At 45.2% G+C, this 60,948-nt stretch overlaps 10 protein-coding genes and 3 pseudogenes across 10 annotated transcripts; 4 read left to right on the top strand and 9 right to left on the bottom strand.

Moving 5' to 3' along the window:
• Positions 1–1,546: 1,546 nt before the first annotated feature.
• LOC139363641 (TATA-box-binding protein-associated factor 11-like protein 12) lies at positions 1,547–3,245 on the bottom strand. Its single transcript, XM_071097909.1, has 2 exons — positions 3,065–3,245; positions 1,547–2,747 (listed from the first exon to the last, which is right to left on the bottom strand). The coding sequence occupies exon 2, from the start codon at positions 2,643–2,645 to the stop codon at positions 2,082–2,084; it is 564 nt and encodes a 187-aa protein (XP_070954010.1). The 5' UTR covers positions 2,646–2,747; positions 3,065–3,245; the 3' UTR covers positions 1,547–2,081.
• A 1,909-nt stretch (positions 3,246–5,154) lies between these two features.
• On the bottom strand, positions 5,155–5,739 carry LOC139363979 (TATA-box-binding protein-associated factor 11-like protein 12). The gene has a single exon (XM_071099221.1). The coding sequence runs from the start codon at positions 5,716–5,718 to the stop codon at positions 5,155–5,157; it is 564 nt and encodes a 187-aa protein (XP_070955322.1). The 5' UTR covers positions 5,719–5,739.
• Positions 5,740–7,848: 2,109 nt separating this feature from the next.
• Positions 7,849–8,259, bottom strand: LOC139363640 (histone H3.X-like). Its single transcript, XM_071097908.1, has one exon. It carries the CDS (start codon positions 8,257–8,259, stop codon positions 7,849–7,851), a length of 411 nt encoding a protein of 136 aa, XP_070954009.1.
• Positions 8,260–14,828: 6,569 nt separating this feature from the next.
• LOC139363978 (TATA-box-binding protein-associated factor 11-like protein 12) lies at positions 14,829–15,241 on the bottom strand. Its single transcript, XM_071099220.1, has one exon. It carries the CDS (start codon positions 15,147–15,149, stop codon positions 14,829–14,831), a length of 321 nt encoding a protein of 106 aa, XP_070955321.1. The 5' UTR covers positions 15,150–15,241.
• Positions 15,242–17,868: 2,627 nt separating this feature from the next.
• On the bottom strand, positions 17,869–18,221 carry LOC139363977 (TATA-box-binding protein-associated factor 11-like protein 12; annotated as a pseudogene).
• A 3,259-nt stretch (positions 18,222–21,480) lies between these two features.
• LOC139363639 (histone H3.3-like) lies at positions 21,481–22,039 on the bottom strand (annotated as a pseudogene).
• A 3,863-nt stretch (positions 22,040–25,902) lies between these two features.
• LOC139363976 (TATA-box binding protein associated factor 11 like protein 2-like) lies at positions 25,903–26,502 on the top strand. Its single transcript, XM_071099219.1, has one exon. The coding sequence runs from the start codon at positions 25,903–25,905 to the stop codon at positions 26,500–26,502; it is 600 nt and encodes a 199-aa protein (XP_070955320.1).
• Positions 26,503–28,635: 2,133 nt separating this feature from the next.
• LOC139363975 (TATA-box binding protein associated factor 11 like protein 2-like) lies at positions 28,636–29,601 on the top strand. The gene is made up of 2 exons (XM_071099218.1): positions 28,636–28,699; positions 28,928–29,601. Exon 2 carries the CDS (start codon positions 29,002–29,004, stop codon positions 29,599–29,601), a length of 600 nt encoding a protein of 199 aa, XP_070955319.1. The 5' UTR covers positions 28,636–28,699; positions 28,928–29,001.
• A 5,752-nt stretch (positions 29,602–35,353) lies between these two features.
• On the bottom strand, positions 35,354–35,764 carry LOC139363638 (histone H3.Y-like). Its single transcript, XM_071097907.1, has one exon. The coding sequence runs from the start codon at positions 35,762–35,764 to the stop codon at positions 35,354–35,356; it is 411 nt and encodes a 136-aa protein (XP_070954008.1).
• Positions 35,765–42,332: 6,568 nt separating this feature from the next.
• Positions 42,333–42,789, bottom strand: LOC139363974 (TATA-box binding protein associated factor 11 like protein 2-like). Its single transcript, XM_071099216.1, has one exon. The coding sequence runs from the start codon at positions 42,777–42,779 to the stop codon at positions 42,333–42,335; it is 447 nt and encodes a 148-aa protein (XP_070955317.1). The 5' UTR covers positions 42,780–42,789.
• Positions 42,790–49,301: 6,512 nt separating this feature from the next.
• Positions 49,302–49,860, bottom strand: LOC139363637 (histone H3.3-like; annotated as a pseudogene).
• Positions 49,861–53,723: 3,863 nt separating this feature from the next.
• On the top strand, positions 53,724–54,323 carry LOC139363973 (TATA-box binding protein associated factor 11 like protein 2-like). Its single transcript, XM_071099215.1, has one exon. The coding sequence runs from the start codon at positions 53,724–53,726 to the stop codon at positions 54,321–54,323; it is 600 nt and encodes a 199-aa protein (XP_070955316.1).
• A 2,133-nt stretch (positions 54,324–56,456) lies between these two features.
• On the top strand, positions 56,457–57,422 carry LOC139363972 (TATA-box binding protein associated factor 11 like protein 2-like). Its single transcript, XM_071099214.1, has 2 exons — positions 56,457–56,520; positions 56,749–57,422. Exon 2 carries the CDS (start codon positions 56,823–56,825, stop codon positions 57,420–57,422), a length of 600 nt encoding a protein of 199 aa, XP_070955315.1. The 5' UTR covers positions 56,457–56,520; positions 56,749–56,822.
• Positions 57,423–60,948: the final 3,526 nt, after the last annotated feature.

Here is a 60,948-nt window from a genome sequence, read left to right as displayed (position 1 = left end):
ATTAGGACAAATATCCAAAGCATGTGGGGTTTCAAGCCTAGATAATGGGTTGATAGGTGCAGCAAACCACTACGGCACATGTATACCTTTGTAACAAACCTGCACGTTCTACAGATGACTCCCAAAACTTAAAGTGAAAAAAAAAAAAAAAAAAAAAGCCAGGTGTAATTACACTGAACCTTCTCAGCTAATCCAGTTTTCCTCTCTGCGAAAACAATGCTGTGTTCCTGCTCCTGAGCTGACCTCTGAGACCTTGATGGGAATTTCAGGTCAGCTTTACTCAGACCCCACTCAAAGTATTGAGTTCTATGAGGGGCCAGAAAAATGTTCGAAGCTTGTGTGTGCAATCACTGGTACTGTTCTCTGCAGATGCTTGTCTCCAAATCAGGCTGCTTGGGCCAGGTTCTCTTTTCCTCTAGTGTTCAGAAAGTGCTAGACCTGCCACGTCTGCCAGAATACAGCTTCCAAGATTGCTCAATGCCATGGGAAAGGAATGAGGTGACAGCAATCTAAAGACTGGGAGATATGAAGTCTCTTGGATCTTACTTCTTTTGGTTGCTCAAGCACTTTAATTCCTGAGAGAGCCCTCCCATCTCCATCAGTTCTTCCAAGAACCTGTACCCTCCTTGTGTCTCTCTAAGACACACTGGTCTAACTTGTTATACGCCTTTACACGGAAGTTGGTAAAATAAAAGGAAAGCTAAACAATGTCAGAATATGGAGGTATGAAACAGAATTTCCCATACTTGGTAAAGTTTAGAAATTTGTGTCATACCCAAAGACATATTCTATGTACAATACGTATTAGTTTAAGAGCAAAAGCTGAGTGTCTGAGGAAATAAAACTATATTTTATGGGGGTATCTTTGGCTGCAGGAAGAAAGAGTACATGTTACTCTCCATTCAATATTACAGCTGAACCTGGGGGATTTTACATCCTTTTTGCTTATACTCTGTGATTCAGGGGGCACATGGCAAAGGTAAAAAGACTGAAATAGCACCGTGGATATCTGGGAGCTGTGCTGGGAAGGTTCACAGTGATTCCATAATAAATCTCAGGTCTTTATTGTATAATGAAAAATTACTCTTTTCCATAATAAATGGAAAGCAGAGTATGTACAAGTAGAGGATGGAATAGCTTTGTAACTCGTGATGAACCTATTTGTCTGATATTTTAATAACTTCTCCAATGTCTCTGTACTCAGGTTTGATTTTCTGAGTGGATCATCAGTAGAAGGAATAATAGAATCAAGAATACTCTAAAGCAATGTTTTGAACTAAATTTCAGTGTCTCTGGAAGTACTGGTAATATCACCATGTGTAGCAAACGTGAAGTATCCATAGGCTTTCCCTGTGTCTTTTGAACCGCACATACGACCATTACAAATGACTGGTTGAGGAAAGGTGTTTTGGAATTGGTTTCTGTCTCTCTAGACTTCCATGAAGCATTGATACTATATTACATATTAAAAAAGTAAAGCATCACTTGCTGACAGAAAGCACAGTAGGCAGGAATAGGAGAAGAGTCAACTTAGAGAAAAAAATGCTTTGTGATTTTATTTTTATTTCTGCAGTTTGGAAAACAGTTTACCAGTTTAACTGTTCTTGTGATGAGTCACGAAAATACATATGAGCATTGAAAATACACAGAAGGACAACAATTGGGAAATATTTCTGGAAGCTTCACTTACGGAAACCCAGACATAAGCATACAAGCTAAGACACAGCAACACCAGGCTTCCGAATGAAACCATACAAATCTCTTGGAAAGGCCTTGCCTCTCTGAAGGCAGCTACCTGTCCACAGGATGCTCAAGGCCCAGGCACCTTGTTTCCTCCAACTAGAAAGACGTAGAAAAATGCTTCAATATGCCCTTGGAGGCCCAAACATTTAGCCAAGGCTACTATGAAAATCTGTTCTCTTCATCTAGGTAAGGCCAACTTCACATTGTAAGACATCAAGATTGAGGGTAAATCCAGGGTAGACTGACATGCAGAAGCTCCAGCAAACACGGTCCCGTCATGGGAAGATGGATACGGTACTTCTTCCTTCACGAACAGACCTGTCCCTCTGGCCGTGGGCCTAAAAGAACATGGTTTTTCCGTCGTTGCTGTTGGGGAAGAGGCCCTTGTGCTTTAACCTGCGAACAGCCTCCCTTAAATGCTTGGGCTGAAGCGGGGGCGTTTCTCCCCACATCTCACACACGTCCAGGGCCTCTTCCACCACCTCTCCAACCAAGACCTTGGCTATTCCAGCCATGGCAATGGCCGTGTTCTCAGACACCGAGCTGCCACTGATAGACCGCATCAGATGTGCAACGCGTGCTTTTGGGAAAGCTGACCCGCGACACACTTCATAGCGGGCCAGCTGCTCCTCAGACATGGCGGACAGCAGGGTGCTCATCCTCTGAGCCTCCTCTGCATCCACGGTGGGCTTCCTCTCCTTCTTTCCTTTGGTGTCTGTTTTCAGTCTTTTGGCTGCAGGAGGAGCTGAGGCTGAGGCTTCATTGTCACCTTCCGTGAGGTCCATGACATCCTGACTCCTGAGCTCCCTTTCCTGAAACCTGGGTTCTTCCAAGTTCCCATCTAGGTCCTCAGGGATTCCATCCATGTTGCTGTCCTTCAGACCTTGGGGCATGGCGAACATCTCAGCAGACACACCTGCTTGCCTGCCCGGGTGGGATTCAGGTCTGCTCTCTGACAGCGCTGTAGAGGCGGAAGTTCCGGCTGGGGTGGTTTGATTATGGATCTGCAACGAGAACCTTCCAAAGATTTTGGCTGCTGTGTTTCTCTGAGGCTCAGTTTAGCCACAACTGGACACAGCTCCCTGCCTCCCGCTCCCACACACAAACACACACACTGGTTTTCTCACTTCCGCAATGTGAAGAAATTTGTGTATGGAGAGTATATGAGTTTTAGATCAATGTATAATAAATTCTCACAAATTTGGGGTCTTTAAAACAAACCCCAACTCACAGGTCAGAAGTTCTACTGAGCCAAGTGACTGCCTCCTGCTCAGAGTCACACGAGGGACCTCCAGGATGGGTCTGACTGTGTGGTCGTTGCCTTCACCTGAGAAGAGTCTGGCTTCGATCTGATTCGAGTTGGTGGCAGAATTCAGGCCCACTTGTTTGTTCTGCCTGCTGCTGGGAGGATGCTCTCGGCTCCTACAGGTGTTGACCGGGTCTGCGCTGTGGGGCTCCCTGGGTCTGCACAGCCAGTGCTGAGGAATCTCCCTCAGGGAATGGAATCTCAGGGAGGTTCAGTCCCTTATAAAGAGTTCAGATGATTGAATTAGACCCAGCCCTTAACAGCTATTGGTTCAGGGTATCCTTAATCTAATCAGGGATTTGGGCGGCTCCTCAATTCATGGCTCCGCCCACACTCAAGGTAGGGGCAGATGGAGGGCGAGTCTCTGAGGGGCAGGAAATGCAGGGGGCATTTCAGAATTCTGTCTTCCTCACAGAATCGTAAAGTTCACGTCTCACAACAACAACCACAACAAAACATTTACAGTAAAAATGAGACATTTTATGAAGTGGCACATTAGAACATTTAAATGTCTGAGAAAAAAATGTCTAACTCATAGGGAAACGAGTGGTTTATGAGATACTCTGAAAGGAAACTGGGCTGGGTGAGGGGAATTTGAAAATATCATTTCAATTTTATTTTATTTGTTTATGTATTTAGTTACTTATTTATCTTTCAGACAGAGTCTCGCTCTGCGCCCCAGGATGGATTGCAGTGGTCTGATCTCAACGCACTGCAACCTCCACCTTCTGGTCTCAAGCGATTCTCCTGCCTCAGCCTCCAGAGTAGCTAGGAATCAATGTGCACACCACCACGCCGGGTTAATCTTTGTGTTTTTTAAAGTAGAGGCAAGGTTTCACCATGTTGGCAGGATGGTCTTGAACTGCTGACTTCAAGTGATCTGTCCCCCTTGGATTCCCAAAGTGAATGGGAATGTTCACAATGATTTGATAATAAATCTCAGATCTTTATTTTAAGATGGAAAAGTCTTCTTTGCCATAGTAAATGTAAAGGAGAGTATGTATAAACAGACGTTGGGATAACTTTATAACTCCTGATGAACCTACTTTGTTCCATATAATAAAGGTAATCTGGAATACAATAAAGGTAAAGTAGAGTATATACAAGGAGACTGTGGGATGACTTTATACCTTCTGATGAGCCTACTTTGTTCCATATGTCAATAATTTCTTTTCTACATTGCTGTACTCAGTTTCGATTTTCTGCGCAGATGGCCTATAGAAAGCGTAAAATCAAGATGCTCTGTGACAGTGTTTTAAACTAAATTTGGGTGCCTATAGAAGCACTGGTAATATGACCACATGAAGCAAACCTGAAGGATCAATAAGCTCTCTCTATTTGTGTCTTTTAAAGTGCAGATAAGATCATTACAAATGGGTGTTCACAGACAGGTGGTTTTCGTACTCTGTTCCTCGCTCTCTAGTCTTATAAAATTCTCCTACGCTATGTTAATTGCCAATAATGTAGATGACCACTTGCCGTCATAAAGCAAAGGAGGGAGGAATGTATATGAGAAGAGTCAAATAAGAGAAAATAACGCTTTGTAATTTTGTTTTTATTTCTTCAGTTTGGAAACAGTTCAATGATGAATCAAAACAATCCATACAAGAATGTAAACGACATACAAGGACAACAATTGCAGGGCTCCTGCTCAGGCACAGCCTCCAGGGCAGAATAACACAAGAGAAAAGTCTCCGCAGGCTGCATTGATTGAAACCAGACCTAATCGTCAAAGTTAAGACACAGCAACTCCAGGCTTCAGCATAAAACCATACAAGTCCCCTGGAAGACGTGTCCCCCTCTGAAAGCATCTCCCTGCCCACAAACAACTGAAGGCCCGCGCACTCATCTTCTTCCAACTACGCAGACAGGGAAAGATGCCTCTGTATGCCCTAGGAAGCAGAAATATTTAGTCAAAGTGATTATGAAACAAGTCACTGTCCTCATCTGGGGAAGACAAATGTCAGTTTGTGAAAGATGTTAAAGTTCTACGTAAACGCAGGGTGGACTGAGATGCAGAAGCTCCAGCAAACACGGTCCCGTCATGGGAAGATGGATGCAGTACTTCTCCCTTCAGGACCACACCTGTCCCTCTGGCCGTGGGCCTAAAAGAACATGGTTTTTCTGTCGTTGCTGTTGGGGAAGAGGCCCTTGCGCTTTAACCTGCGAACAGCCTCCCTTAAATGCTTGGGCTGAAGCGGGGGCGTTTCTCCCCACATCTCACACACGTCCAGGGCCTCTTCCACCACCTCTCCAACCAAGACCTTGGCTATTCCAGCCATGGCAATGGCCGTGTTCTCAGACACCGAGCTGCCACTGATAGACCGCATCAGATGTGCAACGCGTGCTTTTGGGAAAGCTGACCGGCGACACACTTCATAGCGGGCCAGCTGCTCCTCAGACATGGCGGACAGCAGGGTGCTCATCCTCCGAGCCTCCTCTGCATCCACGGTGGGCTTCCTCTCCTTCTTTCCTTTGGTGTCTGTTTTCAGTCTTTTGGCTGCAGGAGGAGCTGAGGCTGAGGCTTCATTGTCACCTTCCGTGAGGTCCATGACATCCTGACTCCTGAGCTCACCTTTCTGAAACCTGGGTTCTTCCAAGTTCCCATCTAGGTCCTCAGGGATTCCATCCATGTTGCTGTCCTTCAGACCTCGGGGCATGGCGAACATCTCAGCAGACACACCTGCTTGCCTGCCCGGGTGGGATTCAGGTCTGCTCTCTGACAGCGCTGTAGAGGCGGAAGTTCCGGCTGGGGTGGTTTGATTATGGATCTGCAACGAGAACCTTCCAAAGATTTTGGCTGCTGTGTTTCTCTGAGGCACAGTTTAGCCACAACTGGACACAGCTCCCTGCCTCCCGCTCCCACACACAAACACACACACTGGTTTTCTCACTTCCGCAATGTGAAGAAATTTGTGTATGGAGAGTATATGAGTTTTAGATCAATGTATAATAAATTCTCACAAATTTGGGGTCTTTAAAACAAACCCCAACTCACAGGTCAGAAGTTCTACTGAGCCAAGTGACTGCCTCCTGCTCAGAGTCACACGAGGGACCTCCAGGATGGGTCTGACTGTGTGGTCGTTGCCTTCACCTGAGAAGAGTCTGGCTTCGATCTGATTCGAGTTGGTGGCAGAATTCAGGCCCACTTGTTTGTTCTGCCTGCTGCTGGGAGGATGCTCTCAGATCCTACAGGTGTTGACCGGGTCTGCGCTGTGGGGCTCCCTGGGTCTGCACAGCCAGTGCTGAGGAATCTCCCTCAGGGAATGGAATCTCAGGGAGGTTCAGTCCCTTATAAAGAGTTCAGATGATTGAATTAGACCCAGCCCTTAACAGCTATTGGTTCAGGGTATCCTTAATCTAATCAGGGATTTGGGCGGCTCCTCAATTCATGGCTCCGCCCACACTCAAGGTAGGGGCAGATGGAGGGCGAGTCTCTGAGGGGCAGGAAATGCAGGGGGCATTTCAGAATTCTGTCTTCCTCACAGAATCGTAAAGTTCACGTCTCACAACAACAACCACAACAAAACATTTACAGTAAAAATGAGACATTTTATGAAGTGGCACATTAGAACATTTAAATGTCTGAGAAAAAAATGTCTAACTCATAGGGAAACGAGTGGTTTATGAGATACTCTGAAAGGAAACTGGGCTGGGTGAGGAGAATTTGAAAATATTATTTCAATTTTATTTTATTTGTTTATGTATTTAGTTACTTATTTATCTTTCAGACAGAGTCTCGCTCTGCGCCCCAGGACGGATTGCAGTGGTCTGATCTCAACGCACTGCAACCTCCACCTTCTGGTCTCAAGCGATTCTCCTGCCTCAGCCTCCAGAGTAGCTAGGAACCAATGTGCACACCACCACGCCGGGTTAATCTTTGGGAAGACGGAGCCAGTACTTCTTCCCTCAGGAACAGGATTACTTTTCTCGTCTTGGGCTGAAAATCACATAATTTTTTGTACTTGATAAAAATGTGGCCCTTAAACTTAAATGTGCAGGCAAGCTTTCTCAGGGGCATCTCTTTTTCAAATCTCACACATGTCCAGAGCCTCTTCTACAACCTGCTTGACCAAGGCCTTGACCATTCCAACCAAGACAATGACCACACTCCGGGATATAGGCCACCAGAGATGGACTGCATCAGACTCCCAATGGGTGCCTCTGACTCCCTTCAAATCACAGATATACTCCACTGGATTCTACTCACACTGCTTCCACAATGTGCAGTAATTTGTAAATACAGAGTTTATTCAAATTGTAGACAATGAAGTTTAACGTATTTTCATAGCAAACTAGTGGAAACATCACAGGAGACAGGGAACATTGAAAACACAGTTGCATACATAAAACCTCCAAGTATACCTGGAATCTACTGTTTCATAAAATGCAATAAACATCTTTTAGCTCTCATTAATAAGAAATTTACTTTGTTTACGGAACCCATATGCAGACATAGTAAAGAAAGAAACAGATTTCTTTATAATTTTACAGAGTTGAACTGAAACTCGCTCACAGACACATTTCCACTTGACACTAGTGCCTTGGGAGCCTCAAGGTAGATGAGACGTTTCCTAACAGAAGCACACACAGACACAACCGCCACCTGATTTCTGCCTACGTTTCCACTGGCAATCCTATGCTTAGCTACCTTTGGACCCCAGGAGGGAAAAGAAACCAAAACAGAACAAAACTTCTCACATCAGAACTACCAGTTACAGGGGGAAGAGAAAAAAGAAAACACAACCAAATAGAAAAGAAGTCCTCTAGAGTGCAACGTTTCCCAGGAGCGTGGGCTCTTAAGCACCCTCTCCGCGGATGCGGCGGGCCAGCTGCATGTCTCTGGGCATAATTGTGACACGTCTGGCATGGATGGCACACAGGTTGGTGTCTTCAAAGAGGTTCACCAGGTAGGCCTCGCTGGCCTCCTGCAGGGCGCCAATGGCCGCGCTCTGGAAGCGCAGGTCCAGGCTGATGACCTGAGCGATCTCGCGCACCAGGCACTGGAAAGGCAGCTTGCGCAGGAGCAGCTGCGTGGACTTCTGGTACTTTCTGATTTCCCGCAGCGCCTGGGTGCCAGGCTTGTAGCGGTGAGGCTTCTTGATCCCTCCTCTAGGCGGCGCCCTTTTGGCGGCTGCTTTGGTGGCCAGGGGCTTCCTGGGGGCCTGCCAGTTGGTGGCTTTCCGGGCGGTCTGCTTGGTGCGAGCCATGTTTCGGGGTCTTAGCCTCTCCGCTCTCCTTGGGCTGAGCCTGGCCTGCTGCAGGCGGTGCTGGCGTCTGAAAACGAGGGCAGTGGTGCTGTGGACAGGATTCAGAGAGCCTGTGAGTTGAGGTCCATGCGCATGACTCTCCCACACACTTAGTCCCTGCAAACCCAGCCCCAGACTTACCAGCTCTCAGGTCTGTGGGTCGGAGGCCGGGCTTCTAGTCTTCCTGGAGTGTCGTGGGTTTCCTTGGTCTACACAGCAGCAGCCAGGAATCTCCCTCGCAGGCAGTCTCTTTCTGACTGGAGATCTCTGTGGTCTCGGTAAAGCCCTGCCTCTTATAAGGAGCTCAGATGATTGCATTAGGCCCTCCCTGCTACCTTCCATTGTACTCCCTGCTTCACTAGATCCTCAATCTCACCAGGGCTGTGAAAACCCAATCAAGTCCCCGGATTCTGCACACACCCCCAGGGAGGGCGGAACCTCTGCTGTGTGCATCATGGGAGGGATGGTAGGTGCGAGTTAGATAAAATTCTGGGTTCCAAGGAGATTCTGAAAGTTTACATGGAAGTCATTACAATGAAAAAGACATAGGAGTAAAGTTGCATGTTACACGACATTGGTGACTGCTGCAAAACACCAAGGGTGCGATCATGAGGTGTCTCTCAGGTTCCCGGAGGATGAGGTGAAACGGGGAGGGAAAGATAGAAAACCTCTAACAGGGATGCTCTTGGGGGCATTTTTCTCTCCCAAAGTGACATTCATGGGAATCGGCGGGTAGCCTTCAGGCGAAGCTGTGGCTTTTTGATCAACTGGTCCTATGGGCCTGTCACTGAGGCCGCCTGTTTTTTTTCTTACCTTGGTACTGGGGCTGAGCTTTGTTTCCATTTTCCAACTTTGGAAATGCCATGAGGCCCAGTGAAGACCCTGAGTTTACTGAGCTGCTGCTGAACCGAGGCCACAGCTGCTACCTTCATACCTTTGGCTCCATGAGAAAAGGCAAAGCAGAAGAGACAACACACAAACAAAAGGCCCCTATTTCAATACACGGTTAACAGGCTTCTCTGATATGTGTAGTAGAAATTTAATGCCCATGTATGCAATGCATATATCACGCACCAAACAGGAAATTCCAGGATAATCAACACTCACAAAATAAGTTTACATTACTGTTTTAAAAATAGAGCTCATTTCATAGAAAACCTTTAGGTTCATGCCAAAATGGGGCAAAAGGAACAGAGGTTACAGATATCCTCTCCCCCAACATATTCATAGGCCCCCTTATTATCAACTTTCTCTCCTAGATTGGGACTTTGGCTACAATCATTTAGCCTACACTGACACGTCACTCTGACTCCAAGACCATAGCTCTTCTTAGGATTCACTTGGCTGTTGTATATTCCATGGATCTGAGCAAAGGCATAATTACACGTGCCCACCGTTATTGTATTCTATGGACTAGTTTCACTTCCGTACAAATGCACTGTGTCCACTCTCTGCACTTTTCCTTCCCCGTTGGTCCCTTGCAACCACTCAACTACTGATTTATTTATTCATATTTAAAATAGATACATCTCATTGTCTATATTTCCTCTTTTTTTTTTTTTTTTTTTTCAGACGGAGTCTAGTTCTGTTGTCCAGTCTGGAGTGCAATGGCGCGGTCTCGGCTCACTGCAAGCTCCGCCTACCAGGTTCACGCCATTCTCCTGCCTCAGCCTCCTGAGTAGCTGGGACTATAGGCGACAGAGAGCATTTTGGGAGAGCGGGGTTGGCGGATCACTTAAACTCAGGCGTTCCAGACCATCCTGGGCAACATGACGGAACTTCCTCTCTACAATTAAAGTGGGAAAAAAAAAAGCTAAATGTGGTGGTTGGTGCCTGCTCTTTCAGCTACTCCAGAGGCTGAGGTAGGAGGATCTCTTGAGCTCTGGAGGTGGAGATCCCAGTGAGCTGAGATGGAGCCACTGCTCTCCTACCTGGCTGGCAGAGGGAGACCCTGGCTCAAGAAAATAACAATCACCGTCAGCGTCATCATCATCATATTTGGGTCCCTGAGGTCCATGTATGAGCAGGCATTGTTCTAGGGCTTCCTAGTTGGAAGAACAAAGGTACATGGACCTTGAGCCTCCTGTGGACAGGGAACTGTTTTTCGAGAGAAGAAAGAAACCCTTTTAGGAGACTATGGTGGATTCACACGGAATCTTGAAGTGGATATAACTTAGGATTTTTGCTCATATGTGATTTTAAGGAGATACAACAAAGTCCTCCCTTACAATACTCTATCCTTAAGGTCCTGGGCTTTCTAAGAGTACTGGAGTAGTTGCCCTTGTAAACATTTAGCACGTTTCCGTAGCTTTTCCTGGGGAATCAAGCACCTCTTTTCCAGCTTGTAAAAATAAAAGTGAAATTGAAAAACAGTTTTCTTCTTGAAAATGACTCTTTTTACTTTCCTACCAAGACTGTTTCATGTCAGGGAGTGATATGTGATGATGTTAGAATGGTAACACACTCTAGGAGCCGCATGGAAAACTGAGAGAAGCACAGACCCCAGATACCCCGTCTAATCTGGGCACTCCTTTCCACGCCTTCACCTCCAAGGAATTGGCCCCATTGTAAACTAGGTTTATGGCCGAAATAACATGTTTGTTTCTGTTTTGTGCTTCTCTAAAACAGATATACATATGATGACAATACATTTTCATACAAGATAAAATTCAATTGTTACTTTATTTTCCAAATTATTCTATAAGAACACAAAAATTAAAAATAAAATTCCCTCTCAGTGTAGGATTTGACCATTAAGTATTTTGTGTATTTGAACATTATTTGTAATTATAGCGATGTGTAATTGATCCAATACCATGAATATAAGATAAACGGTAACAAATGTATAACCACAATAAAATGGAGTTCCAGTATCAGGGTGGCTCCTAAGGAGATTCAATATCATCACCTTGTCTTGAAATCAGTAAACACTAGAAAAGTGAAGTATCAACATCTCTCTGAGTGGTAATGTCACAAGGCAAACTACAGAGAAAATAAAAAGATTCATGCTTTCCTATCTTTAAACTAAGTAATATATGTATATTAGCACTGTGCTTTGTTCCCTCTTCCATAGGAAACACAAATCCATCAATTTATCCTTTAAACCTTTCTAGTTTGGATATATCTTTTTATGTAGTTGTACATTTTTTTTTTTTTTTTTTGGCCAAGTCTGACTCTGTCGCCCAGTCTGGAGTGCAGTGGCACAATCTCGGCTCACTGCAAACTCCACCTCCCAGGTTCACGCCATTCTCCTGCCTCAGCCTCCCGAGCAGCTGGGACTACAGGCCCCCGCCACCATGCCCAGCTATTTTTTTTGTATTTTTTTAGTAGAAACGGGGTTTCACCGTGTTAGGTAGAATGGTCTCCATCTCCTGACCTCGTGATCTGCCTGCCTTGGCCTCCTAAAGTGCCGGGATTACAGACGTGAGCCACCACACCTGGCCGGTTGTACTTTGAAGCTTTGAACTTTATACTTCTAAAGACTAGACCCTAGATAATATGTGCTTGGGAATAGTGGAGCTAGCTTGCTTAAACTTTATTTAGGCATACGCTAATTACTTGTGAGGGGCAAAGGCAGGCACTGAGGATGTTAAGCTTATTCCAAAATAGAAAATGATGGAAAACAGTCAAGTATACTCACTTTGTTAGGTATCTTGTCACCACTTTACCAGCATCCAATCAGAGACCACATTTTTCTAGGCAGTCTCCAAATGTACATTATGAGATAGTCTTTAAGAATAGTAATGAAGCTCCAGGAAAAACTTTATTGTCATTAACATGTAATATAATCAGCCATGAAAGCTGTCAAAGATTTCTCCTGGAAAGAAACCACTTTCTACAGATTTCTTTCTTGAGAGCTGTGGCCATATGATATTATATATTGAGAAGATTTAGTATGTAATTATTACAAAGTCAGGAAACAACAGATGTTGGCAAGGCTGTGGAGACATAGAAACACTTTTACAATGTCTGTGAGAGTATAAATTAGTTCAACCATTATGGAAGACAGTGTGGCAATTCCTCAAGGCTCTAGAACCGGAAATACCATTGAACCCCGCAATCTCATTACGGGGTATATATCCAAAGATTACAAATCATTCTACTATAAAGACACATACACATGTATGTTTATTGCAGCACAGTTTACAATAGCAAAGACTTGGAACCAACTCAAATGCCCATCAATGATAGACTGGATAAAGGAAATGTGGCATATATACACCATGGAATACTATGCAGCCATAAAAAAGAATGAGTTCGTGTTCTTTATGGTGACATGGATGACACTGGAAACCATCATTCTCAGCAAACTAGCACAGGTACAGAAAACCAAACACCACATGTTCTCACTCATAAGTGGGAGTTGATCAATGAGAACACATGGACACAGAGAGGGGAGTATCATACACCGTGGCCTGTCAGGGGGAGGGAGGCAAGGGAAGGGAGAGCATTAGGACAAATATCCAAAGCATGTGGGGTTTCAAGCCTAGATAATGGGTTGATAGGTGCAGCAAACCACTACGGCACATGTATACCTTTGTAACAAACCTGCACGTTCTACAGATGACTCCCAAAACTTAAAGTGAAAAAAAAAAAAAAAAAAAAAGCCAGGTGTAATTACACTGAACCTTCTCAGCTAATCCAGTTTTCCTCTCTGCGAAAACAATGCTGTGTTCCTGCTCCTGAGCTGACCTCTGAGACCTTGATGGGAATTTCAGGTCAGCTTTACTCAGACCCCACTCAAAGTATTGAGTTCTATGAGGGGCCAGAAAAATGTTCGAAGCTTGTGTGTGCAATCACTGGTACTGTTCTCTGCAGATGCTTGTCTCCAAATCAGGCTGCTTGGGCCAGGTTCTCTTTTCCTCTAGTGTTCAGAAAGTGCTAGACCTGCCACGTCTGCCAGAATACAGCTTCCAAGATTGCTCAATGCCATGGGAAAGGAATGAGGTGACAGCAATCTAAAGACTGGGAGATATGAAGTCTCTTGGATCTTACTTCTTTTGGTTGCTCAAGCACTTTAATTCCTGAGAGAGCCCTCCCATCTCCATCAGTTCTTCCAAGAACCTGTACCCTCCTTGTGTCTCTCTAAGACACACTGGTCTAACTTGTTATACGCCTTTACACGGAAGTTGGTAAAATAAAAGGAAAGCTAAACAATGTCAGAATATGGAGGTATGAAACAGAATTTCCCATACTTGGTAAAGTTTAGAAATTTGTGTCATACCCAAAGACATATTCTATGTACAATACGTATTAGTTTAAGAGCAAAAGCTGAGTGTCTGAGGAAATAAAACTATATTTTATGGGGGTATCTTTGGCTGCAGGAAGAAAGAGTACATGTTACTCTCCATTCAATATTACAGCTGAACCTGGGGGATTTTACATCCTTTTTGCTTATACTCTGTGATTCAGGGGGCACATGGCAAAGGTAAAAAGACTGAAATAGCACCGTGGATATCTGGGAGCTGTGCTGGGAAGGTTCACAGTGATTCCATAATAAATCTCAGGTCTTTATTGTATAATGAAAAATTACTCTTTTCCATAATAAATGGAAAGCAGAGTATGTACAAGTAGAGGATGGAATAGCTTTGTAACTCGTGATGAACCTATTTGTCTGATATTTTAATAACTTCTCCAATGTCTCTGTACTCAGGTTTGATTTTCTGAGTGGATCATCAGTAGAAGGAATAATAGAATCAAGAATACTCTAAAGCAATGTTTTGAACTAAATTTCAGTGTCTCTGGAAGTACTGGTAATATCACCATGTGTAGCAAACGTGAAGTATCCATAGGCTTTCCCTGTGTCTTTTGAACCGCACATACGACCATTACAAATGACTGGTTGAGGAAAGGTGTTTTGGAATTGGTTTCTGTCTCTCTAGACTTCCATGAAGCATTGATACTATATTACATATTAAAAAAGTAAAGCATCACTTGCTGACAGAAAGCACAGTAGGCAGGAATAGGAGAAGAGTCAACTTAGAGAAAAAAATGCTTTGTGATTTTATTTTTATTTCTGCAGTTTGGAAAACAGTTTACCAGTTTAACTGTTCTTGTGATGAGTCACGAAAATACATATGAGCATTGAAAATACACAGAAGGACAACAATTGGGAAATATTTCTGGAAGCTTCACTTACGGAAACCCAGACATAAGCATACAAGCTAAGACACAGCAACACCAGGCTTCCGAATGAAACCATACAAATCTCTTGGAAAGGCCTTGCCTCTCTGAAGGCAGCTACCTGTCCACAGGATGCTCAAGGCCCAGGCACCTTTTTTCTTCCAACTAGAAAGACGTAGAAAAATGCTTCAATATGCCCTTGGAGGCCCAAACATTTAGCCAAGGCTACTATGAAAATCTGTTCTCTTCATCTAGGTAAGGCCGACTTCACATTGTAAGACATCAAGATTGAGGGTAAATCCAGGGTAGACTGACATGCAGAAGCTCCAGCAAACACAGTCCCATCATGGGAAGATGGATACGGTACTTCTTCCTTCACGAACAGACCTGTCCCTCTGGCCGTGGGCCTAAAAGAACATGGTTTTTCCGTCGTTGCTGTTGGGGAAGAGGCCCTTGCGCTTTAACCTGCGAACAGCCTCCCTTAAATGCTTGGGCTGAAGCGGGGGCGTTTCTCCCCACATCTCACACACGTCCAGGGCCTCTTCCACCACCTCTCCAACCAAGACCTTGGCTATTCCAGCCATGGCAATGGCCGTGTTCTCAGACACCGAGCTGCCACTGATAGACCGCATCAGATGTGCAACGCGTGCTTTTGGGAAAGCTGACCCGCGACACACTTCATAGCGGGCCAGCTGCTCCTCAGACATGGCGGACAGCAGGGTGCTCATCCTCCGAGCCTCCTCTGCATCCACGGTGGGCTTCCTCTCCTTCTTTCCTTTGGTGTCTGTTTTCAGTCTTTTGGCTGCAGGAGGAGCTGAGGCTGAGGCTTCATTGTCACCTTCCGTGAGGTCCATGACATCCTGACTCCTGAGCTCACCTTTCTGAAACCTGGGTTCTTCCAAGTTCCCATCTAGGTCCTCAGGGATTCCATCCATGTTGCTGTCCTTCAGACCTCGGGGCATGGCGAACATCTCAGCAGACACACCTGCTTGCCTGCCCGGGTGGGATTCAGGTCTGCTCTCTGACAGCGCTGTAGAGGCGGAAGTTCCGGCTGGGGTGGTTTGATTATGGATCTGCAACGAGAACCTTCCAAAGATTTTGGCTGCTGTGTTTCTCTGAGGCACAGTTTAGCCACAACTGGACACAGCTCCCTGCCTCCCGCTCCCACACACAAACACACACACTGGTTTTCTCACTTCCGCAATGTGAAGAAATTTGTGTATGGAGAGTATATGAGTTTTAGATCAATGTATAATAAATTCTCACAAATTTGGGGTCTTTAAAACAAACCCCAACTCACAGGTCAGAAGTTCTACTGAGCCAAGTGACTGCCTCCTGCTCAGAGTCACACGAGGGACCTCCAGGATGGGTCTGACTGTGTGGTCGTTGCCTTCACCTGAGAAGAGTCTGGCTTCGATCTGATTCGAGTCGGTGGCAGAATTCAGGCCCACTTGTTTGTTCTGCCTGCTGCTGGGAGGATGCTCTCAGATCCTACAGGTGTTGACCGGGTCTGCGCTGTGGGGCTCCCTGGGTCTGCACAGCCAGTGCTGAGGAATCTCCCTCAGGGAATGGAATCTCAGGGAGGTTCAGTCCCTTATAAAGAGTTCAGATGATTGAATTAGACCCAGCCCTTAACAGCTATTGGTTCAGGGTATCCTTAATCTAATCAGGGATTTGGGCGGCTCCTCAATTCATGGCTCCGCCCACACTCAAGGTAGGGGCAGATGGAGGGCGAGTCTCTGAGGGGCAGGAAATGCAGGGGGCATTTCAGAATTCTGTCTTCCTCACAGAATCGTAAAGTTCACGTCTCACAACAACAACCACAACAAAACATTTACAGTAAAAATGAGACATTTTATGAAGTGGCACATTAGAACATTTAAATGTCTGAGAAAAAAATGTCTAACTCATAGGGAAACGAGTGGTTTATGAGATGCTCTGAAAGGAAACTGGGCTGGGTGAGGGGAATTTGAAAATATCATTTCAATTTTATTTTATTTGTTTATGTATTTAGTTACTTATTTATCTTTCAGACAGAGTCTCGCTCTGCGCCCCAGGATGGACTGCAGTGGTCTGATCTCAACGCACTGCAACCTCCACCTTCTGGTCTCAAGCGATTCTCCTGCCTCAGCCTCCAGAGTAGCTAGGAATCAATGTGCACACCACCACGCCGGGTTAATCTTTGTGTTTTTTAAAGTAGAGACAAGGTTTCACCATGTTGGCCAGGATGGTCTTGAACTGCTGACTTCAAGTGATCTGTCCCCCTTGGATTCCCAAAGTGAATGGGAATGTTCACAATGATTTGATAATAAATCTCAGATCTTTATTTTAAGATGGAAAAGTCTTCTTTGCCATAGTAAAGGTAAAGGAGAGAATGTATAAACAGACGTTGGGATAACTTTATAACTCCTGATGAACCTACTTTGTTCCATATAATAAAGGTAATCTGGAACACAATAAAGGTAAAGTAGAGTATATACAAGGAGACTGTGGGATGACTTTATACCTTCTGATGAACCTACTTTGTTCCATATGTCAATAATTTCTTTTCTACGTTGCTGTACTCAGTTTCGATTTTCTGCGCAGATGGCCTATAGAAAGAGTAAAATCAAGATGCTCTGTGACAGTGTTTTAAACTAAATTTGGGTGCCTATAGAAGCACTGGTAATATGACCACATGAAGCAAACCTGAAGGATCAATAAGCTCTCTCTATTTGTGTCTTTTAAAGTGCAGATGATCATTACAAATGGGTGTTCACAGACAGGTGGTTTTCGTACTCTGTTCCTCGCTCTCTAGTCTTATAAAATTCTCCTACGCTATGTTAATTGCCAATAATGTAGATGACCACTTGCCGACATAAAGCAAAGGAGGGAGGAATGTATATGAGAAGAGTCAAATAAGAGAAAATAACGCTTTGTAATTTTGTTTTTATTTCTTCAGTTTGGAAACAGTTCAATGATGAATCAAAACAATCCATACAAGAATGTAAACGACATACAAGGACAACAATTGCAGGGCTCCTGCTCAGGCACAGCCTCCAGGGCAGAATAACACAAGAGAAAAGTCTCCGCAGGCTGCATTGATTGAAACCAGACCTAATCGTCAAAGTTAAGACACAGCAACTCCAGGCTTCAGCATAAAACCATACAAGTCCCCTGGAAGACGTGTCCCCCTCTGAAAGCATCTCCCTGCCCACAAACAACTGAAGGCCCGCGCACTCATCTTCTTCCAACTACGCAGACAGGGAAAGATGCCTCTGTATGCCCTAGGAAGCAGAAATATTTAGTCAAAGTGATTATGAAACAAGTCACTGTCCTCATCTGGGGAAGACAAATGTCAGTTTGTGAAAGATGTTAAAGTTCTACGTAAACGCAGGGTGGACTGAGATGCAGAAGCTCCAGCAAACACGGTCCCGTCATGGGAAGATGGATGCAGTACTTCTCCCTTCAGGACCACACCTGTCCCTCTGGCCGTGGGCCTAAAAGAACATGGTTTTTCCGTCGTTGCTGTTGGGGAAGAGGCCCTTGCGCTTTAACCTGCGAGCAGCCTCCCTTAAATGCTTGGGCTGAAGCGGGGGCGTTTCTCCCCACATCTCACACACGTCCAGGGCCTCTTCCACCACCTCTCCAACCAAGACCTTGGCTATTCCAGCCATGGCAACGGCCGTGTTCTCAGACACCGAGCTGCCACTGATAGACCGCATCAGATGTGCAACGCGTGCTTTTGGGAAAGCTGACCGGCGACACACTTCATAGCGGGCCAGCTGCTCCTCAGACATGGCGGACAGCAGGGTGCTCATCCTCCGAGCCTCCTCTGCATCCACGGTGGGCTTCCTCTCCTTCTTTCCTTTGGTGTCCGTCTTCAGTCTTTTGGCTGCAGGAGGAGCTGAGGCTGAGGCTTCATTGTCACCTTCCGTGAGGTCCATGACATCCTGACTCCTGAGCTCCCTTTCCTGAAACCTGGGTTCTTCCAAGTTCCCATCTAGGTCCTCAGGGATTCCATCCATGTTGCTGTCCTTCAGACCTCGGGGCATGGCGAACATCTCAGCAGACACACCTGCTTGCCTGCCCGGGTGGGATTCAGGTCTGCTCTCTGACAGCGCTGTAGAGGCGGAAGTTCCGGCTGGGGTGGTTTGATTATGGATCTGCAACGAGAACCATTCACAGATTTCAGCTTCTGGGTTTCTGCTGAGCCACAGTTTAACCACAACTGGACACAACTCCCTGCCTCCCGCTCCCACACACAAACACACACTGGTTTTCCCACTTCCGCAATGTGAAGAAACTTGTGGATGGAGAGTATACCAGTTTCAGATCAATGCATAATAAATTCTCATAAATTTTGGGTCTTTAAAACAAACCCCAACTCACAGGTCAGAAGTTCTACTGAGCCAAGTGACTGCCTGCTGCTCAGAGTCACACGAGGGACTTCCAGGAAGGGTCTGACTGTGCAGTCGTTGCCTTCACCTGAGAAGGGTCTGGCTTCGATCTGATTCGAGTTGGTGGCAGAATTCAATGCCTCAGGGTTGTGAGACCCAGGCCCAGTTGTTTGTTCTGCCTGCTGCTGGGAGGATGCTCTCAGCTCCTACATGTGTTGACTGGGTCTGCGCTGTGGGGCTCCCTGGGTCTGCACAGCCAATGCTGAGGAATCTCCCTCAGGGAATGGAATCTCAAGGAGGTTCAGTCCCTTATAAAGAGTTCAGATGATTGAATTAGACCCAGCCCTTAATAGCTATTGGTTCAGGGTATCCTTAATCTAATCAGGGATTTGGGCGGCTCCTCAATTCATGGCTCCGCCCACACTCAAGGGAGGGGCAGATGTAGGGCAAGTCTCTGAGGGGCGGGAAATGCAGGGGGCATTTCAGAATTCTGTCTTCCTCACAGAATCGCAAAGTTCACATCTCACAACAACAACAACAACAACAAAAAATTTACAGTAAAAATGAGACATTTTATGAAGTTGCACCTTAGAAAACTTAAATGTCTGGGAAAAAATGTCTAATTCATAGGGAAACGAGTGATTTATGAGATACTCTGAAAAGAAACTGCCCTGTGTGAGAGGAATAGGAAAATATTATTTCAATTTTATTTTATTTTATTTTATCTTATTTATTTATTTATTTTTGGGATAGCGTCTCGCTCTGTCCCCCAGACTGGATTACAGTGGCCTGATCTCAACTCACTGCAACCTCCGCCTCCTGGGCTCAAGCGATTCTCCTGCCTCAGCCTCCAGAGTAGCTGGGACTAAATGTGTGCACCACCACGCAGGGCTAATTTTTGTATTTTTTAAGTAGAGATGGGGTTTTGCCATTTTGGCCAGGCTGATCTTGAACTGCTGACTTCAAGTCATCTGCCTCCCCTTGGCTTCCCAAGTGAAGGGATTACAGGCATGAGTCTGCGCCCAGACTTCAATTTATATATTGCAGATATATATGCATACAAAGGTCACAGAGAAGCACCAAAGACACAGAAAATTATGTCATGCACAAAGATATAAATCATATTTAGGGAAAATTATGTTGTGAAATGGCATAAAAAGTACTTCAGAAGATAAAGCAGACACTCAAATATCTGACTTTTATATAGCTTTTGTTTATTCCAAAATAGTTGGCAGAAGATATGAAATTACTGGCCAGGCACTGTGGCTCGTACCTGTAATCTCAGCATTTTGGGAGGTCGAGGTGGGTGGATCTCCTGAGGTCAGGAATTCGAGACCAGCCTGGACAACATGGTGAAATCCCTCTTTTCTAGCAACATATGTTTACATCAGAACCTTTGTAAGTCACACAGGGCCTTTGCTTTTCAATATTTACTAGTACTGAAGGCATGATGGGTAGGTTATAAGCAGAATCAAATGGCAACTCAAACAGGAAGAACCATCCAAAACTTGAAAATTAACCCCTGAAATAAAACAAACACAGATACGTAAACTTCTCATAAAAATTAATTACCACAAACAGTTATCTCTCACTATACTCTCAAAAGACACGGAATTTGTCTAAGCTTTATATACTCCTCATTTTTCTCTTAAACCCTAGTGGGTCTTTATCTAGAGAGGTAGACACTCTAGAGAGAGGACTGAATTAATGACTTCTTAAATGAAAAGAGAAGAAGGCCATATACCCCCAAAATATGCAAGCTCATCGAGGCATAAGGAACAAAATTTGGCCGGGTGCGGTGGCTCACGCCTGCAATTCCAACACTTTGGGAGGCCGAGGTGGGCGGATCGCAAGGTCAGGAGATCGAGACCATCCTGGCCAACAGGGTGAAACCCCGTCCCTACTAAAAATACAAAAAATTAGCCAGGTGTGGTGGAAGGTGCCTGTAGATCAGGCCTTTCTTTCTGGACTGGGGCCCAGAGGAAGATGACTTTGTTTCGTAGTAGGTGTTTGGGAAATGGCCACAGGGCTGTCCCGTGAGAAAGGTTTCCCTCCAATGCTTGGGCTGCAGTGGGGCACGTCTCCCCGCATCTCAAACACGCCCAGGACCTCGTCTACCACTCCCCCAACCAAGACCTGTATCATTCCAGCCCTGGCCACGGCTGGGACCACGTTCTAGGACACTGAGCTGCTGGTGATGGACTGCATCGGACTTCTGATGGGTGCCTCTCTCCCTTTCCCACCCACAAACAGACCCACACTGGTTTTTGCCTCCCGTAATGTGAAATGACTTGTGTATAGAGATTCTATTCACATTTTAGAAAGTAGGATGTAATGCATGTTCACAGCAAAGATACATTCAGGAACAGCCCAGGAGACAGGGAACATTGAGAACACGGAGCTGCGTATAGGAAAAGTCAAAGTGTGGATCTCATGCGCTGTTTGATCCAATGCAGGAGACATTTTCTATTTGCCACCAATAAGAACTTTATTTGGTTTTCAAGAATATTAGTGAACACATTTTTTCACAATTGTTCCTGATTTGAACTGTTGAAAGGCGTTCAGTGAGAAATTCCCCGTTGACATGAATGCATTAGACCCTCAGTGTAGATGGAAAGTTTACAGAGAAAAGAAAACAGAAACACAGTCGTACCGGTTATATCTGCCTCTGTTGTTACTCCTAATCATATGCAGGGCTACTTTTGGACCCAGTGAGGGACATAAAACCAAAAGTGAAGAGAACCACTAATATCAGAACTATGATTAACACAGAGAGGAAGAAAAACACAACCAAGGGAAGCGAAGCCGTCCACAGTGCAGCGTTTCCCAGGAGCGTGGGCTCTTCGGCACACTCTCCGAGAAGGCGGCGAGCCAGCTGTATGTCTCTGGGCGTAACTGTGTCGCGCCTGGCATGATTAACACATGGGTTGGTGTGTTTAAACCAGGTAGGCCTCGCTGTTCCCCTGAAATCGCCAATGGCCGTACTCTGGAAGCTCAGATCTGGCTGGATGGCGATCTCGCGCACCAGGCGGTGGAAGGGCAGCTTGCGCAGAAGCAGCTGCGTGGACTTCTGATACTTTCTGATTTTGCACAGGGCCAGGGTGCCAAGCCTGTGGCGGTGAGGCTTCTTGATCCCTCGGGTAGCCAGGACCCTCTTGCCGGCAGCTTTGGTGGCCAGGGGCTTCCTGGGGGCCTGCCAGGCGGAGGCTTTGCAGTCGGTCTGCTTGCTGTGAGCCATGGTGTAGGACTGTGGCCTCTCCCTTGTCCTTGGGCTGAGCCTGATGAACTGGAGGCAGCGCTGGTAGCCGACAGCAATGGTATTGGGGATATGGGGCAGGATTCAGAGAGGCTCTGTGTTAGGATCTATGCAGAAGATGCTCCCATACACTTAGCCCCTTCCCACCCAGTCCCAGACTTACCAGCTCACTGGTCAGTGGGTCCGAGGTCCCTGTATTCAGTCTCTTTGACTGACCTTGGGATTCCTAGGTCTGCACACAACAGTGGAGAATGTTTCTCCCGGGCAGTCTTGCTCTGGCCGGAGATCTCTGTGATCTCAGCCAAATTCAGTCATTTATAGGAGGCTTGGATGATTGGATTAGACCCACCCAGCTACCTTCCACCGCATTCTGTGCTTCAGCAGATGCTTAACCTAATCAGGGCTGTGAAAGCTCATTAAGCCCCTGGGTTCTTCCTCCCCCACTAGAGGGAAACACCTCTGGATTGTGCATTGTGGGAGGGATGGTAAATTAAGGTTTTGGGTGCCAAATGGATTCTGAAAGTTTACATTTTATTTACATCAAGGAAATAGTTCCTTAAAGTTGCATGTTAGGCCAGGCGTGGGGGCTCACACCTCTAATCCCAGCACTTTGGGAGGCCGAGGCGGGCAGTTCATGAGGTGAAGAGATTGAAACCATCCTGGCTAACACGGTGAAACCCTGTCTCTATTAAAAATATAAAACATTAGCCAGGCGTGGTGGCGTGCGCCTGTAAGCACAGCTACTTGGGAGGCTGAGGCAGGAGAATCACTTGAACCTGGGGTGCGGAAGTTGCAGTGAGCCGAGATAACACCACTGTACTCCAGCCTGGTGACAAAGTGAGACTCTGTCTCAAAAACAAAAACGAAAACAAAAGATAAAGTTGCACGTTACACAACTTACATGTCTGCAGAAAAACACCAAGGCTTGAGATCATGAGGTCTTCATCGGGTCCCACAAGGATGAACTGAACAGGGAAGGGGAATGTAGAAACCTGAAATGGCCACTCCACTGTGAGGGATTCTCCTGGGGCATTTTTCTCTTCAAAAGTGATGCTCCCGCAAATCTGCTGGTAGCCTCCTGGGGAAGGCAAAGCTTTTCTAAGAAAACAGTGACATGTGAGTGTCACTGATGCCCCCCCCCCCTTGTCTTCTTTTCCACTTTGAACGTGGATTTGATGCCTGAACTGAGCTATCCTGTTGTTGCCCAGGATGAAAACACCATGAGGTCCTGAGAAGTCAGCCCCGACCTCACTGAACTGCTGAACTGAGGTCACAGCTTAGCGAAGTAAATATTGAAAACATTTCATTATTTGAATAGCTTTAGCAGTACCAAATTGTTTTAGGTACCATAAAATGAGATAGGTTGTTGCTGTATGACCTAGGCTGGAGTGTAGTAGTAAGATCTCTGCTCACTGCAACCTCTGCCTCCTGGGCTCAAGGGATCCTCCCACCTCAGCCTCCCAAGTAGCTGACACCACTGTCACGTACACCACCCCTGGCTAATTTATGTATTTTTTGTAGAGAAGAGGTGTCGCTCTGTTGTCCGGGCTCATCTTGAACTCCTGGGCTCAAGTCATCTGCCTGCCTCAACCTCCCAAAGTGCTGGGATTACAGGCATGAGCCACCATGCCCGGCCAGTAAAACATTTTTGAATAGCCCGACACATATATCTTGTTATTTACAAGCTTTATTTATGGAATATAGTCATTTTGTATATAAAATTAGTTAATTTAATTCTTTGTCCTTAGATAAAACTAAACATAAATCAACATCTAATTTTGTTCTTTAGGCCTTGATTATCTTGCATATTTTGGAGGTATATGGCCTTCTTCTTCTCTATTCATTTAAGAAGTCATTAATTCAGACCTCTCTCTAGAGTGTCTACCTCTGTAGATAAAGACCCACTAGAACTTAAGAGAAAAATGAGGAGTATATAAAGTTTAGATAAATTCAGTGCCTTTTTAGAATATAGTGAGAGATATCTATATATGGTAATCAATTTTTATGAGAAGTTTATGTATCTGTGTTTGTTTTATTTCAGGGATTAATTTTCAAGTTTTGGATGGTTCTCCCTATTTGAGTTGCCATTTGTTTCTGCTTATAACCTACCAATCATGCCTTCGGTACTAGTAAATATTGAAAAGCAAAGGCCGTGTGTGACTTACAAAGGTTCCAGTGTAAATATGTGTTACTGGAAAGGAGGGGTTTCACCATGTTGTCCAGGCTGGTCTCGAACTCCTGACCTCAGGAGATCCACCCACCTCGGCCTCCCAAAATCCTGAGATTATAGGCATGAGCCACTGTGCCTGGCCAGTAATTTCATATCTTCTACCAACTATTATTGCATAAACAAAAGCTCTTCAAAAGTCAGATATTTGAGTGTTTGCTTTACCTTCTGAAGTACTTTTTATGCCATTTCACAACATAATTTTCCCTAAATGTGATTCATATCTTTGTGCATGACATAATTTTCTGTGTCTTTGTTGCTTCTCTGTGACCTATGTATACATATACATGTAATATATAAATTGCAGTCGGGGCGCAGTGGCTCATGCTTGTAATCCCTTCACTTTGGGAATCCAAGGGGGGCAGATCACACGAAGTCAGCAGTTCAAGACCAGCCTGGCCAAAATGGTGAAACCTTGTCTCTACTTTTAAAAATACAAAAATTAACCTGGCACGGTGGTGTGCACATTGATTCCTAGCTACTCCGGAGGCTGAGGCAGGAGAATCGCTTGAGGCCAGGAGGTGGAGGTTGCAGTGAGCTGAGATCAGGCCACTGCAATTCATCCTGGGGCACAGAGCGAGACTCTGCCTCAAAGATAATAAGTAAATAAATAAATGAATAAATAAATAAATAAAATTGAAATAACATTTTCATATTCCCCTCACCCAGCCCAGTTTCTTTTCAGAGTATCTGATAAACCACTTGTTTCCCTATGAGTTAGACATTTTTTTCTCAGACACTTCAGTTCTTTAATGTGCAACTTCATAAAATGTCTCATTTTTACTGTAAATGTTTTTCTGTTGTTGTGAGATGTGAACTTTGCGATTCTGTGAGGAAGACAGAATTGTGAAAAGCCCCCTGCATTACCCGCCCCTCAGAGACTCGCCCTCCATCTGCCCCTCCCTTGAGTGTGGGCGGAGCCATGAATTGAGGAGCCGCCCAAATCCCTGATTAGATTAAGGATACCCTGAACCAATAGCTATTAAGGGCTGGGTCTAATTCAATCATCTGAACTCTTTATAAGGGACTGAACCTCCCTGAGATTCCATTCTCTGAGGGAGATTCCTCAGCACTGGCTGTGCAGACCCAGGGAGCCCCACAGCGCAGACCCGGTCAACACCTGTAGGAGCCGAGAGCATCCTCCCAGCAGCAGGCAGAACAAACAAGTGGGCCTGAATTCTGCCACCAACTCGAATCAGATCGAAGCCAGACCCTTCTCAGGTGAAGGCAACGACCGCACAGTCAGACCCTTCCTGGAAATCCCTCGTGTGCCTCTGAGCAGCAGGCACTCACTTGGCTCAGTAGAACTTCTGACCTGTGAGTTGGGGTTTGTTTTAAAGACTCAAACTTTATGAGAATTTATTATCCATTGATCTGAAACTGGTATACTCTCCATCCACAAGTTTCTTCACATTGCGGAAGTGAGAAAACCAGTGTGTGTGTTTGTGTGTGGGAGCGGGAGGCAAGGAGTTGTGTCCAGTTGTGGCTACACTGGGGCTCAGCAGGAACCCAGCAGCTGAAATCTTTGAATGGTTCTCATTGCAGATCCATAATCAAATCACCCCAGCCAGAACTTCCGCCTCTACAGCACTGTCAGAGAGCAGACCTGAATCCCACCCATGGAGACGGGCAGGCAAGCAGGTGTGTCTGCTGAGATGTTCGCCCTGCTCCGAGGTCTGAAGGGCAGTAACAAGGTTGGGATCCCTGAGGACCTAGATGGGAACTTGGAAGAACCCAGGGATCAGGAAGGTAAGCTCAGGAGTCAGGATGTCATGGACCTCACGGAAGGTGACAATGAAGCCTCAGCCTCAGCTCCTCCTGCAGCCAAAAGACTGAAAACAGACACCAAAGGAAAGAAGGAGAGGAAGCCCACCGTGGATGCAGAGGAGGCTCAGAGGATGAGCACCCTGCTGTCCGCCATGTCTGAGGAGCAGCTGGCCCGCTATGAAGTGTGTCGCGGGTCAGCTTTCCCAAAAGCACGCGTTGCACATCTGATGCGGTCTATCAGTGGCAGCTCGGTGTCTGAGAACACGGCCATTGCCATGGCTGGAATAGCCAAGGTCTTGGTTGGAGAGGTGGTGGAAGAGGCCCTGGACGTGTGTGAGATGTGGGGAGAAACGCCCCCGCTTCAGCCCAAGCATTTAAGGGAGGCTGTTCGCAGGTTAAAGCGCAAGGGCCTCTTCCCCAACAGCAACGACGGAAAAACCATGTTCTTTTAGGCCCACGGCCAGAGGGACAGGTCTGTTCGTGAAGGGAGAAGTACTGCATCCATCTTCCCGTGACGGGACCGTGTTTGCTGGAGCTTCTGCATCTCAGTCTACCCTGGGTTTACGTAGAACATTAACATCTTTCTCAAACTGACATTTGTCTTCCCCAGATGAGGACAGTGACTTGTTTCATAATCACTTTGACTAAATATTTCTGCTTCCTAGGGCATACAGAGGCATCTTTCCCTGTCTGCGTAGTTGGAAGAAGATGGGTGTGCGGGCCTTCAGTTGTTTGTGGGCAGGGAGATGCTTTCAGAGGGGGACACGTTTTCCAGGGGACTTGCATGGTTTTATGCTGAAGCCTGGAGTTGCTGTGTCTTAACTTTGACGATTAGGTCTGGTTTCAATCAATGCAGCCTGTGGAGACTTTTCTCTTGTGTTATTCTGCCTGGAGGCTGTTCCTGAGCAGGAGCCCTGCAATTGTTGTCCTTGTATGTTGTTTAAATTCTTGTATGGATTGTTTTGACTCATCATTGAACTGTTTCCAAACTGAGGAAATAAAAACAAAATCACAAAGCGTTATTTTCTCTTATTTGACTCTTCTCATACATATTCCTCCCTCCTTTGCTTTATGTCGGCAAGTGGTCATCTACATTACTGGCAATTAACATAGCATAGGAGAATTTTATAAGACTAGAGAGCGAGGAACAGAGTACGAAAACCACCTGTCTGTGAACACCCATTTGTAATGATCATCTGCACTTTAAAAGACACGTATAGAGAGCTTATTGAGCCTTCAGGTTTGCTTCATGTGGTCACATTATCAGTGCTTCTATAGGCACCCAAATTTAGCTGAAAATACTGTCACAGAGCATTCTCGATTTTATGCTTTCTAGAGGCCATCTGCCCAGAAAATCGAACCTGAGTACCGCAACGTAGAAAAGAAATTATTGACACATGGAACAAAGTAGGTTCATCAGAAGGTATAAAGTCATCCCACAGTCTCCTCGTGTATACTCTACTTTACCTTTATTCTGTTCCATAATACCTTTATTATATGGAACAAAGTAGATTCATCAGGAGTTACAAAGTTATCCCAATGTCTGTTTATACATACTCTTCTTTACCTTTATTATGGCAAAGAAGACTTTTCCATCTTAAAATAAATATCTGAGATTTATTATCAAATCATTGTGTTCATTCGCAGCACACTTTGTGAACATTCCCCTTCACTTTGGGAATCCAAGGGGGACAGGTCACTTGAAGTCAGCAGTTCAAGACCATCCTGGCGAACGTGGTGAAACCTTCTCACTACTTTAAAAAATACAAAAATTAACCCGGCGCGGTGGTGCGCACATTGATTCCTAGCTACTCTGGAGGCTGAGGCAGGAGAATCGCTTGAGGCCAGGAGGTGGAGGTTGCAGTGAGTTGGGATCAGGCCACTGCAATCCATCCTGGGGTGCAGAGCGAGACCCTGTCTCAAAGATAAATAAGTAACTAAATACATAAATAAATAAAATAAAATTGAAATAATATTTTCCTATTCCCCTCACCCAGCGCAGTTTCTTTTCAGAGTATCTCATAAATCACTCGTTTCCCCATGAGTTAGACATTTTTTCTCAGACATTTAAGTGTTCTAATGTGCCACTTCATAAAATGTCTCATTTTTACTCTAAATTTTTTTTGCTGTTATCGTTGTGAGATGTGAACTTTGCGATTCTGTGAGGAAGACAGAATTCTGAAATGCCCCCTGCATTTCCCACCCCTCAGAGACTCGCCCTACATCTGCCCCTCCCTTGAGTGTGGGCAGAGCCACGAATTGAGGAGCCGCCCAAGTCCCTGATTAGATTAAGGATACCCTGAACCAATAGCTGTTAAGGGCTGGGTCTAATTCAATCATCTGAACTCTTTATAAGGGACTGAACCTCCCTGAGATTCCATTCCCTGAGGGAGATTTCTCAGCACTGGTTGTGCAGACCCAGGGAGCCCCACAGCGCAGACCCGGTCAACACCTGTAGTTGCTGAGAGCATCCTCCCAGCAGCAGGCAGAACAAACAAGTGGGCCTGAATTCTGCCACCAACTCGAATCAGATCGAAGCCAGACCCTTCTCAGGTGAAGTCCACGACCGCACAGTCAGACCCTTACTGGAAATCCCTCGTGTGACTCTGAGCAGGAGGCAGTCACTTGGCTCAGTAGAACTTCTGACCTGTGAATTGGGGTTTCTCTTAAAGACTCAAAATTGACGCGAATTTATTATGCATTGATCTAAAACTGATATACTCTCCATCCACAAGTTTCTTCACATTGCGGAAGTGAGAAAACCAGTGTGTGTGTTTGTGTGTGGGAGCGGGAGGCAGGGAGCTGTGTCCAGTTGTGGCTACACTGGGGCTCAGCAGAAACCCAGCAGCTGAAATCTGTGAATGGTTCTCATTGCAGATCCATAATCAAACCACCCCAGCCGGAACTTCCGCCTCTACAGCGCTGTCAGAGAGCAGACCTGAATCCCACCCATGGAGACGGGCAGGCAAGCAGGTGTGTCTGCTGAGATGTTCGCCCTGCTCCGAGGTCTGAAGGGCAGTAACAAGGTTGGGATCCCTGAGGACCTAGATGGGAACTTGGAAGAACCCAGGGATCAGGAAGGTGAGCTCAGGAGTCAGGATGTCATGGACCTCACGGAAGGTGACAATGAAGCCTCAGCCTCAGCTCCTCCTGCAGCCAAAAGACTGAAAACAGACACCAAAGGAAAGAAGGAGAGGAAGCCCACCGTGGATGCAGAGGAGGCTCAGAGGATGAGCACCCTGCTGTCCGCCATGTCTGAGGAGCAGCTGGCCCGCTATGAAGTGTGTCGCGGGTCAGCTTTCCCAAAAGCACGCGTTGCACATCTGATGCGGTCTATCAGTGGCAGCTCGGTGTCTGAGAACACGGCCATTGCCATGGCTGGAATAGCCAAGGTCTTGGTTGGAGAGGTGGTGGAAGAGGCCCTGGACGTGTGTGAGATGTGGGGAGAAACGCCCCCGCTTCAGCCCAAGCATTTAAGGGAGGCTGTTCGCAGGTTAAAGCGCAAGGGCCTCTTCCCTAACAGCAACGACGGAAAAACCATGTTCTTTTAGGCCCACGGCCAGAGGCACAGGTCTGTTCGTGAAGGGAGAAGTACTGCATCCATCTTCCCGTGACGGGACCGTGTTTGCTGGAGCTTCTGCATCTCAGTCTACCCTGGGTTTACCTAGGACTTGAACATCTTTCTCAAACTGATATTTGTCTTCCCCAGATGAGGACAGTGACTTGTTTCATAATCACTTTGACTAAATATTTCTGCTTCCTAGGGCATACAGAGGCATCTTTCTGTGTCTGCCTAGTTGGAAGAAGATGGGTGCACGGGCCTTCAGTTGTTTGTGGGCAGGGAGATGCTTTCAGAGGGGGACACGTCTTCAAGGGGACTTGTATGGTTTTATGCTGAAGCCTGGAGTTGCTGTGTCTTAACTTTGACGATTAGGTCTGGTTTCAATCAATGCAGCCTGCGGAGACTTTTCTCTTGTGTTATTCTGCCCTGAAGGCTGTGCCTGAGCAGGAGCCCTGCAATTGTTGTCCTTGTATGTCGTTTAAATTCTTGTATGGATTGTTTTGACTCATCATTGGACTGTTTCCAAACTGAGGAAATAAAAACAAAATCACAAAGCGTTATTTTCTCTTATTTGACTCTTCTCATACATATTCCTCCCTACTTTGCTTTATGTCGGCAAGTGGTCATCTACATTACTGGCAATTAACATAGCATAGGAGAATTTTATAAGACTAGAGAGAGAGGAACAGAGTACGAAAACCACCTGTCTGTGAACACCCATTTGTAATGATCATCTGCACTTTAAAAGACACAAATAGAGAGAGCTTATTGAGCCTTCAGGTTTGCTTCTTATGGTCATATTACCGGTGCTTCCATAAGCACCCAAATTTTATTTAAAACACTGTCACAGAGCATTCTTGATTTTATGCCATCTGTGTAGAAAATCGAACCTGAGTACAGCAACATAGGAAAGAAATTATTGACATATGGACCAAAGTAGGTTCATCAGGGGTTATAAAGTCATCCCATAGTCTCCTTGTATATACTCTACTTTACCTTTATTGTGTTCCATATTACCTTTATTATATGGAACAAAGTAGTTTCATCAGGAATTATAAAGTTATCCCAACGTCTCCTTATACATACTCTCCTTTACCTTTATTACGGCAAAGAAGACTTTTCCATCATAAAATAAAGATCTGGGATTTATTATGAAGTCATGGTGAACATTCCCAGCACAGCTCGCCAATACTGATCCTGCTAGTTCAGCATGTTTATCTCTGCCCTGTGCCCCCTCAATCACAGAGTAGCAGCAAATAGGGTCTAAAAGCCCCTTCCAGTTCAGTTCTAATATTGAACAGAGTACCACCAATTATTTTTTCCTGAAGCCAAATATACCCCCTCAAAACTGTTGCTTTATTTATTTTGAAACTTAAGCTTTTGCTCTTCAAATGGTACTTACGGTACATCGAAGCTGTCTTTGACTGGGTCAGTGTTACAGAAACTTTTAAACTTTACCAAAAATGGGGACATTCTGTTTCACACCACCATATTTTGACATTACATAGCTTTCATTTTTTTTTTTTTTAATCAATTTCCTTGCAAAGGCATATAACAAGTTAGACTCCTGGGTCTAAGGGAGGCAAGTGGAGGGTACAGATTCTTGGAAGAATTCATGGAGTTGGGAGGGCTGTCTCAGAAATTGAAGTACTTGAGCAACCAAAATAAGTAAGATCCAAGGGTCTCAATATCACCCAGTCTTTATACTGCTCTTAGGTTGTTCTTTTTTCCATCACACTTGGGAGTCTCAGAAGCTGTGTTCTGGCCGATGTGGCAGGCGTAGTGCTCTCTGAACACTAGAAGTAAAGAGAACCTTGCCCAAGCAACCTGAGGTGGGGCAAAAATCTACAGGTAGCAGTGAGGGTAGTGATTGGACACACAAGGTTAGAACATTTTTCTGGCCCCGGCATAGAACTCAATGGTTTTCGTGGAGTCTGAGTAAAGCTGAACTGCTGAAGACAGAAGCAAGATCCCATCGAGGTCTCAGAGGTCAGTTCAGGAGCAGAAACACAGTGTTGCTTTTTCAAAGAGGAAAACCGCATTAGCTGAGAAGGTTCAGTGTCCCCACAAATTCTAAATCTTCTCAATGTGTAATATCACATAGCCACAGTTGTCAAGAAGAAAATCTATAGATAGTTATATCTTTCCAGGAAAAATCTTTGACAGCTTTCATGGCTGGTTGTATTACATGTTAATAACAATGTAAGTTTTCCTGGAGCTTCATTGCCATTATTAAAGTCTATCTCATAATGGACATTTGGAGACCGCCTAGAAAAATGTGGCCTCTGGTTGGAACTCGTGAGGTAGTGAGGAAATGACTAACAAATGAAGGGACTGCACTTCACAGCTTCTCTCTCTCTCTCTCTCTCTTTCTCTCTCCTTCCTTCCTTCCTTCCTTCCTTCCTTCCTTCCTTCCTTCCTTCCTTCCTTCCTTCCCTCCTTCCCTCCCTCCTTTCTTTTTCTTTTTTTTTTGTGGAGTCTTGCTGGGTTGCCCAGGCTGGCATACAGTGGCATTATCTTAGTTCACTGTATCCTCTGCCTTCCAGGTTCAAACAATTCTCCTGCCTCAGCCTCCAGAATAGCTGGGATTACAGACATGTGCCATCACACTGGCTAATTTTTGTATTTTTAGTAGAGATGGAGTTTCACCATGTTGGCTAAGCTGCTCTTGACCCGCTGACCTCAAGAGAGCCACCAAAGTGCTGGGATTACAGGTATGACCCACTGTCTATGGCCTACAATTTCACAGTTATTTTCAATAATTTAGGATCACTCTGGAATAACCTTAACATCTGCTCTGCCTGCCTTTGCCCCCTAAAAGTACTTAGCCTGTGTCCAAATAAAGTTTAAATAATCTAGCTGCACTGTTTCCAAGTGCAAACTATCTAGGGTTTGGTCTTCAAAAGTACAAGCAATCAAAAGGTTGTACCCCAATTAAACAAGTTTAAATAATAATTTGATGGAATTATGTTTTCTATGAAGAAGGATACAAAGTAGAGGGGTAACTTTCATATATAGCGGAGAAGGGTGCCATGCTCTCACAAAATGAATGGAGTCAGATTATTTTAATAGTTTAATAAGTATCACGAATATTGGAGAGACATGTCATATAATTTCAAGTTAGTGCCGAGTCTAGGCATATCTAGCAGTCTATTTGATAAGGAAATATTTTCTTTTATATGAACCCATTAATGAGATAGATGAAGTTGTTTTTAATTTTTAATTAGTTTTTCTTAGTCACATATTCAAGGGCGCATACTACTGTTTGGTAAAACAAGATGATTCGACATTAGGTTTCTGTTTTTAAAGATGAAAGAGCTGAAAAACCTTGTTTTGTCACAGCAATGCCATCTAATTATTCAAATTTTTTGAGATCATAATTCAAAAATTACATTGTGACTTAGCTTCAAAAATTCTTTTGTAATGACCTTTGAATTGACAACTCATTAAAACTTTCTGTAGTTTGGGTAAAAACAAAAAATTTGAAATGATCTAAACTGAAAAAAATCATGTTTCTCAAAATCTACCTCCTACTCCTTCAGCTACCATGCCACGTTCAACTCTTGGACGTGAAAAGCATTGAAAAATTTAAGTTCTGTTAATTTCAATCCACTTTCACCAAATAAGTATTGTTTGTGAGAAAGCCATAATCTCATTAATAACGGCTTTAAAAAAATTCAACAGAAAATATGAACTAGTAACTGATCATGATAAGAAAATAAAACCCAGAAAGAGCAGTCCTAAGGCAGAGCAACTTCTGTCTTCAGTGTGAAATCACCATCGTCTCTTGGAAGGGGTTTCTGTTTCAAAGCAGTTTGCTGTCCGGAGGGTGCTAAAGGCCCATACAAGTTTATTCTTCCAAATAGGAAGATGTAGAAAAAAAACTCAGATGTCAGAAACGATGCAAATATTTAGCCAAAATGATTATGACATAGGTTGCTTCCTTCATCCAGATGTGGCCAATTTAAGGGTTTGAAGAAGATATTAAAATTGTGGGTAAATTCAGGGTAGATTGAGACACTGAAGCTCTGGCCCACAAAGTCTTCTGTCATAGGGAACATGGAGCCAGTACTTTTCCTCCCAGGATTTCTTTTCTGGCCTTGAGTCTAAGATCACATAATTTTTCGGTACTTGTTAAAAATGTGGCCCTCTGTAATCCCAGTACTTTGGGAGGCCAAGGTGGGCAGATCATGAGGTCAGGAGATCAAGACCATCTTGGCCAACATGGTGAAACCCCGTCTCTACTAAAACTACAACAAATTAGCTGTATATGGTAGTACTTGCCTGTCATCCTAGCTACTTGGGTGGCTGAGGCAGGAGAATGACTTGAACCAGGGAGTCGGAGGTTGCAGTGGGCCGAGATCATGCCACTGCACTCCAACCTGGCTACAGAGCGAGACTACATCTCAAAAAAAAAAAAAAAAAAAAAAAAAGGAAAAATCGGGCCGGGTGTGGTGACTCTCGCCTGTAATCCCAGCACTTTGGGAGGCCGAGGTGGGCAGATCACGAGGTCAGGAGATTGAGACCATTGTGGCCAACATAGTGAAACTGTGCCTTTACTAAAAATACAAAAATTAGCTGTGCCTGGTGGCGCTTGCCTGTAATCCCAGCTACTCAGGAGGCTGAGACAAGAGAATTGCTTGAACCAGGGAGTTGGAGGTTGCAGTGAACCGAGACAGAGGGAGACTCCATCTCAAAACAAAAAGGAAAAAAAAAATAGACCGGGCGCAGTGCCTCCCGCCTGTAATCCCAGCACTTTGGGAGCCCAGGCGGGTGCATCACGAGGTCAGGAGATCTAGACCATCCTGGCTAACACGGTGAAACCCGTCCCTACTAAAAACACAAAAAAATTAGCCGGGAGTGGTGGCACTTGCCTGTAGTCCCAGCTACTCAGGAGGTTGAGGCAGGAGAATGGCATGAACCCGGGAGGCGGAGCTTGCAGTGAGCCAAGATCTTGCCACTGCACTCCAGCCTGGACGACAGAGCCAGACTGTGTCTCCAAAAAAAAAAAAAAAAAAAAAAAAAAATAATAAATAAATAAAAGTGTTCCTTAAACTTGATCGTACAGTCTGCCTGCCTCAAACGGTTTGGCTGCAGTGGGGGTGTGTCTCCTAGACATCTCATAGACTTCTAGGGCCTCTGCTACTACCTCCCCTACCGAGACCTGGGTCATTCCAGTCATGGCCATGGATGTGACCACGTTCTAGGACGCTGAACTGCCAGAGATGGACAGCATCAGACTTCTAAAGGCTTCCTCTTTCCCTTTCCTACCCACAAACACAGTCACACTGCCTCCCATAATGTGAAGTGCCTTGTGGATAGAGAGTCTGTTCGTATTTTAGGAAGTGGAGTTGAATGTGTGTTCATAGCAAACTAGTAGGAACAGCCCAGGACACAGGGAACATTGCAAACACAGAGCTGCATACGGGAAAAGTCAAAGTGCGGATCTCATCTACTGATCAAGTTAAACAAACGTCACCGAGTTGCCATCAGGAAGAGATTTATTTGGTTTGAAGTAGTCTAAACACAGGCGTAGTCCAGTGAAAATGAACAGGTTTCTTGCAAATTGATGTAGAGTTGAAGTGCTGAAACTCGCTCACTGAAACTTCCCACTTGACACTACTAGTGCCTTATGACCCTCAAGGTAGATTAGACATTGACAAAAGCACACAGAAACACCACCAAGACCTGATTTCTGCCTGTTTCCACTCCCAATCCTATGCTTAGCTACCTTTGGGCTCTTAAGCACCCTCTCTGCGGATGCGGCGGGCCAGCTGCATGTCTCTGGGCATAATTGTGACACGTCTGGCATGGATGGCACACAGGTTGGTATCTTCAAAGAGGCTCACCAGGTAGGCCTCGCTGGCCTCCTGCAGGGCGCCAATGGCCGCGCTCTGGAAGCGCAGGTCCGGGCTGATGGCCTGGGCGATCTCGCGCACCAGGCGCTGGAAAGGCAGCTTGCGCAGGAGCAGCTGCGTGGACTTCTGGTACTTTCTGATTTCGCGCAGCGCCTGGGTGCCAGGCCTATAGCGGTGAGGCTTCTTGATCCCTCCTGTAGGCGGCAACCTCTTGCCTGGGGCTTTGGTGGCCAGGGGCTTCCTGGGGGCCAGCCAGTTGGTGGCTTTGCGGGCGGTCTGCTTGGTGCGCGCCATGGCCTGGGCTGTAGCCTCTCCCCTCTCTTTGGGCCGAGCCTGGCCTGCTGCAGGCGGTGCTGGCGTCAGAGAGCGAGGGCAGTGGTGCTGTGGATTCAGGATTCAGAGAGCCTGTGAGTTGAGATCCATGGGCATGACCCTCCTACACACTTAGTCCCTGCAAACCCAGCCCCAGACTTACCAGCTCTCAGGTCTGTGGGGCAGAGGCTGGGCTGTTTAGTCTCCCCACAGGGTCCTGGGTTTTTTTGGTCTTCACAGCAGCGGCCAGGAATCTCCCTCGCAGGCAGTCTCTTTCTGACTGGAGATCTCTGGTCTCAGTAAAGCCCTGCCTCTTATAAGGGGCTCAGATGATTGCATTAAACCCACCCAGCTACCCTCCATTGTACTCCCTGCTTCACTAGATCCTCAATCTCACCAGGGCTGTGAAAACCCAATCAAGTCCCCGGATTCTGCACACACCCCCAGGGAGGGAGGAACCTCTGCTGTGTGCATCATGGGAGGGATGGTAGGTGCGAGTTAGATAAAATTCTGGGTTCCAAGGAGATTCTGAAAGTTTACATGGAAGTCATTACAATGAAAAAGACATATGAGTAAAGTTACATGTTACACGACATTGGTGACTGCTGCAAAACACCAAGGGTGCGATCATGAGGTGTCTCTCAGGTTCCCGGAGGATGAGGTGAAACGGGGAGGGAAAGATAGAAAACCTCTAACAGGGATGCTCTTGGGGGCATTTTTCTCTCCCAAAGTGACATTCATGGGAATCTGCGGGTAGCCTTCAGGCGAAGCTGTGGCTTTTTGATCAACTGGTCCTATGGGCCTGTCACTGAGGCCGCCTGTTTTTTTTCTTACCTTGGTACTGGGGCTGAGCTTTGTTTCCATTTGCCAACTTTGGAAATGCCATGAGGCCCAGTGAAGACCCTGAGTTTACTGAGCTGCTGCTGAACCGAGGCCACAGCTGCTACCTTCATACCTTTGGCTCCATGAGAAAAGGCAAAGCAGAAGAAACAACACACAAACAAAAGGCCCCTATTTCAATACACGGTTAACAGGCTTCTCTGATATGTGTAGTAGAAATTTAATGCCCATGTATGCAATGCATATATCACGCATCAAACAGGAAATTCCAGGATAATCAACACTCACAAAATAAGTTTACATTACTGTTTTAAAAATAGAGCTCATTTCATAGAAAACCTTTAGGTTCATGCCAAAATGGGGCAAAAGGATCAGAGGTTACAGATATCCTCTCCCCCAACATATTCATAGGCCCCCTTATTATCAACTTTCTCTCCTAGATTGGGACTTTGGCTACAATCATTTAGCCTACACTGACACGTCACTCTGACTCCAAGACCATAGCTCTTCTTGGGATTCACTTGGCTGTTGTATATTCCATGGATCCGAGCAAAGGCATAATTACACGTGTCCACCGTTATTGTATTGTATGGACTAGTTTCACTTCCGTACAAATGCACTGTGTCCACTCTCTGCACTTTTCCTTCACCGTTGGTCCCTTGCAACCACTCAACTACTGATTTATTTATTCATATTTAAAATAGATACATCTCATTGTCTATATTTCCTCTTTTTTTTTTTTTTTTTTCAGACGGAGTCTAGTTCTGTTGTCCAGTCTGGAGTGCAATGGCGCGGTCTCGGCTCACTGCAAGCTCCGCCTACCGGGTTCACGCCATTCTCCTGCCTCAGCCTCCTGAGTAGCTGGGACTATAGGCGACAGAGAGCATTTTGGGAGAGCGGGGTTGGCGGATCACTTAAACTCAGGCGTTCCAGACCATCCTGGGCAACATGATGGAACTTCCTCTCTACAATTAAAGTGGGAAAAAAAAAAAAGCTAAATGTGGTGGTTGGTGCCTGCTCTTTCAGCTACTCCAGAGGCTGAGGTAGGAGGATCTCTTGAGCTCTGGAGGTGGAGATCCCAGTGAGTTGAGATGGAGCCACTGCTCTCCTACCTGGCTGGCAGAGGGAGACCCTGGCTCAAGAAAATAACAATCACCGTCAGCGTCATCATCATCATATTTGGGTCCCTGAGGTCCATGTATGAGCAGGCATTGTTCTAGGGCTTCCTAGTTGGAAGAACAAAGGTACATGGACCTTGAGCCTCCTGTGGACAGGGAACTGTTTTTAGAGAGAAGAAAGAAACCCTTTTAGGAGACTATGGTGGATTCACACGGAATCTTGAAGTGGATATAACTTAGGATTTTTGCTCATATGTGATTTTAAGGAGATACAACAAAGTCCTCCCTTACAATACTCTATCCTTAAGGTCCTGGGCTTTCTAAGAGTACTGGAGTAGTTGCCCTTGTAAACATTTAGCACGTTTCCGTAGCTTTTCCTGGGGAATCAAGCACCTCTTTTCCAGCTTGTAAAAATAAAAGTGAAATTGAAAAACAGTTTTCTTCTTGAAAATGACTCTTTTTACTTTCCTACCAAGACTGTTTCATGTCAGGGAGTGATATGTGATGATGTTAGAATGGTAACACACTCTAGGAGCCGCATGGAAAACTGAGAGAAGCACAGACCCCAGATACCCCGTCTAATCTGGGCACTCCTTTCCACGCCTTCACCTCCAAGGAATTGGCCCCATTGTAAACTAGGTTTATGGCCGAAATAACATGTTTGTTTCTGTTTTGTGCTTCTCTAAAACAGATACACATATGATGACAATACATTTTCATACAAGATAAAATTCAATTGTTACTTTATTTTCCAAATTATTCTATAAGAACACAAAAATTAAAAATAAAATTCCCTCTCAGTGTAGGATTTGACCATTAAGTATTTTGTGTATTTGAACATTATTTGTAATTATACCGATGTGTAATTGATCCAATACCATGAATATAAGATAAACAGTAACAAATGTATAACCACAATAAAATGGAGTTCCAGTATCAGGGTGGCTCCTAAGGAGATTCAATATCATCACCTTGTCTTGAAATCAGTAAACACTAGAAAAGTGAAGTATCAACATCTCTCTGAGTGGTAATGTCACAAGGCAAGCTACAGAGAAAATAAAAAGATTCATGCTTTCCTATCTTTAAACTAAGTAATATATGTATATTAGCACTGTGCTTTGTTCCCTCTTCCATAGGAAACACAAATCCATCAATTTATCATTTAAACCTTTCTAGTTTGGATATATCTTTTTATGTAGTTGTACATTTTTTTTTTTTTTAGACAGAGTCTGACTCTGTCGCCCAGTCTGGAGTGCAGTGGCACAATCTCGGCTCACTGCAAACTCCACCTCCCAGGTTCACGCCATTCTCCTGCCTCAGCCTCCCGAGCAGCTGGGACTACAGGCCCCCGCCACCATGCCCAGCTATTTTTTTTGTATTTTTTTAGTAGAAACGGGGTTTCACCGTGTTAGGTAGAATGGTCTCCATCTCCTGACCTTGTGATCTGCCTGCCTTGGCCTCCCAAAGTGCCGGGATTACAGACGTGAGCCACCACACCTGGCCGGTTGTACTTTGAAGCTTTGAACTTTATACTTCTAAAGACTAGACCCTAGATAATATGTGCTTGGGAATAGTGGAGCTAGCTTGCTTAAACTTTATTTAGGCATAAGCTAATTACTTGTGAGGGGCAAAGGCAGGCACTGAGGATGTTAAGCTTATTCCAAAATAGAAAATGATGGAAAATAGTCAAGTATACTCACTTTGTTAGGTATCTTGTCACCACTTTACCAGCATCCAATCAGAGACTACATTTTTCTAGGCAGTCTCCAAATGTACATTATGAGATAGTCTTTAAGAATAGTAATGAAGCTCCAGGAAAAACTTTATTGTCATTAACATGTAATATAATCAGCCATGAAAGCTGTCAAAGATTTCTCCTGGAAAGAAACCACTTTCTACAGATTTCTTTCTTGAGAGCTGTGGCCATATGATATTATATATTGAGAAGATTTAGTATGTAATTATTACAAAGTCAGGAAACAACAGATGTTGGCAAGGCTGTGGAGACATAGAAACACTTTTACAATGTCTGTGAGAGTATAAATTAGTTCAACCATTATGGAAGACAGTGTGGCAATTCCTCAAGGATCTAGAACCGGAAATACCATTGAACCCCGCAATCTCATTACTGGGTGTATATCCAAGGATTACAAATCATTCTACTATAAAGACACATACACACGTATGTTTATTGCAGCACAGTTTACAATAGCAAAGACTTGGAACCAACTCAAATGCCCATCAATGATAGACTGGATAAAGGAAATGTGGCATATATACACCATGGAATACTATGCAGCCATAAAAAAGAATGAGTTCGTGTTCTTTATGGTGACATGGATGACACTGGAAACCATCATTCTCAGCAAACTAGCACAGGTACAGAAAACCAAACACCACATGTTCTCACTCACAAGTGGGAGTTGATCAATGAGAACACATGGACACAGAGAGGGGAGTATCATACACCGTGGCCTGTCAGGGGGAGGGAGGCAAGGGAAGGGAGAGCATTAGGACAAATATCCAAAGCATGTGGGGCTTCAAGCCTAGATAATGGGTTGATAGGTGCAGCAAACCACTACGGCACATGTATACCTTTGTAACAAACCTGCACGTTCTACAGATGACTCCCAAAACTTAAAGTGAAAAAAAAAAAAAAAAAAAAAAAGCCAGGTGTAATTACACTGAACCTTCTCAGCTAATCCAGTTTTCCTCTCTGCGAAAACAATGCTGTGTTCCTGCTCCTGAGCTGACCTCTGAGACATTGATGGGAATTTCAGGTCAGCTTTACTCAGACCCCACTCAAAGTATTGAGTTCTATGAGGGGCCAGAAAAATGTTCGAAGCTTGTGTGTGCAATCACTGGTACTGTTCTCTGCAGATGCTTGTCTCCAAATCAGGCTGCTTGGGCCAGGTTCTCTTTTCCTCTAGTGTTCAGAAAGTGTTAGACCTGCCACGTCTGCCAGAATACAGCTTCCAAGATTGCTCAATGCCATGGGAAAGGAATGAGCTGACAGCAATCTAAAGACTGGGAGATATGAAGTCTCTTGGATCTTACTTCTTTTGGTTGCTCAAGCACTTTAATTCCTGAGAGAGCCCTCCCATCTCCATCAGTTCTTCCAAGAACCTGTACCCTCCTTGTGTCTCTCTAAGACACACTGGTCTAACTTGTTATACGCCTTTACACGGAAGTTGGTAAAATAAAAGGAAAGCTAAACAATGTCAGAATATGGAGGTATGAAACAGAATTTCCCATACTTGGTAAAGTTTAGAAATTTGTGTAATACCCAAAGACATATTCTATGTACAATAAGTATTAGTTTAAGAGCAAAAGCTGAGTGTCTGAGGAAATAAAACTATATTTTATGGGGGTATCTTTGGCTGCAGGAAGAAAGAGTACATGTTACTCTCCATTCAATATTACAGCTGAACCTGGGGGATTTTACATCCTTTTTGCTTATACTCTGTGATTCAGGGGGCACATGGCAAAGGTAAAAAGACTGAAATAGCACCGTGGATATCTGGGAGCTGTGCTGGGAAGGTTCACAGTGATTCCATAATAAATCTCAGGTCTTTATTGTATAATGAAAAATTACTCTTTTCCATAATAAATGGAAAGCAGAGTATGTACAAGTAGAGGATGGAAGAGCTTTGTAACTCGTGATGAACCTATTTGTCTGATATTTTAATAACTTCTCCAATGTCTCTTTACTCAGGTTTGATTTTCTGAGTGGATCATCAGTAGAAGGAATAATAGAATCAAGAATACTCTAAAGCAATGTTTTGAACTAAATTTCAGTGTCTCTGGAAGTACTGGTAATATCACCATGTGTAGCAAACGTGAAGTATCCATAGGCTTTCCCTGTGTCTTTTGAACCGCACATACGACCATTACAAATGACTGGTTGAGGAAAGGTGTTTTGGAATTGGTTTCTGTCTCTCTAGACTTCCATGAAGCATTGATACTATATTACATATTAAAAAAGTAAAGCATCACTTGCTGACAGAAAGCACAGTAGGCAGGAATAGGAGAAGAGTCAACTTAGAGAAAAAAATGCTTTGTGATTTTATTTTTATTTCTGCAGTTTGGAAAACAGTTTACCAGTTTAACTGTTCTTGTGATGAGTCACGAAAATACATATGAGCATTGAAAATACACAGAAGGACAACAATTGGGAAATATTTCTGGAAGCTTCACTTACGGAAACCCAGACATAAGCATACAAGCTAAGACACAGCAACACCAGGCTTCCGAATGAAACCATACAAATCTCTTGGAAAGGCCTTGCCTCTCTGAAGGCAGCTACCTGTCCACAGGATGCTCAAGGCCCAGGCACCTTTTTTCTTCCAACTAGAAAGACGTAGAAAAATGCTTCAATATGCCCTTGGAGGCCCAAACATTTAGCCAAGGCTACTATGAAAATCTGTTCTCTTCATCTAGGTAAGGCCAACTTCACATTGTAAGACATCAAGACTGAGGGTAAATCCAGGGTAGACTGACATGCAGAAGCTCCAGCAAACACAGTCCCGTCATGGGAAGATGGATACGGTACTTCTTTCTTCACGAACAGACCTGTCCCTCTGGCCGTGGGCCTAAAAGAACATGGTTTTTCCGTCGTTGCTGTTGGGGAAGAGGCCCTTGCGCTTTAACCTGCGAACAGCCTCCCTTAAATGCTTGGGCTGAAGCGGGGGCGTTTCTCCCCACATCTCACACACGTCCAGGGCCTCTTCCACCACCTCTCCAACCAAGACCTTGGCTATTCCAGCCATGGCAATGGCCGTGTTCTCAGACACCGAGCTGCCACTGATAGACCGCATCAGATGTGCAACGCGTGCTTTTGGGAAAGCTGACCCGCGACACACTTCATAGCGGGCCAGCTGCTCCTCAGACATGGCGGACAGCAGGGTGCTCATCCTCCGAGCCTCCTCTGCATCCACGGTGGGCTTCCTCTCCTTCTTTCCTTTGGTGTCTGTTTTCAGTCTTTTGGCTGCAGGAGGAGCTGAGGCTGAGGCTTCATTGTCACCTTCCGTGAGGTCCATGACATCCTGACTCCTGAGCTCACCTTTCTGAAACCTGGGTTCTTCCAAGTTCCCATCTAGGACCTCAGGGATTCCATCCATGTTGCTGTCCTTCAGACCTCGTGGCACGGCGAACATCTCAGCAGACACACCTGCTTGCCTGCCCGGGTGGGATTCAGGTCTGCTCTCTGACAGCGCTGTAGAGGCGGAAGTTCCGGCTGGGGTGGTTTGATTATGGATCTGCAACGAGAACCTTCCAGAGATTTTGGCTGCTGTGTTTCTCTGAGGCACAGTTTAGCCACAACTGGACACAGCTCCCTGCCTCCCGCTCCCACACACAAACACACACTGGTTTTTCTCACTTCCGCAATGTGAAGAAATTTGTGTATGGAGAGTATATTAGTTTTAGATCAATGTATAATAAATTCTCACAAATTTGGGGTCTTTAAAACAAACCCCAACTCACAGGTCAGAAGTTCTACTGAGCCAAGTGACTGCCTCCTGCTCAGAGTCACACGAGGGACCTCCAGGATGGGTCTGACTGTGTGGTCGTTGCCTTCACCTGAGAAGAGTCTGGCTTCGATCTGATTCGAGTTGGTGGCAGAATTCAGGCCCACTTGTTTGTTCTGCCTGCTGCTGGGAGGATGCTCTCAGATCCTACAGGTGTTGACCGGGTCTGCGCTGTGGGGCTCCCTGGGTCTGCACAGCCAGTGCTGAGGAATCTCCCTCAGGGAATGGAATCTCAGGGAGGTTCAGTCCCTTATAAAGAGTTCAGATGATTGAATTAGACCCAGCCCTTAACAGCTATTGGTTCAGGGTATCCTTAATCTAATCAGGGATTTGGGCGGCTCCTCAATTCATGGCTCCGCCCACACTCAAGGTAGGGGCAGATGGAGGGCGAGTCTCTGAGGGGCAGGAAATGCAGGGGGCATTTCAGAATTCTGTCTTCCTCACAGAATCGTAAAGTTCACGTCTCACAACAACAACCACAACAAAACATTTACAGTAAAAATGAGACATTTTATGAAGTGGCACATTAGAACATTTAAATGTCTGAGAAAAAAATGTCTAACTCATAGGGAAACGAGTGGTTTATGAGATACTCTGAAAGGAAACTGGGCTGGGTGAGGGGAATTTGAAAATATCATTTCAATTTTATTTTATTTGTTTATGTATTTAGTTACTTATTTATCTTTCAGACAGAGTCTCGCTCTGCGCCCCAGGACGGATTGCAGTGGTCTGATCTCAACGCACTGCAACCTCCACCTTCTGGTCTCAAGTGATTCTCCTGCCTCAGCCTCCAGAGTAGCTAGGAATCAATGTGCACACCACCACGCCGGGTTAATCTTTGTATTTTTTAAAGTAGAGACAAGGTTTCACCATGTTGGCCAGGATGGTCTTGAACTGCTGACTTCAAGTGATCTGTCCCCCTTGGATTCCCAAAGTGAATGGGAATGTTCACAATGATTTGATAATAAATCTCAGATCTTTATTTTAAGATGGAAAAGTCTTCTTTGCCATAGTAAAGGTAAAGGAGAGTATGTATAAACAGACGTTGGGATAACTTTATAACTCCTGATGAACCTACTTTGTTCCATATAATAAAGGTAATCTGGAACACAATAAAGGTAAAGTAGAGTATATACAAGGAGACTGTGGGATGACTTTATACCTTCTGATGAACCTACTTTGTTCCATATCTCAATAATTTCTTTTCTACGTTGCTGTACTCAGTTTCGATTTTCTGCGCAGATGGCCTATAGAAAGCGTAAAATCAAGATGCTCTGTGACAGTGTTTTAAACTAAATTTGGGTGCCTATAGAAGCACTGGTAATATGACCACATGAAGCAAACCTGAAGGATCAATAAGCTCTCTCTATTTGTGTCTTTTAAAGTGCAGATGATCATTACAAATGGGTGTTCACAGACAGGTGGTTTTCGTACTCTGTTCCTCGCTCTCTAGTCTTATAAAATTCTCCTACGCTATGTTAATTGCCAATAATGTAGATGACCACTTGCCGACATAAAGCAAAGGAGGGAGGAATGTATATGAGAAGAGTCAAATAAGAGAAAATAACGCTTTGTAATTTTGTTTTTATTTCTTCAGTTTGGAAACAGTTCAATGATGAATCAAAAAAATCCATACAAGAATGTAAACGACATACAAGGACAACAATTGCAGGGCTCCTGCTCAGGCACAGCCTCCAGGGCAGAATAACACAAGAGAAAAGTCTCCGCAGGCTGCATTGATTGAAACCAGACCTAATCGTCAAAGTTAAGACACAGCAACTCCAGGCTTCAGCATAAAACCATACAAGTCCCCTGGAAGACGTGTCCCCCTCTGAAAGCATCTCCCTGCCCACAAACAACTGAAGGCCCGCGCACTCATCTTCTTCCAACTACGCAGACAGGGAAAGATGCCTCTGTATGCCCTAGGAAGCAGAAATATTTAGTCAAAGTGATTATGAAACAAGTCACTGTCCTCATCTGGGGAAGACAAATGTCAGTTTGTGAAAGATGTTAAAGTTCTACGGAAACGCAGGGTGGACTGAGATGCAGAAGCTCCAGCAAACACGGTCCCGTCATGGGAAGATGGATGCAGTACTTCTCCCTTCAGGACCACACCTGTCCCTCTGGCCGTGGGCCTAAAAGAACATGGTTTTTCCGTCGTTGCTGTTGGGGAAGAGGCCCTTGCGCTTTAACCTGCGAACAGCCTCCCTTAAATGCTTGGGCTGAAGCGGGGGCGTTTCTCCCCACATCTCACACACGTCCAGGGCCTCTTCCACCACCTCTCCAACCAAGACCTTGGCTATTCCAGCCATGGCAATGGCCGTGTTCTCAGACACCAAGCTGCCACTGATAGACCGCATCAGATGTGCAACGCGTGCTTTTGGGAAAGCTGACCGGCGACACACTTCATAGCGGGCCAGCTGCTCCTCAGACATGGCGGACAGCAGGGTGCTCATCCTCCGAGCCTCCTCTGCATCCACGGTGGGCTTCCTCTCCTTCTTTCCTTTGGTGTCTGTTTTCAGTCTTTTGGCTGCAGGAGGAGCTGAGGCTGAGGCTTCATTGTCACCTTCCGTGAGGTCCATGACATCCTGACTCCTGAGCTCACCTTTCTGAAACCTGGGTTCTTCCAAGTTCCCATCTAGGACCTCAGGGATTCCATCCATGTTGCTGTCCTTGAGACCTCGGGGCATGGCGAACATCTCAGCAGACACACCTGCTTGCCTGCCCGTCTCCATGGGTGGGATTCAGGTCTGCTCTCTGACAGCGCTGTAGAGGCGGAAGTTCCGGCTGGGGTGGTTTGATTATGGATCTGCAATGAGAACCATTCACAGATTTCAGCTGCTGGGTTTCTGCTGAGCCACAGTTTAACCACAACTGGACACAACTCCCTGCCTCCCGCTCCCACACACAAACACACACACTGGTTTTCCCACTTCCGCAATGTGAAGAAACTTGTGGATGGAGAGTATACCAGTTTCAGATCAATGCATAATAAATTCTCATAAATTTTGGGTCTTTAAAACAAACCCCAACTCACAGGTCAGAAGTTCTACTGAGCCAAGTGACTGCCTCCTGCTCAGAGTCACACGAGGGACTTCCAGGAAGGGTCTGACTGTGCAGTCGTTGCCTTCACCTGAGAAGGGTCTGGCTTCGATCTGATTCGAGTTGGTGGCAGAATTCAATGCCTCAGGGTTGTGAGACCCAGGCCCACTTGTTTGTTCTGCCTGCTGCTGGGAGGATGCTCTCAGCTCCTACATGTGTTGACTGGGTCTGGGCTGTGGGGCTCCCTGGGTCTGCACAGCCAGTGCTGAGGAATCTCCCTCAGGGAATGGAATCTCAGGGAGGTTCAGTCCCTTATAAAGAGTTCAGATGATTGAATTAGACCCAGCCCTTAACAGCTATTGGTTCAGGGTATCCTTAATCTAATCAGGGATTTGGGCGGCTCCTCAATTCATGGCTCTGCCCACACTCAAGGGAGGGGCAGATGTAGGGCGAGTCTCTGAGGGGCGGGAAATGCAGGGGGCATTTCAGAATTCTGTCTTCCTCACAGAATCGCAAAGTTCACATCTCACAACAACAACAACAACAAAAAATTTACAGTAAAAATGAGACATTTTATGAAGTTGAACCTTAGAAAACTTAAATGTCTGGGAAAAAATGTCTAATTCATAGGGAAACGAGTGATTTATGAGATACTCTGAAAAGAAACTGCGCTGTGTGAGGGGAATAGGAAAATATTATTTCAATTTTATTTTATTTTATTTTATCTTATTTATTTATTTATTTTTGAGATAGCGTCTCGCTCTGTCCCCCAGACTGGATTACAGTGGCCTGATCTCAACTCACTGCAACCTCCGCCTCCTGGGCTCAAGCGATTCTCCTGCCTCAGCCTCCAGAGTAGCTGGGACTAAATGTGTGCACCACCACGCAGGGCTAATTTTTGTATTTTTTAAGTAGAGATGGGGTTTTGCCATTTTGGCCAGGCTGATCTTGAACTGCTGACTTCAAGTCATCTGCCTCCCCTTGGCTTCCCAAGTGAAGGGATTACAGGCATGAGTCTGCGCCCAGACTTCAATTTATATATTGCAGATATATATGCATACAAAGGTCACAGAGAAGCACCAAAGACACAGAAAATTATGTCATGCACAAAGATATAAATCATATTTAGGGAAAATTATGTTGTGAAATGGCATAAAAAGTACTTCAGAAGATAAAGCAGACACTCAAATATCTGACTTTTTTTTTTTTTTTTTTTTTTTTTTTGAGACGGAGTCTCACGCTGTTGCCCAGGCTGGAGTGCAGTGGCGCGATCTCGGCTCACTGCAAGCTCCGCCTCCCGGGTTCCTGCCATTCTCCTGCCTCAGCCTCCTGAGTAGCTGGGACTACAGGCGCCCGCCACCGCGCCCGGCTAATTTTTTTTTTGTATTTTTAGTAGAGACGGGGTTTCACTGTGGTCTCGATCTCCTGACCTTGTGATCCGCCCGCCTCGGCCTCCCAAAGTGCTGGGATTACAGGCTTGAGCCACCGCGCCCGGCCAAATATCTGACTTTTATATAGCTTTTGTTTATTCCAAAATAGTTGGCAGAAGATATGAAATTACTGGCCAGGCACTGTGGCTCGTACCTGTAATCTCAGCATTTTCGGAGGTCGAGGTGGGTGGATCTCCTGAGGTCAGGAATTCGAGAACAGCCTGGACAACATGGTGAAATCCCTCTTTTCTAGCAACATATGTTTACATCAGAACCTTTGTAAGTCACACAGGGCCTTTGCTTTTCAATATTTACTAGTACTGAAGGCATGATGGGTAGGTTATAAGCAGAATCAAATGGCAACTCAAACAGGAAGAACCATCCAAAACTTGAAAATTAACCCCTGAAATAAAACAAACACAGATACGTAAACTTCTCAAAAAAATTAATTGCCACAAACAGTTATCTCTCACTATACTCTTAAAAGACACGGAATTTGTCTAAGCTTTATATACTCCTCATTTTTCTCTGAAACCCTAGTGGGTCTTTATCTAGAGAGGTAGACACTCTAGAGAGAGGACTGAATTAATGACTTCTTAAATGAAAAGAGAAGGCGGCCATATACCCCCAAAATATGCAAGCTCATTGAGGCATAAGGAACAAAATTTGGCCGGGTGCGGTGGCTCACGCCTGCAATTCCAACACTTTGGGAGGCCGAGGTGGGCGGATCGCAAGGTCAGGAGATCGAGACCATCCTGGCCAACAGGGTGAAACCCCGTCCCTACTAAAAATACAAAAAATTAGCCAGGTGTGGTGGAAGGTGCCTGTAGATCAGGCCTTTCTTTCTGGACTGGGGCCCAGAGGAAGATGACTTTGTTTTGTAGTAGGTGTTTGGGAAATGGCCACAGGGCTGTCCCGTGAGAAAGGTTTCCCTCCAATGCTTGGGCTGCAGTGGGGCACGTCTCCCCGCATCTCAAACACGCCCAGGACCTCGTCTACCACTCCCCCAACCAAGACCTGTATCATTCCAGCCCTGGCCACGGCTGGGACCACGTTCTAGGACACTGAGCTGCTGGTGATGGACTGCATCGGACTTCTGATGGGTGCCTCTCTCCCTTTCCCACCCACAAACAGACCCACACTGGTTTTTGCCTCCCGTAATGTGAAATGACTTGTGTATAGAGATTCTATTCACATTTTAGAAAGTAGGATGTAATGTATGCTCACAGCAAAGATACATTCAGGAACAGCCCAGGAGACAGGGAACATTGAGAACACGGAGCTGCGTATAGGAAAAGTCAAAGTGTGGATCTCATGTGCTGTTTGATCAAATGCAGGAGACATTTTCTATTTGCCACCAATAAGAACTTTATTTGGTTTTCAAGAATATTAGTGAACACATTTTTTCACAATTGTTCCTGATTTGAACTGTTGAAAGGCGTTCAGTGAGAAATTCCCCGTTGACATGAATGCATTAGACCCTCAGTGTAGATGGAAAGTTTACAGAGAAAAGAAAACAGAAACACAGTCGTACCGGTTATATCTGCCTCTGTTGTTACTCCTAATCATATGCAGGGCTACTTTTGGACCCAGTGAGGGACATAAAACCAAAAGTGAAGAGAACCACTAATATCAGAACTATGATTAACACAGAGAGGAAGAAAAACACAACCAAGGGAAGCGAAGCCGTCCACAGTGCAGCGTTTCCCAGGAGCGTGGGCTCTTCGGCACACTCTCCGAGAAGGCGGCGAGCCAGCTGTATGTCTCTGGGCGTAACTGTGTCGCGCCTGGCATGATTAACACATGGGTTGGTGTGTTTAAACCAGGTAGGCCTCGCTGTTCCCCTGAAATCGCCAATGGCCGTACTCTGGAAGCTCAGATCTGGCTGGATGGCGATCTCGCGCACCAGGCGGTGGAAGGGCAGCTTGCGCAGAAGCAGCTGCGTGGACTTCTGATACTTTCTGATTTTGCACAGGGCCAGGGTGCCAAGCCTGTGGCGGTGAGGCTTCTTGATCCCTCGGGTAGCCAGGACCCTCTTGCCGGCAGCTTTGGTGGCCAGGGGCTTCCTGGGGGCCTGCCAGGCGGAGGCTTTGCAGTCGGTCTGCTTGCTGTGAGCCATGGTGTAGGACTGTGGCCTCTCCCTTGTCCTTGGGCTGAGCCTGATGAACTGGAGGCAGCGCTGGTAGCCGACAGCAATGGTATTGGGGATATGGGGCAGGATTCAGAGAGGCTCTGTGTTAGGATCTATGCAGAAGATGCTCCCATACACTTAGCCCCTTCCCACCCAGTCCCAGACTTACCAGCTCACTGGTCAGTGGGTCCGAGGTCCCTGTATTCAGTCTCTTTGACTGACCTTGGGATTCCTAGGTCTGCACACAACAGTGGAGAATGTTTCTCCCGGGCAGTCTTGCTCTGGCCGGAGATCTCTGTGATCTCAGCCAAATTCAGTCATTTATAGGAGGCTTGGATGATTGGATTAGACCCACCCAGCTACCTTCCACCGCATTCTGTGCTTCAGCAGATGCTTAACCTAATCAGGGCTGTGAAAGCTCATTAAGCCCCTGGGTTCTTCCTCCCCCACTAGAGGGAAACACCTCTGGATTGTGCATTGTGGGAGGGATGGTAAATTAAGGTTTTGGGTGCCAAATGGATTCTGAAAGTTTACATTTTATTTACATCAAGGAAATAGTTCCTTAAAGTTGCATGTTAGGCCAGGCGTGGGGGCTCACACCTCTAATCCCAGCACTTTGGGAGGCCGAGGCGGGCAGTTCATGAGGTGAAGAGATTGAAACCATCCTGGCTAACACGGTGAAACCCTGTCTCTATTAAAAATATAAAACATTAGCCAGGCGTGGTGGCGTGCGCCTGTAAGCACAGCTACTTGGGAGGCTGAGGCAGGAGAATCACTTGAACCTGGGGTGCGGAAGTTGCAGTGAGCCGAGATAACACCACTGTACTCCAGCCTGGTGACAAAGTGAGACTCTGTCTCAAAAACAAAAACGAAAACAAAAGATAAAGTTGCACGTTACACAACTTACATGTCTGCAGAAAAACACCAAGGCTTGAGATCATGAGGTCTTCATCGGGTCCCACAAGGATGAACTGAACAGGGAAGGGGAATGTAGAAACCTGAAATGGCCACTCCACTGTGAGGGATTCTCCTGGGGCATTTTTCTCTTCAAAAGTGATGCTCCCGCAAATCTGCTGGTAGCCTCCTGGGGAAGGCAAAGCTTTTCTAAGAAAACAGTGACATGTGAGTGTCACTGATGCCCCCCCCCCCTTGTCTTCTTTTCCACTTTGAACGTGGATTTGATGCCTGAACTGAGCTATCCTGTTGTTGCCCAGGATGAAAACACCATGAGGTCCTGAGAAGTCAGCCCCGACCTCACTGAACTGCTGAACTGAGGTCACAGCTTAGCGAAGTAAATATTGAAAACATTTCATTATTTGAATAGCTTTAGCAGTACCAAATTGTTTTAGGTACCATAAAATGAGATAGGTTGTTGCTGTATGACCTAGGCTGGAGTGTAGTAGTAAGATCTCTGCTCACTGCAACCTCTGCCTCCTGGGCTCAAGGGATCCTCCCACCTCAGCCTCCCAAGTAGCTGACACCACTGTCACGTACACCACCCCTGGCTAATTTATGTATTTTTTGTAGAGAAGAGGTGTCGCTCTGTTGTCCGGGCTCATCTTGAACTCCTGGGCTCAAGTCATCTGCCTGCCTCAACCTCCCAAAGTGCTGGGATTACAGGCATGAGCCACCATGCCCGGCCAGTAAAACATTTTTGAATAGCCCGACACATATATCTTGTTATTTACAAGCTTTATTTATGGAATATAGTCATTTTGTATATAAAATTAGTTAATTTAATTCTTTGTCCTTAGATAAAACTAAACATAAATCAACATCTAATTTTGTTCTTTAGGCCTTGATTATCTTGCATATTTTGGAGGTATATGGCCTTCTTCTTCTCTATTCATTTAAGAAGTCATTAATTCAGACCTCTCTCTAGAGTGTCTACCTCTGTAGATAAAGACCCACTAGAACTTAAGAGAAAAATGAGGAGTATATAAAGTTTAGATAAATTCAGTGCCTTTTTAGAATATAGTGAGAGATATCTATATATGGTAATCAATTTTTATGAGAAGTTTATGTATCTGTGTTTGTTTTATTTCAGGGATTAATTTTCAAGTTTTGGATGGTTCTCCCTATTTGAGTTGCCATTTGTTTCTGCTTATAACCTACCAATCATGCCTTCGGTACTAGTAAATATTGAAAAGCAAAGGCCGTGTGTGACTTACAAAGGTTCCAGTGTAAATATGTGTTACTGGAAAGGAGGGGTTTCACCATGTTGTCCAGGCTGGTCTCGAACTCCTGACCTCAGGAGATCCACCCACCTCGGCCTCCCAAAATCCTGAGATTATAGGCATGAGCCACTGTGCCTGGCCAGTAATTTCATATCTTCTACCAACTATTATTGCATAAACAAAAGCTCTTCAAAAGTCAGATATTTGAGTGTTTGCTTTACCTTCTGAAGTACTTTTTATGCCATTTCACAACATAATTTTCCCTAAATGTGATTCATATCTTTGTGCATGACATAATTTTCTGTGTCTTTGTTGCTTCTCTGTGACCTATGTATACATATACATGTAATATATAAATTGCAGTCGGGGCGCAGTGGCTCATGCTTGTAATCCCTTCACTTTGGGAATCCAAGGGGGGCAGATCACACGAAGTCAGCAGTTCAAGACCAGCCTGGCCAAAATGGTGAAACCTTGTCTCTACTTTTAAAAATACAAAAATTAACCTGGCACGGTGGTGTGCACATTGATTCCTAGCTACTCCGGAGGCTGAGGCAGGAGAATCGCTTGAGGCCAGGAGGTGGAGGTTGCAGTGAGCTGAGATCAGGCCACTGCAATTCATCCTGGGGCACAGAGCGAGACTCTGCCTCAAAGATAATAAGTAAATAAATAAATGAATAAATAAATAAATAAAATTGAAATAACATTTTCATATTCCCCTCACCCAGCCCAGTTTCTTTTCAGAGTATCTGATAAACCACTTGTTTCCCTATGAGTTAGACATTTTTTTCTCAGACACTTCAGTTCTTTAATGTGCAACTTCATAAAATGTCTCATTTTTACTGTAAATGTTTTTCTGTTGTTGTGAGATGTGAACTTTGCGATTCTGTGAGGAAGACAGAATTGTGAAAAGCCCCCTGCATTACCCGCCCCTCAGAGACTCGCCCTCCATCTGCCCCTCCCTTGAGTGTGGGCGGAGCCATGAATTGAGGAGCCGCCCAAATCCCTGATTAGATTAAGGATACCCTGAACCAATAGCTATTAAGGGCTGGGTCTAATTCAATCATCTGAACTCTTTATAAGGGACTGAACCTCCCTGAGATTCCATTCTCTGAGGGAGATTCCTCAGCACTGGCTGTGCAGACCCAGGGAGCCCCACAGCGCAGACCCGGTCAACACCTGTAGGAGCCGAGAGCATCCTCCCAGCAGCAGGCAGAACAAACAAGTGGGCCTGAATTCTGCCACCAACTCGAATCAGATCGAAGCCAGACCCTTCTCAGGTGAAGGCAACGACCGCACAGTCAGACCCTTCCTGGAAATCCCTCGTGTGCCTCTGAGCAGCAGGCACTCACTTGGCTCAGTAGAACTTCTGACCTGTGAGTTGGGGTTTGTTTTAAAGACTCAAACTTTATGAGAATTTATTATCCATTGATCTGAAACTGGTATACTCTCCATCCACAAGTTTCTTCACATTGCGGAAGTGAGAAAACCAGTGTGTGTGTTTGTGTGTGGGAGCGGGAGGCAAGGAGTTGTGTCCAGTTGTGGCTACACTGGGGCTCAGCAGAAACCCAGCAGCTGAAATCTTTGAATGGTTCTCATTGCAGATCCATAATCAAATCACCCCAGCCAGAACTTCCGCCTCTACAGCACTGTCAGAGAGCAGACCTGAATCCCACCCATGGAGACGGGCAGGCAAGCAGGTGTGTCTGCTGAGATGTTCGCCCTGCTCCGAGGTCTGAAGGGCAGTAACAAGGTTGGGATCCCTGAGGACCTAGATGGGAACTTGGAAGAACCCAGGGATCAGGAAGGTAAGCTCAGGAGTCAGGATGTCATGGACCTCACGGAAGGTGACAATGAAGCCTCAGCCTCAGCTCCTCCTGCAGCCAAAAGACTGAAAACAGACACCAAAGGAAAGAAGGAGAGGAAGCCCACCGTGGATGCAGAGGAGGCTCAGAGGATGAGCACCCTGCTGTCCGCCATGTCTGAGGAGCAGCTGGCCCGCTATGAAGTGTGTCGCGGGTCAGCTTTCCCAAAAGCACGCGTTGCACATCTGATGCGGTCTATCAGTGGCAGCTCGGTGTCTGAGAACACGGCCATTGCCATGGCTGGAATAGCCAAGGTCTTGGTTGGAGAGGTGGTGGAAGAGGCCCTGGACGTGTGTGAGATGTGGGGAGAAACGCCCCCGCTTCAGCCCAAGCATTTAAGGGAGGCTGTTCGCAGGTTAAAGCGCAAGGGCCTCTTCCCCAACAGCAACGACGGAAAAACCATGTTCTTTTAGGCCCACGGCCAGAGGGACAGGTCTGTTCGTGAAGGGAGAAGTACTGCATCCATCTTCCCGTGACGGGACCGTGTTTGCTGGAGCTTCTGCATCTCAGTCTACCCTGGGTTTACGTAGAACATTAACATCTTTCTCAAACTGACATTTGTCTTCCCCAGATGAGGACAGTGACTTGTTTCATAATCACTTTGACTAAATATTTCTGCTTCCTAGGGCATACAGAGGCATCTTTCCCTGTCTGCGTAGTTGGAAGAAGATGGGTGTGCGGGCCTTCAGTTGTTTGTGGGCAGGGAGATGCTTTCAGAGGGGGACACGTTTTCCAGGGGACTTGCATGGTTTTATGCTGAAGCCTGGAGTTGCTGTGTCTTAACTTTGACGATTAGGTCTGGTTTCAATCAATGCAGCCTGTGGAGACTTTTCTCTTGTGTTATTCTGCCTGGAGGCTGTTCCTGAGCAGGAGCCCTGCAATTGTTGTCCTTGTATGTTGTTTAAATTCTTGTATGGATTGTTTTGACTCATCATTGAACTGTTTCCAAACTGAGGAAATAAAAACAAAATCACAAAGCGTTATTTTCTCTTATTTGACTCTTCTCATACATATTCCTCCCTCCTTTGCTTTATGTCGGCAAGTGGTCATCTACATTACTGGCAATTAACATAGCATAGGAGAATTTTATAAGACTAGAGAGCGAGGAACAGAGTACGAAAACCACCTGTCTGTGAACACCCATTTGTAATGATCATCTGCACTTTAAAAGACACGTATAGAGAGCTTATTGAGCCTTCAGGTTTGCTTCATGTGGTCACATTATCAGTGCTTCTATAGGCACCCAAATTTAGCTGAAAATACTGTCACAGAGCATTCTCGATTTTATGCTTTCTAGAGGCCATCTGCCCAGAAAATCGAACCTGAGTACCGCAACGTAGAAAAGAAATTATTGACACATGGAACAAAGTAGGTTCATCAGAAGGTATAAAGTCATCCCACAGTCTCCTCGTGTATACTCTACTTTACCTTTATTCTGTTCCATAATACCTTTATTATATGGAACAAAGTAGATTCATCAGGAGTTACAAAGTTATCCCAATGTCTGTTTATACATACTCTTCTTTACCTTTATTATGGCAAAGAAGACTTTTCCATCTTAAAATAAATATCTGAGATTTATTATCAAATCATTGTGTTCATTCGCAGCACACTTTGTGAACATTCCCCTTCACTTTGGGAATCCAAGGGGGACAGGTCACTTGAAGTCAGCAGTTCAAGACCATCCTGGCGAACGTGGTGAAACCTTCTCACTACTTTAAAAAATACAAAAATTAACCCGGCGCGGTGGTGCGCACATTGATTCCTAGCTACTCTGGAGGCTGAGGCAGGAGAATCGCTTGAGGCCAGGAGGTGGAGGTTGCAGTGAGTTGGGATCAGGCCACTGCAATCCATCCTGGGGTGCAGAGCGAGACCCTGTCTCAAAGATAAATAAGTAACTAAATACATAAATAAATAAAATAAAATTGAAATAATATTTTCCTATTCCCCTCACCCAGCGCAGTTTCTTTTCAGAGTATCTCATAAATCACTCGTTTCCCCATGAGTTAGACATTTTTTCTCAGACATTTAAGTGTTCTAATGTGCCACTTCATAAAATGTCTCATTTTTACTCTAAATTTTTTTTGCTGTTATCGTTGTGAGATGTGAACTTTGCGATTCTGTGAGGAAGACAGAATTCTGAAATGCCCCCTGCATTTCCCACCCCTCAGAGACTCGCCCTACATCTGCCCCTCCCTTGAGTGTGGGCAGAGCCACGAATTGAGGAGCCGCCCAAGTCCCTGATTAGATTAAGGATACCCTGAACCAATAGCTGTTAAGGGCTGGGTCTAATTCAATCATCTGAACTCTTTATAAGGGACTGAACCTCCCTGAGATTCCATTCCCTGAGGGAGATTTCTCAGCACTGGTTGTGCAGACCCAGGGAGCCCCACAGCGCAGACCCGGTCAACACCTGTAGTTGCTGAGAGCATCCTCCCAGCAGCAGGCAGAACAAACAAGTGGGCCTGAATTCTGCCACCAACTCGAATCAGATCGAAGCCAGACCCTTCTCAGGTGAAGTCCACGACCGCACAGTCAGACCCTTACTGGAAATCCCTCGTGTGACTCTGAGCAGGAGGCAGTCACTTGGCTCAGTAGAACTTCTGACCTGTGAATTGGGGTTTCTCTTAAAGACTCAAAATTGACGCGAATTTATTATGCATTGATCTAAAACTGATATACTCTCCATCCACAAGTTTCTTCACATTGCGGAAGTGAGAAAACCAGTGTGTGTGTTTGTGTGTGGGAGCGGGAGGCAGGGAGCTGTGTCCAGTTGTGGCTACACTGGGGCTCAGCAGAAACCCAGCAGCTGAAATCTGTGAATGGTTCTCATTGCAGATCCATAATCAAACCACCCCAGCCGGAACTTCCGCCTCTACAGCGCTGTCAGAGAGCAGACCTGAATCCCACCCATGGAGACGGGCAGGCAAGCAGGTGTGTCTGCTGAGATGTTCGCCCTGCTCCGAGGTCTGAAGGGCAGTAACAAGGTTGGGATCCCTGAGGACCTAGATGGGAACTTGGAAGAACCCAGGGATCAGGAAGGTGAGCTCAGGAGTCAGGATGTCATGGACCTCACGGAAGGTGACAATGAAGCCTCAGCCTCAGCTCCTCCTGCAGCCAAAAGACTGAAAACAGACACCAAAGGAAAGAAGGAGAGGAAGCCCACCGTGGATGCAGAGGAGGCTCAGAGGATGAGCACCCTGCTGTCCGCCATGTCTGAGGAGCAGCTGGCCCGCTATGAAGTGTGTCGCGGGTCAGCTTTCCCAAAAGCACGCGTTGCACATCTGATGCGGTCTATCAGTGGCAGCTCGGTGTCTGAGAACACGGCCATTGCCATGGCTGGAATAGCCAAGGTCTTGGTTGGAGAGGTGGTGGAAGAGGCCCTGGACGTGTGTGAGATGTGGGGAGAAACGCCCCCGCTTCAGCCCAAGCATTTAAGGGAGGCTGTTCGCAGGTTAAAGCGCAAGGGCCTCTTCCCTAACAGCAACGACGGAAAAACCATGTTCTTTTAGGCCCACGGCCAGAGGCACAGGTCTGTTCGTGAAGGGAGAAGTACTGCATCCATCTTCCCGTGACGGGACCGTGTTTGCTGGAGCTTCTGCATCTCAGTCTACCCTGGGTTTACCTAGGACTTGAACATCTTTCTCAAACTGATATTTGTCTTCCCCAGATGAGGACAGTGACTTGTTTCATAATCACTTTGACTAAATATTTCTGCTTCCTAGGGCATACAGAGGCATCTTTCTGTGTCTGCCTAGTTGGAAGAAGATGGGTGCACGGGCCTTCAGTTGTTTGTGGGCAGGGAGATGCTTTCAGAGGGGGACACGTCTTCAAGGGGACTTGTATGGTTTTATGCTGAAGCCTGGAGTTGCTGTGTCTTAACTTTGACGATTAGGTCTGGTTTCAATCAATGCAGCCTGCGGAGACTTTTCTCTTGTGTTATTCTGCCCTGAAGGCTGTGCCTGAGCAGGAGCCCTGCAATTGTTGTCCTTGTATGTCGTTTAAATTCTTGTATGGATTGTTTTGACTCATCATTGGACTGTTTCCAAACTGAGGAAATAAAAACAAAATCACAAAGCGTTATTTTCTCTTATTTGACTCTTCTCATACATATTCCTCCCTACTTTGCTTTATGTCGGCAAGTGGTCATCTACATTACTGGCAATTAACATAGCATAGGAGAATTTTATAAGACTAGAGAGAGAGGAACAGAGTACGAAAACCACCTGTCTGTGAACACCCATTTGTAATGATCATCTGCACTTTAAAAGACACAAATAGAGAGAGCTTATTGAGCCTTCAGGTTTGCTTCTTATGGTCATATTACCGGTGCTTCCATAAGCACCCAAATTTTATTTAAAACACTGTCACAGAGCATTCTTGATTTTATGCCATCTGTGTAGAAAATCGAACCTGAGTACAGCAACATAGGAAAGAAATTATTGACATATGGACCAAAGTAGGTTCATCAGGGGTTATAAAGTCATCCCATAGTCTCCTTGTATATACTCTACTTTACCTTTATTGTGTTCCATATTACCTTTATTATATGGAACAAAGTAGTTTCATCAGGAATTATAAAGTTATCCCAACGTCTCCTTATACATACTCTCCTTTACCTTTATTACGGCAAAGAAGACTTTTCCATCATAAAATAAAGATCTGGGATTTATTATGAAGTCATGGTGAACATTCCCAGCACAGCTCGCCAATACTGATCCTGCTAGTTCAGCATGTTTATCTCTGCCCTGTGCCCCCTCAATCACAGAGTAGCAGCAAATAGGGTCTAAAAGCCCCTTCCAGTTCAGTTCTAATATTGAACAGAGTACCACCAATTATTTTTTCCTGAAGCCAAATATACCCCCTCAAAACTGTTGCTTTATTTATTTTGAAACTTAAGCTTTTGCTCTTCAAATGGTACTTACGGTACATCGAAGCTGTCTTTGACTGGGTCAGTGTTACAGAAACTTTTAAACTTTACCAAAAATGGGGACATTCTGTTTCACACCACCATATTTTGACATTACATAGCTTTCATTTTTTTTTTTTTTAATCAATTTCCTTGCAAAGGCATATAACAAGTTAGACTCCTGGGTCTAAGGGAGGCAAGTGGAGGGTACAGATTCTTGGAAGAATTCATGGAGTTGGGAGGGCTGTCTCAGAAATTGAAGTACTTGAGCAACCAAAATAAGTAAGATCCAAGGGTCTCAATATCACCCAGTCTTTATACTGCTCTTAGGTTGTTCTTTTTTCCATCACACTTGGGAGTCTCAGAAGCTGTGTTCTGGCCGATGTGGCAGGCGTAGTGCTCTCTGAACACTAGAAGTAAAGAGAACCTTGCCCAAGCAACCTGAGGTGGGGCAAAAATCTACAGGTAGCAGTGAGGGTAGTGATTGGACACACAAGGTTAGAACATTTTTCTGGCCCCGGCATAGAACTCAATGGTTTTCGTGGAGTCTGAGTAAAGCTGAACTGCTGAAGACAGAAGCAAGATCCCATCGAGGTCTCAGAGGTCAGTTCAGGAGCAGAAACACAGTGTTGCTTTTTCAAAGAGGAAAACCGCATTAGCTGAGAAGGTTCAGTGTCCCCACAAATTCTAAATCTTCTCAATGTGTAATATCACATAGCCACAGTTGTCAAGAAGAAAATCTATAGATAGTTATATCTTTCCAGGAAAAATCTTTGACAGCTTTCATGGCTGGTTGTATTACATGTTAATAACAATGTAAGTTTTCCTGGAGCTTCATTGCCATTATTAAAGTCTATCTCATAATGGACATTTGGAGACCGCCTAGAAAAATGTGGCCTCTGGTTGGAACTCGTGAGGTAGTGAGGAGATGACTAACAAATGAAGGGACTGCACTTCACAGCTTCTCTCTCTCTCTCTCTCTCTTTCTCTCTCCTTCCTTCCTTCCTTCCTTCCTTCCTTCCTTCCTTCCTTCCTTCCTTCCTTCCTTCCTTCCCTCCTTCCCTCCCTCCTTTCTTTTTCTTTTTTTTTTGTGGAGTCTTGCTGGGTTGCCCAGGCTGGCATACAGTGGCATTATCTTAGTTCACTGTATCCTCTGCCTTCCAGGTTCAAACAATTCTCCTGCCTCAGCCTCCAGAATAGCTGGGATTACAGACATGTGCCATCACACTGGCTAATTTTTGTATTTTTAGTAGAGATGGAGTTTCACCATGTTGGCTAAGCTGCTCTTGACCCGCTGACCTCAAGAGAGCCACCAAAGTGCTGGGATTACAGGTATGACCCACTGTCTATGGCCTACAATTTCACAGTTATTTTCAATAATTTAGGATCACTCTGGAATAACCTTAACATCTGCTCTGCCTGCCTTTGCCCCCTAAAAGTACTTAGCCTGTGTCCAAATAAAGTTTAAATAATCTAGCTGCACTGTTTCCAAGTGCAAACTATCTAGGGTTTGGTCTTCAAAAGTACAAGTAATCAAAAGGTTGTACCCCAATTAAACAAGTTTAAATAATAATTTGATGGAATTATGTTTTCTATGAAGAAGGATACAAAGTAGAGGGGTAACTTTCATATATAGCGGAGAAGGGTGCCATGCTCTCACAAAATGAATGGAGTCAGATTATTTTAATAGTTTAATAAGTATCACGAATATTGGAGAGACATGTCATATAATTTCAAGTTAGTGCCGAGTCTAGGCATATCTAGCAGTCTATTTGATAAGGAAATATTTTCTTTTATATGAACCCATTAATGAGATAGATGAAGTTGTTTTTAATTTTTAATTAGTTTTTCTTAGTCACATATTCAAGGGCGCATACTACTGTTTGGTAAAACAAGATGATTCGACATTAGGTTTTTGTTTTTAAAGATGAAAGAGCTGAAAAACCTTGTTTTGTCACAGCAATGCCATCTAATTATTCAAATTTTTTGAGATCATAATTCAAAAATTACATTGTGACTTAGCTTCAAAAATTTTTTTGTAATGACCTTTGAATTGACAACTCATTAAAACTTTCTGTAGTTTGGATAAAAACAAAAAATTTGAAATGATCTAAACTGAAAAAAATCAT

Source organism: Macaca nemestrina, chromosome 6 (assembly GCF_043159975.1).
Source record: "Macaca nemestrina isolate mMacNem1 chromosome 6, mMacNem.hap1, whole genome shotgun sequence".
Taxonomy (NCBI): domain Eukaryota; kingdom Metazoa; phylum Chordata; class Mammalia; order Primates; family Cercopithecidae; genus Macaca; species Macaca nemestrina.
This window is presented reverse-complemented; position numbering and strand designations above follow the sequence as displayed.

Bases quoted from the DNA above. Each gene is read 5' to 3' on its own strand.
- LOC139363641 (XM_071097909.1), bottom strand. From the start codon at position 2,645: ATGTTCGCCATGCCCCAAGGTCTGAAGGACAGCAACATGGATGGAATC.
- LOC139363979 (XM_071099221.1), bottom strand. From the start codon at position 5,718: ATGTTCGCCATGCCCCGAGGTCTGAAGGACAGCAACATGGATGGAATC.
- LOC139363640 (XM_071097908.1), bottom strand. From the start codon at position 8,259: ATGGCTCGCACCAAGCAGACCGCCCGGAAAGCCACCAACTGGCAGGCC.
- LOC139363978 (XM_071099220.1), bottom strand. From the start codon at position 15,149: ATGAGCACCCTGCTGTCCGCCATGTCTGAGGAGCAGCTGGCCCGCTAT.
- LOC139363976 (XM_071099219.1), top strand. From the start codon at position 25,903: ATGGAGACGGGCAGGCAAGCAGGTGTGTCTGCTGAGATGTTCGCCCTG.
- LOC139363975 (XM_071099218.1), top strand. From the start codon at position 29,002: ATGGAGACGGGCAGGCAAGCAGGTGTGTCTGCTGAGATGTTCGCCCTG.
- LOC139363638 (XM_071097907.1), bottom strand. From the start codon at position 35,764: ATGGCGCGCACCAAGCAGACCGCCCGCAAAGCCACCAACTGGCTGGCC.
- LOC139363974 (XM_071099216.1), bottom strand. From the start codon at position 42,779: ATGGACCTCACGGAAGGTGACAATGAAGCCTCAGCCTCAGCTCCTCCT.
- LOC139363973 (XM_071099215.1), top strand. From the start codon at position 53,724: ATGGAGACGGGCAGGCAAGCAGGTGTGTCTGCTGAGATGTTCGCCCTG.
- LOC139363972 (XM_071099214.1), top strand. From the start codon at position 56,823: ATGGAGACGGGCAGGCAAGCAGGTGTGTCTGCTGAGATGTTCGCCCTG.